A 72,089-nucleotide genomic window follows, 5' to 3' on the forward strand; every position below is an offset into this window, starting at 1 on the left:
GATGGAATGGCCCTTTGGGGTCTTAGTTACAGCACCAGGTAGGTGAAAACATTTTGCAGGGCTGGAGCAATATCCTCCAGGATAAAGCAAATGAATGCAACCAGCATCCAACATATAGTGCTGTTTAATAACCAAGAATCAAGGGCTAGAAAGAAGAATGGCTCTTCTCAATATTATGCCTAGTATTTCACTACCAAAATTTTAGGTTCTGCTGGTCAACAGGTATTTGTTCCAAAGAAAGTATACTTCCACATAAACAAAAATATATGGTGATTTCAATCTTGAGGGACATAAAAATTATTACAATTTTAAAGTAGCTTGGCTACTTATTGTTCAACTTAGCCTGAACTACACTTCCCAGAATTCCCTTTCTTGTATGTTTCTGGTTAGAGTGTACCACAAGGAAACTGATCTATGAAATTTAGAGAAAGGAAGTAAAACATTTCAGCTAACACTTGTTGCTGATCTACAGAATGACTTCAGGAGATACAAAATGAGTTGAGTCTGCAACCTGGCCACTGTGGGACCCCTGTGTCTCTAAATCAACAGAAAAATAGAAGTTACCACACTGGCTGGGATTATCATTCATACTTTCAAGGAGAAAGTGTTGCCACACAATGAGGATAAGAGGACGATGCCTGTAACGCAGGAGATCTTCTAGGTGATCCTTAGTACTCGCATGTTCTGTGACTAAAGTCAATGGAAAACTAAAATAATTTGATTCAAGCAGGCCTGCTAATGATCCAGAACCTTTAAGAAGGAAGATTTGCCACCATATTAGCTAAGAAACCATGACTGGCTGAGGTGCTAGCTGAAGAAAATGGAGTATAGAATGAATAGAGAAAGAAAGTCACTATAAATATCAGCTATGACCATGGTCAATTGTAGAAAAGACTAAAATCATTAAAGATATTTATTCCTTATTTGGATAAGTTTAAAAAAAAACTTCCTCTTTCTAAGCTCTTTATCAAATATAAGATTCTCAGTTTTAAAATTACAAGATATACAATTTGAGGAATGAACTAGGAGAAGAATGAATATCATTCAAAAACAAAAGAAGGACTTTATCCTCTTAGGATAAAAAAAAATGTGCTTATTTTCAGGTATACTAGAGACAGTTATATCATGTTAGGTGAAAGCTTGATTTTGCCATTATCTTTATTTGAAAGCTAATATAATTTCAGAAGATGTTTATGGGTGCCAACTTGATAAGGAGTAGATTATGTTGATTATACAATGTACCAATTTAGCTATGCTGAACTACATTTCCCAGAATCCCTTTCCCTGTATATCTCCACTTAAAGTGGGAAAAGAAAGTTCTTGGAGGTGACTTGAAGGGTGAAAGTAAAGCAACAACTATTTTGTGTCTTGCACATATCTTCGTTGCCATGGGGCCTCAGTTTATTGGCATGAGAGAGCAGGTGGCCCCAGAACTGTTACATCCTTCCTGGCACCTCCCTTTATCATTTCTAACTCCTGTCATGTGCTTGTGCTTAGCTCTGTGGTGAAGGACCCGACCTTCTGCAGGGCTCTTTTATCATCATCATTATCAGAGGTAACAAGAAAGGGCATGCATTTCAGTTCATTCTTCTGCAGCTCTGGCTTGTACTTGTGGGTTCCAGATGGTTTTTGGTCTCTACCATTCTACATCCATTCTACATCCATCTTCCCTTCCCACCTGCCTTCCCTAAGGATTTAACCCTTCAGCTTTAGAAACAAAGACCAAAGGCTTGAAGAGATTGCTTTACCAACATCCACAATTGCATATGGTCAAATCTTTGTAACAAATTTATTCGTATATTATACCTGCTTTGTATTTGCCTATGAATGAATGCATGCATCTATCTATCTGACAGTCTCTCTGTGTCCATCAGTAGTTGTGGTTTTCTGATGGAACTCTGACTGATACAGATCATAAATAAATTCCATTCAACTAAGCTGACTTGATAAAATATTTCTATAAAATTGGTAGTATTATAAAAGCAAAAATATGTGTTATTTGGCCAATATGATTACATTCTACTACAATGTCTCACTTTGTCAACAGAGAGCCACTGATTTAAAAAGCAAAATTTATCAATGAGTCAAATTAATATAAGCCAGTTTAATAACAATACCTAAATATATAATAAAATGTAAATATATCTCTAATGATACTGTCACTATTTTAGTAGCATGCATTTCATAATAATATCTCACCTTCTGTGCTCAATGAAATTATGTGAAAAAATATTATTAATAAGCCTGTTTTATAGATTGAGGAAACTGATGCCTCAAATTGTTCACTTTCCTCCAAATCACATAGCAAGTAAATGACAGGATATTTTGAATATAAAATATTTAATTCCATATCCTGCTTACTTATGTTCAAAATGCTACATTTCTATTCATAATAAACGTATTGAATTTTTACAATTATGAATTTATAAATTATGAGTTTTATAGTAAGAATTAAATATAACATTGTTTAAAGCCTCAAGATTATAGGTCTTCAATATGTGTGCTTGACAAATTTTAGTTGTTGATGTGATGACGATTATGATTAAGGTTTTAATTTGATTGTCTTTACTTACATCATGATATGATATGCATCATGTCATATCTATTCAGTAATATTGTAAACCCATCACACCAGGGGGCAACAAATTTGCAGCAGATCATTTCTTTAAACTTAGAATGGATAGGCTGAGCCATCTGATAATTATGTGGTCTTGATAGAATTAAGTTTTAAAAGCTCTGGTTCCCTCATCTGTAATATATACATAATAGTTACCTTAGAGTGTCATTGCTTGAGTTTCATTCACATAAAAGTGGGAAGCCATTAAAGCGTATTAAGAAGGGTAATTTCTATTTGCCCTTATAGAAGAATGCTCTGGAGTGCCTGGGTGGCTCAGCTGGTTAAGCGTCTGATTTCAGCTCAGGTCAGGATCTCGCGGTTCCTTCACTGGAGCCAAGTCAGGATCGGTGCTAACTGCATAGAGCTTGGAGCCTGCTTTGGAGTCCCTGTCTCCCTCTCTCACTTGCCCACCTTCACTCACAGTCTGTTTGTCTCTTTCTCTCAAAAATAAATAAACATTAAAAAAATTAAAAAAAAAAAAGAATGCTCTACCTTCTGTGTAAAGAATGGATGGTTGAGGCAAAAGTAGAGATGAGAAAAGTAATTAGTGAGTTGCAGCATGTTAAGGGGAGAAGCGGCACTTTCTTTCACTAGGAGGATGTGTCAGCTGAGTTATGAGGAAAACCCTATCAAGCAGGAGATCATGAGGGTAAAACATAAAATAACATACTGTCTTTAGATGTCCAGATATAAGTTTTTTTCTACACATACTTGATCATAGGATTTAGCCCTTTAATAACTATATTTTTTAAATTTTTCTTGATGAGACCACGATCATCTTGATGCCACGGACTATGATATTTAATTTTATATATGCTATTTTTTGGACAAAATAAATGTTCACGAAACACCTGTTGACAGGATGAAGTGTAGATTGAGATCTGATGGTATTAGAAGTTTTGCATATCAGTTACTGCTGCTGACATGTCAGAAGCATGAAACAGCTTGCAATTGTCTGAGTGATATTATTTGCCATTTGCTAAATGGAGCACCAGCTTGGTTTAGCCTTTCTTGCACTGTTTTCTGTAGGGTTATGGAACACTTGGAGTTTGTCAACCAGTATAGATAAATTTCTCATTGGGTATAACCCTTTCTGGGTCATTCAGGTGTAGGTTAAAAAGAAAAATGACTGTAATGCTGGTGAGAGGTATATTCGTTTGGCAGCCCTCAAACTGAACTCAATGTACTGAAAGCAAAGACTGCGGGCAAGAACCTTGAGTCCAAGCTTCCAGGGAATCCTTTACCCCATTGCTCCTTTTTCCTGACCTCACATCCATCTTAAGAGGTGAAGCAAGAGTTCGTGTCCCTGGTTCCTTCAAACTTGGAATTATAGCCTAACTCCCAGTCAGGCTGTCAATTACTGCCAATTTACAGGGCTAAGGGAAAAGGCTTTATGGCCTCTTACAAGCAGAAAAAGAAAAGGAAGGAAAAAAATATGGGGTGCATATAAGCTTGGGAGACACTATCAATATACATATTTTTGTTTTGCCATTAGTTAATTTCCTAAAGCTTATAAAAATTAGCTATCACACTGACAGCTAAAGGAAAAAAGAAAAGAGCATTTGGTGTTCACATATCAAATGGATAAGTTGTAATCTTCCCCCAAATGAAGACTATAAACCAGTGGAACTCAAACTAGAATGTATATTAAAATCATCTGGAAAGCTTGTTAAAGCACCCCCAGAGTTGCTGACTCACAAGGTCTAAGACGGTATCAGACAATATGCATTTCAAACAAGTTCCCAAATGAAGATGACAATACTGATCAAGGCACCACAGTTTAGGGACCACTGCTTCAACCATTATTATGAAATTTAGTTTTAAGATCATTATGTTCATCAGTTAATATAAACACTGCATATGTACTTTAACCTTAAAAAACAAACGAACTAACAAACATCAAAAAAACAACGTGCAAGAGGTATTCAATCCAGTGTGAGAAAAGTGCATTACAGGAACTGAATCCACAGGGTAGAATTGCCTTTTCATTGCCCACACATATTTTAGAAGAAAATGAGGATGAATAAGATGATAGGCATGCCTGACATTAAAGAAAAGCTTATCCATGCCTAATGCAATAGAAAATGTGTTTAAGAACAATTCACAGGCATGAGAGTCTGACCCTTCAGTGAGCCAAGTTCATGAAGTCCTTAGCTGTTGGCTGAATACGTGCAAATAAAGTACAATAGGTGATGATACAGGCAGATGTCATGCAAAATGTGACATACCTTCTACTATCCTCAAAGTTATAAAACTGAGTGTTTGACCTAGACTTCCCTTAAGTTTCTTTTTTATTCTTTTCTAAAGAAATATCTTCCCACATGGAAAGTTAATCCAGTTTTAGGGATATAGGCTATTTGGATAGGTAGCCTGATTTTTAAAAATGATATACTTAAATATTGGAAGAGGATACTATAGTTGATGTCAGTAGTTCTCAACTGGAGAAATTTTGATCCCCAGAAGGTATTTGGAAATGTCTGGAAATATTTTTTGATTGTCACAATTGGGGAGGCACTACTGACATCTAGTGGGTAGAGGCCAGAGATTCTGCTAAAATATTTTACAATGCCTATGGCACCTCCCACGCCCACCCCACACCTGCAAAGGATCATCCAGTCCAACTTGTCAGTTGTGCTAAAGTTGAGAAACCCCAATTTACACCCAGGAAATAAATGGACTGAAGAAAATCCATCTGTTCACATGCATTACCTCAGATGTGAAAGAAATATGATTAGCCTTATGGTATAGGATTTAGAAAATCTCTAGATATTTGGTCACACTGTCCTTTACCCTCATGGTTATAGACCTGGCATCTTGCAACATTATACATGAAATGAATATACTATAACATTAAATTAAATTTTCATGTTAACATAAAGTATAATTTAATTATTTCTTTGTTTTTGTTCATTTTAATAGGTACTCATTGTTATCAAACATAAAAGATTCTAATGGGCTCTTATATTCCATTGGTGGTGATACTAATGACCACCCTACTAATAGGGCTTCTACGATTGACAGCCAAAAAATCACAGACACAACGTGTTCAAATTTTACTCAAGCAATTCAAATGTTTTTGTAATAAATTTGGAATAGTTTATATATATATATACATATAAATATATATATAAACAGAAATTGCTTAAACAAAAGTATTTGAATAGACTTTTCAACAGAAGGTTTTTTTTCATGCTTCAGTGATAGTGATTCTTTTTATCAGTCACAGCAAAAGTAAATCAATATTTATGTAATCCAAGAAATCTGACTAATGCTAGGAATTACTGAATAGGCAATTACATTTCAAATGCAAAATTTAACAAAATAGTGGTATAGTACTGGAAGCAAATGAAGTAGCAATACAGTAAAACCAAGTGCATTTCAAAGACCCACTGATTTGAAGCTTTTCCATAATCTGTTTTCAAACCTTCTTTTGATATTCATAAATTCAAATTAGATAATAGAATTGATGAAAGAAATAAAAGATGTCTTAAAGGTATCATCTTTCAACATAATATTCTTGGGTAGTTTATGACTACAATCATAGTGGCAGCTTTATCTACTTTAACAGTGAGCTTCAGGGAACAAGGTTGAAAAGTATGTTCATGAGGAAATATGTCAAGTTCATTAGATGCTTAACGTATCATAAGTAGTTATTTTTTTTATAAAGGCAAGCATATTTCTCCCCTACTCTAAATTCTAGTATATATTTGTTAATCTAGAGTATTTCCTTTCCTACTGTGGAATTGGAAAAACAATATGATTCAATAAAATCATTCTTTCAATTTACTTATTTGGTGATTGTAGTTGTCAAATTAGTTTGACGAATTATTCCTATAACATTCAGCACAGGACCTAGAATCCGTAAGTAACAGATAAACTCTGCTGAGTCATACTACTATCTATATGATTTTGGTTATTTATAAATTTGTATATTTCTATATTTGTATGCAGATCAATGTATAGTTCTACACAATGATGTTTCTGAAATCAAAAGTCACTTTTTATTACCTAGAAAAAAATGGCAGTAGACTTTATTTATACAACCATTCCATTGATAATTTTTAAATCTTTCTTTCTTTGCTTCCTCCCTCCCTCCCATGTACTTCTTTCCTTCCTTCCTTCCTTCCTTCCTTCCTTCCTTCCTTCCTTCCTTCCTTCCTGTGGGCTCTTCCAGGCATCTAAGATGGCTCACTCTATGAATTGCCTGCTACTTTCCTAGTTTTAGCACTGAAGTTCCATGTATAATTAAAAGGAGAAATCTATATAGAAAGTTTTATAACCTTTCACTCCATCTAGTCATAATGTCAAGAGTTTTGTAATTCTACAGGTAGAATAGCAGAGAAAACATTGTATATATGTAAGTTTAAAAGCAAAAGCAATCCCAAATACATTGATCCAAATAATCCTGAAGCTGAGATCTATGGAATCTTTGGAAACATTTTTTCTTAAACTTTTGGTTCTAAATATCAGGAAAGATACAGGAATTACAGTTAACTCAAAGTCATGGATTTCAAGCTTGTAATCTCAGGTTATTTATTCTGTTCCGTATCCCCTGTATTTACTTATGGTTTTTCTGGCCTCCAAACTTGCAGTTTTCAGTAAGGAAATCGTAACGACTAGATTTTTGTATTCTACCCAAGAGACTCCATGTCCTACTGATTCTAGGTTTACTCTTTTTCTAAATCTTAATCATTCTCCTGTGAATCGCTGGAATTCATAGAAAAATACAGAGACACAATAAACGGCAGATTTGATGATGGAACAGTTTGAACATTCATTACAAAGTCAGATGAGTCCTTTGTCATTTAAGGAGACAGAGGAGACTGACATTAAAATACAGTTCATTAAAAGTGAATTTTAGCCTGGTCATTTACAGTGCCAAAACATCTGGAGACTATTCTAATTTATACTGGAGTGCCTTCAAATATATTTGAACTTCTAACTAAACACAAGGGAATTGGTAAGTATAGATCCTTCGGGTTTTATGTTGAAGTGACTTATCTATTTATTTTTTTTAGAATGCTGCCATATACCAGCCTAAGCACCCTGCAATACAAACTCAGTTATGCTTTGTAAAGTATTATTTTTTCTCTTCCTTCAACTTTTACCTTAACATTTTGCATATGTGTTGATAAACAGTTCAAGAAAATAAGTGGCTAAGAAAGGTAAACTAACCTCCCTCCACCCAGAAACATACACACAGATTGTTCATCCTTATCTAAATAAGGAAGAGGCTCGGAGTCAGTAAGGGAACATGGTGCAAAGTGCTAGTAAATCCAGGGTACCAGATGGCTGCAACCAAACTGCCCCTTCTTATTCCTTGGGAAGCTCATCTATCAAACTAGTGCAAACAACATTCATGTTTTCCTCTCCAATATTTGAGATGAGGCTATTTATTTACACAACGCTTTATAATACAGTTAGACTTCATATTATTTTATCTCTCAAAATATATTTTTGGATAATTGAGTGGCAGCTCTTTAAAAGTGAAAAGAATCTTACAGTAAGCTTTGAGGAGCATGTGAATCACAGTTAGATAAATGTCAGTTCATAAAAGAAAAAAGCCACTTAGGCAAGGACCAAAGTCTGTTTTATTTAGTTCCTTCTGACTGGCAATATAACTTTTTATCCCCCTAATATCTCTCTCTGTCTCTCTTTCTCTCATTAACCAGGAAAGCAAAAAACAAACAAACAAAAACAAAAACATCACAACTAGATCTCACTAACAGTTTTAGTACCCAATTTCAAATTTTATCTTAATGGTGATAACTTTCCTGGTCTTAATAGTCAAAATAAATCAATCCTTTGCTTTCTCTCACTGGGCTACTCAAACCTCTAATGACTAATTTCTCTCTGCCTTAGAAAAAGGCATATGCCATCTTTCCTAATTCTAAACAGTTTACATATATTTCAAAGATAGGGACTTTGTGACTTCAGTGTATTTTCCAAATACTACATACAGTGCCTTATCTAGGGCCAGGACCTCAGGAATGCATGAGAATAAGCACAGTACATAGATGATCATCAGAGTAGGTGAAAGATCATTCTTGTTTCATATTTTATGTATGGTGTCATTTACATTACAGGGGACAAAGCTTCAGTTGTGTGTGTGTATTCACCTTCTCAATGTTTTGCTTACAAACATACTAGAATTCATCATAATCTACCTTCCAGTTTACTGACTCATCGTTCATTCATTCATTTTAACAAATACCTATACTGCTAAGCATGTATTCATATAATAAGCATTATATGCCTTACTTGCACTATGTCTCATAACTACAACAATGAGCAGAATTCTGATTTCAATCCAGATCTCTTTGAAGAGTGGTCGCTTTAATCTCTATCATTTATGGTCTCCCCAAACTTTGGGCTGATTCCACATATCAAACTATACACTGTGTCAAATTAATTTCTTATATATTTTGTTAGTGACAACTGAAATTTACTTTCAAATTGTTCTTATTTCTCTTATCTTTCTGCTTTAAGTTATTTCCTCTATATCTCCTTTCCAATGCTGAGGATGACACAAAATCTGTTTACCAAATATCCAGGGGCACCTGGGTAGCTCAGTCACTTAAGTGTCTAACTTCAGCTCAGGATGTGATCTTGTGGTTCACGGGTTCAAGTCTCACATTGGGCTCTGTGCTGACAGCTCAGGACCTGGAGCCTCTTTGGATTCTATGTCTGTCTTTCTGTGCCTCTTCCCTCCCCCCTTTTCTCTCTCTCAAATAAATAAAGATTAAAAATGTTTAATATTCATAAATATGGCAGTCAATATTACATTTATGTGTACTTATATTCAGAGCTGATATTCATCTGGTGCATGCCAATACAAACAGATCATTCCCTTACATCAGCCTTCAATTTTTATCGTGTAGTGCACATGCAATTCCATTTTCTATAGCAGTCTCCCCTGCAGTGTCTCATACAGAACCTCATGACTGAGCTGTCCTAGGGGAACCAAGACTATTTTAATTTCCCACTGCCAGTGTGGCACTCACCGAGCCAGCTACCAACCTGGGGCACACAAAGAAAGACTAAGTCACATAGTTCACATTTTTACTTTTATTTTCATAGCACTTTTCTTTTCTTCTGGTAAACACACTTAGTTTTCCTGTAAGGAACTACCTCTTTGATACTGAGTGAAGGCTTGGAAGGATCTCAAAGTGCTCTATCAGTCTCCCCAGGGCCCTGCCAAGGGGTGAGCTTATGTTCAAAAACAGTCAATTTAATTGTCACTGAAAGGGGCGTCTGGGTGGCTTAGTGGGTTAAGTGTCCTACTTCAGCTCAGCTCATGATCTCACAGTTTGTGGGTTCGAGCCCTGCCTCGCTCTGGGCTCTGTGTTGACAGCTAGCTCAGAGCCTGGAGCCTGCTTCCGATTCTGTGTCTCCCTCTCTCTCTGACCCTCCCCTGCTCATGCTGCCTCTCTCTCAGAAATAAATAAAACATTAAAAAAAATTAATTGTCACTGAAAGACATCTGAATCTTGAACAAACAGAGAGAAAACCTAAAAATAATTAAACAATTTGTCTGTCAGGCAACATTCTGACAATACTATGTACTAGTTCTACCATGTGTGTTTTCAAGTGCAGCTCTGTTTTTGTGTTTCCAAGGGCTGTTTCCCTTACTCCACATACCCAAACCATTCCTTTAACCATGTCATAATATCCATTGAATTGTATCCTCTAAAAATACATGTTGAAGTCCTAATCCATAGTACCTATAAATGTGAACATATTTAAATAGAGCCTTTCTAGATGTAATCAGGTTAAAAAGGGGTCATTGAGATGGTCCCTAATCCAATAGGACTGATGTCCTTATAAGAAGAGAAGAGGGTCACCTGGGTGGCTTAGTTAGTTAAGCATCTTACTTCACCTCAGATCACAATCTCACAGTACATGAGTTAGAGCCCGGTGACTTATTCTGTGCTGACAGCTCAGAGCCTGGAGCTACTTCAGATCCTGTGTCTCCCACTCTCTGCCACTTCCCTGCTTGTGCTATGTCTCTCTCTCAAAATATATAAACACTAATTTTTTTTTTAAAAAAGAGAAGAGACACAGAGACAAAAATGCAGGACATATGCCCTATGGTAACAGAGGCAGACACTGGAGTGATACATCTATAAAACATTGCCAGCAACACCAGCAGCTAAGGAAGAGGCCAAGAACCTTCAGAGAGAACACACCAATGCCTAGATTTTAGATGTCTGACCTCCAGAAATGTGAGAGAATAGATTCGGATTCTTATTTTTAATTTTTTAATTTTTAGTTTATTTAAGAGAGAGAGTAGGGACGCAAAAGCAGGGGAGGGGTAGAGGGTGGACAGGGTGAGAGAATCTCAAGGAGGCTCCATACTCAGTGTCAGAGCTTGATCTCATGGTCCTGAGATCATAACCTGAGCCAAAATCAAGAGTTGAGTGCTTAACCAACTGAGTCACTCAGGTGCCCCAAGAGGATACATTTCTATTCCTGTTTTTTTTTTTTTTTTGTTTGTTTGTTTGTTTGTTAACATTGATTCATTTTTAAGAGACAGAGAGAGAGACAGGGCACAAACAGGGAGGGACAGAGAGAGAGGGAGACACAGGATCTGAAGCAGGCTCCAGGATCCAATCTGTAATCGAGAACCTGATGTGGGGTTCAAACTCACAAACCATGAGATCATAACCTGAGCTAAGATTGGACACTTAACCAAGAGAGTCACCCAGGCACTCCTACATTTCTATTTTTTTAAGCCACCCAGTTTGTGGCACTTTTTTATGTCAGCCCTAGGAAATAATTTAGCCAAAAGTCTTTAAGAAAAAAAAGAGGTTAAAAAAACCCTTAGAGAAATTGATAGTCATACTAGCTGAATCTCAATTTTATTCAAGTGCCATTTGGATAACTATATTCACAAGGAGGTTGGGTCTTTCCTCCAGCCCAAACAAAACAATCCCATTCTAGTTTGCCACTCAGTGATCTAAAACAAACAAACAAACAAGCAAACAAACAAACAAAACATGTGATCCAGCTCTGCCTAATGATTCACAAGGAGAATCTTCTGAGAGACTTCTGGAAATGGATTTTCCTAATAAGGAAAAGGACTGGCATGTGAGAAGAGATGCGTTTTGCGCCAGCTCTCTACATAATTCCTGCTGCAGATATTGTCTCCTGGGGTACAGTTGATTTGCCATAACAATGTAGTAAGACATCACCAACATACTGGGTATTTATCAGAAGTGAAATGGCCATGGATGCTTGTGTAAGCCGCTATACAAACCCTAGAATCAGGAAGCTCTAGACTTATTATGTGAGCTTAATAAACTCCATTACATTAACTACTTCCAGTTGTGTATTCTGATATCTCTGTTAAAAGGATCTTAATTGTATAATTGCATGCCTAGGAATTCTCTAAGTACTTCAAGCCAACAGATCAACTGGTCAAAAAAAGTGACATTAGTGATTAGATACAGGAAGGTAATCTCTAATTAGTGTAAGAACTATTTGCATTCATTGTCCGGTGTTATAATATACAATGCAGATATCCACTTAATCACAAACACGAAGTAATCAAGAGTTTGTATCCCTTGGATCAATCATGCTGGGATCCCGAAAATGTCCTAAAAATGTCCCCTTTATTCTTGTTTTTACATTTTTAAGGTCACAGGGTCACAGAGTTTTGGGTATTTTAGCTTCTGCTCAGGGGATAATAAGAGAAGAAACTGGGGCAAGGAAATAAAAGGAGAGCAATGAAATTAAATGAATAGCTTTAACATAATGCAAACTTGAGATGGATTAAAATTTTTAATTTTTATTCCTGAAATCTGGACTGTATCATGGTAGAGCTTTCCACTAAAAATTTTGTTTTGGTAACAAGATCTCTTATGCAGATTTAAAATACAGATTAGATTGGGGAGAAGAATTAGAAAATTCCCTTGTGAGTCAAACTCTCCAGCTTTCTGCTCTGCCATAATTTTTTTTTTAATTTTAAACATTTTAAAAATGTTTGCATTTTTTCTTATGTTTGTCTCTTTCTTCAGAACCAGATACCATGGTCATGTTCACAGCAGGCAGTGGGCGGTGAGATGGAAGGACAGCTACGTCTGTATTGATTTATCAGGAACGTCATTCTGCTTCCCATGGAAGACTTTCCCTTTAGGATCACTTCAACTAGGCCTCAAAACCTCCTTTAGTCACAAGGCAGGATGTCAAAATAAGAATGAGAATTCTTAGGGTTGAGTAAAATCAACCATTATCTATCATACACCATAAAACAAAATAGTATTTTAAGCAGGGTAGAAAGAACAAATAGATCCAGGGTGGGCAAATGGTGGGGTCCACCATACTAACCATGTTAATAAAGGTATCTAGTTTCTTATCTGAACATTTTGATTAATATGAACTTTTAATATGAATCTCACATTCACTCAGAAAAGACTTAACATTAGCTTTATGGCTTAGATGAGTTCAGAGAGAATATACAATACTTGATTAATGTGTTTTAATGGCTAGGCTAGTGCTTATTTGAATGTTGGCATTATAAAATGTAAAGGCTTTTTTAATAGAAAACCTGAGGCATGAAAAAGGGAAAAGACCTTGAACTTATTAAATATTGAGTTTGGGGGCATCTGGGTGGCTCAGTCGGTTAAACATCCCACTTTGGCTCAGATCATGAAGTTCTGGTTCATGAGTTCGAGCCCCAGGTCAGGTTTTGTGTTGACAGCTCAAAAGCCTGGAGCCTGCCTCAAATTCTGTGTCTCCCTATCTTTGCTCTTTTTCCTGCTCACAGTCTCTTTCTCTCTATCTCAAAAATACATAAAAATGTTAAAAAAATTAAATGACCAGTTCAATATTTTAGAAAATTATCATAGAAAACTATGGAATTACATAGTGATCTTTACTTGATAAGATTTCAGTGTGTAGTATACATTTAAATAAATGTATATTTGTTATTATATATTGAAAATGGGGTTTCATAGGTGCTGAGTTAACTTTTGTGCTCATACTTTATCACAGGCCATTTTTCATATTGGCCTATTATCATAGGTATACTTCCTACAGAGAAAATGTATTGCAAGCCATTATGCTAAATGCATGGTAACTACTATATCTCATGTTATGGTTTGCTATATGATTTATCTTATCAAGTAGGAGAACAGAGGATGAATTATGTCTTCTTTATGTAATGTTTACTTTAAATTCCATATAGTGCAATGTATTTACTTTCCTGAACTGTGTTTTTTTCCCCCCTTACTCTCACACATAGTAAATATTTGCACTTGTGGGTTGCCTGTAGTTTCCATGTGTTAGGGAGTGAATAGATAAAAGGAGGAAATGATACAGGAAGAACAAAATTTACCATCAACCTCCATGCAATTGCAATGGACAGAAGAGATTCTGATTTATATTTCTATTATGTGAAATTAGGATTTCATTTCTGGCTTTTCACACTTTCAAAGAAGTCCAATTTACCACGGCAGAGTCATGGGGCTCACCAAACAGCTGTGTGGCTCTGAAACCATCTCAAGTCCAACTATGTCTGTGGATTGTCAAGTATATCAGGAGGAGGCAAAAGTTTCTGAAGGCTATTTCCAGTATATATACTTGAATTCAGCCTCTGAAGGTTTTGTGAAAAATTGGAAATGAGTCAGCTTGTTGCATCTACGCTTTAGAGGCAAAATTGATCTTCTTGAAAAACAACATAGGTGAAAAATGCCAGCAATAGTTATCACTTATAAATTAAACAGGAAATCCTCTCTATTTATGAATATAAAACTAGAAATATTTTATATATCAATCACTTTCTTCAAACTATTGACCTGGTGTGAAAGGAAGGTGAATGTGTGAGGCTATTATTCTAACTCATGTACATAAGTCCTTGTTAGGCTCAACAAAGGAAGGTGGCTTGACCTTGAATAAGCAAGCATTGTTACCTGAGAGCCCCAAGTAAAAGCCATGCTTTCAGCAATGGTTCAATGAGGGAGGTGGGTGCCTGGAGCCAGTTTGTGAAATGACCAATTCTCAGTAAACTATCAGAAAATATGTTAAATCTAACCCAGGATAATTTGCTATAGCAGTTTATTGCTAGAGGCATGAGCACAGGCAAAACCACGTAGGAGGTGGGAGGAGATGTGAGTAAAAATGTGAGGGCAAAGGGATGAGAAGAAAGAATCAGGGTCAGAGAAAGGTGAAGAGGCAGAGTGTAAGACCTCAAAAGTAAGGAGAAAAACCTGCGTTTAAGGGAAATCTTGCCCATTCTTATAAAATGTGCAGAAATGAGAAAGTGCTAAGGGTTTAAAATTAGTCACTCCATAAATTCAATATTTGGCAAGTTGATTTTCCCTAAATTGGATCTTAAAGAATTGATGGTGGCTGAATCTGACAGTGTCAAAAACTACTACACGGTGGATTATACCTCTTGGTATGCATGGAAAGTATTCCTCACATTAGTATGAATTACTTTAATCCAATCAGATCAACAGCTGGCTCTGAGCTGCATGAGAGGGTAGTAGGTCAAAGTGAACTGAGTGAGAATGAAGGGACATTTGGTTTCAGGGATTCCACAGGTGGAGAATTATTGTGAATAATAGAAAAAGGTAGAGAACAAACTAAATGTCTGGCAATAGGACAAGGTTAAATAATATATGAAATACAGACTTAGGCATTTATGTGCTAATGAATATTTATCAAGATGGAAAGATACATTATATAATAGACTGTGAGAGAAAAACTTCATCTGCTATTCTCACTATTAAATCTATCACAGTGCCTGGTATAAAGGAAAAAAGATCAGACTATCAAAGAAAATATAAAATATCACATTTTCTGTAAAAAAAAAATCAAAGACAATTTCCAAGGGTTTTAACAGTGCTAAGTATTTTTTCAATTAATGATCTATAAATTTTACTTTATATCAATGAAGATGTTTTAATTATAAAAAAATATAATTAGAGTAACGGAATTCCATTGTTCTGAAACCGTTTACAAACTTCTTATCCTTTGGTATCCTTGTATTCAGATTGCATATGTAATCATGTAACCTTTTTTTTCCCTATTTGGCTAATGCATTCCTTTGGACATGGAAGCCTCTTATGACATAGCTCCACCCCAATACACACACACATGCATGCACGCACACATGCACTCACTCAAAGTGGCTCCCTGTGTTCATCCTGTAACTGACACTTAGGAGGCTAGATCTATTGAAGGCTGAGATGTCAAGATGATCCCAATTATATTTTATTTTTATGCACATATATTGCTATGCAATGGACCTATGAAAAGAGCAGTAAATTACTTACTGCACATTAGATGAGTGGTAAGAACCACAAGTAAAAACAAACCAACCAACCAACAAACAGAAGCTGTGATCAAAGAATCTTTTTGGAGAGGAAATGAGCCTGGAACCCGCTTAAGCAGTACTGAGAAATATTCCTTATTAAAATAATAGTCACCCAAGACTGATCATTAGCATGTAGATTTGGGCATAGAGATCCACTAATATAAGTTCATTAGTAGATAAGAATGGTTTCTTTTACTCATTCTTTCTACACTCATTCATTACCCAAACTCACACTTAGCTTCTTAATGTTTTTACAGGCTTTCTTGGTAAAATGTGGTTTAGTAGAAATCTTAATTTGGCGGCGCGCCTGGGTGGCTTAGTCGGTTAAGCGTCCGACTTTCGCTTAGGTCATGATCTCGTGGTTCGTGGGTTCGAGCCCCGCGTCGGGCTCTGTGCTGACTGCCAGCTCGGAGCCTGGAGCCTGCTTCAGATTCTGTGTCTCCCTGTCTCTCTGACCCTCCCCTGCTCACGCTGTCTCTCTCTCTCTCTCCTAGAAATAAATAAAACATTTAAAAAATTAAAAAAAAAAAAGAAATCTTAATTTGGGAAATTTTCCTTCATTCCAACACTTTTAGATATTCTATCTGAACTGATGTCACTGAAATAATAAAATCTTTCTATACCATTATTTCCACTGCAATCCCTTCCTTTCTTCAAGTTAAAGATATTTGTATATTACTACCTTTTCACACACAGTGATTAGTAAAAGAACTAAGTTTGCTTAAGAACCAGTTCTTTCTCAATGTACAGGAATTTTTCTTTTCCCCACAAAGTTTCCAGGGATTTTTAAACAGATTATAAATAGGAAAAAAAAATAGATGTTTCTATCGGAAAAGGACATCTGGTCATGGTCTAGACATAAAAGAGCAAGAAAAGGGGAACTGATGATATTCTATGTAATAATGCAAAGACTTATTATTTATCATTAACAGGAAACTAATCTTGAATTGACAAAGAACACTTTCCATTATTCTCCTAAAAGCAGTTATTTTATACTAATAGAAATGAACTATGGGAAATAAGGTGAGGATTTAGTGGCCTCATGAATACCTCTGTGAATGGAAGAAAAATGAATTCTAGGGCACACCAGACCTTGAAGTAAGGAAGTGAAGATATGCATTCTGGGGGATTGAGTACAAAAGCCGAAGTTACTCTTCCCATGATCACTTTATTTTCTCTTAATGTGTTTTGTTTTCTTCATGGTATTCATCACTATAGCAAATAATAATGGTTGCTTATTTCTTCTTTCTCTAACGTCTCCCTGAACTAAAATGTGAGCTTCATGAGAACAGCAGTTCTGTCTATACTGGTTATGGATATGTGCCCTCCCCTCTAAGGGTATCTAGAACCAGGTAATTGGTCAATAAACATTTGTCATTTGAATGTATCAGTGAATAATATTATGAGCACTTAAGAAACAGGGAAGTTAGGAGGAGCTGATATTTGTAACACGGTTCACATCTAAGAAATATTATAATACCAGAGAACCAGAGTGTGATACTCAGAGAAAAGTATAGAGTGTTAAAGTAGGTATGAGAGCACTTGGGAGGAAAAAGAGATACAACAAAGCAACTATTGTTTTTGTAGACTCAGATACAGATGTTAGAAAACATTCTAGAAGAAGATGTCCTACTAAGCAGAGGAAATGGATTCTTGTTTTACTGTGAGAAGAGACGAGCAGCTCAACTTACCATAAGTTCTCATAGGACCTAACTTTTAATTTCTAAGTTCTAAAGAAAGGTTATCCAATTCATATTTCCTGAACTGTGTCTAAATTATGTTTTCATTGCATGGCAATTGTAGATTGCAAAGTACATCTGTATAACTTAAGCATTTCTTGGCTTGCAGTCTGGAAAATGTCAGTAGCTTATATCTCGTGGGAAATGCTGTAAACATTTTAATTATATATCATTCTGCTCCTGTTTCTTATTTTCTGGAGAACAATGGCTCCTGCTATATTCCACCTACTTAGAGATAAAGATAGAATGGAGAAAAATTAGGTCACTCCAACACTGTCCACTATTGTGTGCACATGTATGTATGTACCTTATGTATGCACATGAACTCTGTGTGTGTGTGTGTGTGTGTGTGTGTGTGCATGTGTGTGTGTGTTTATGGACATCTTTCTTGACTTGGGGGTAATAATTCTAATGAGATGAGTTGTTGAAAGACCATCATGATTTTCTAGTAAGTAGAAACCTAAGTTGTCTTCAAGCTCCAAATTTCAGACAATAAAAAAATTCCAGAAGGCAGTGAACATTTTTCACTGAGTTGGAACTCTGAATAAAAGTCACTCAGTGGAGACAGGAGGACCAAATGAAGGGACGAGGGTTCATATATTCACCACACATAGTTAGAAAGACATCAAAGTGACTTGGACTGAGAAAAGACCACCGTGAGGTATAAAATAAAAAATCCTGCAAGATGTTATTCTAAACTGAGTAAGTCAGACACTGAAAACTGTGATGTATCATATTGTACTATGATTATAAAAGACACCAAAGAATACTTGTTTACCTCTGTAATATGATACAAATATAATTAAATTTAAGCTCTTTGGGTTTGTTATGTGATGACCTATAATCAAGGCATCAAATATATTCCCAAAAAGCTGTAAGAAAAATAAAGGATGATTCTCACCTATGGAAATGTGGTGTTACTAGGACATAATGAGTATTTGTGAAAATATATCATTGTGTTTCATGCATACCCTTAAAAGAGTTATTTTTAGGACTTATATCCAAAACAGTTCACCATCAGTAAGGTCTATGGCAATAGGATAAAGTGTATCCAGTTGTGTAATTGACATCTCCACTTGGATGTTTAACAGATGTGCCAAATGTGGTACGTCCAAAAAAAAATTTCCTCCTGTTTAGGTGCAAGCCTTGCTTTTCCCCCAATCTTCCCCATCTTAGTAAATATCATTGTTACCTTCATAATTGTTTAGGTAAAAAAAAAAAAAATCAGTATTATCTTTATCCCTTTGCTCTCCTCTTTCCCTACATTCTATCTTTTGGCATATTATTTTAATTATAACTTTAAAATGTTTTTTTCCCTTTATATAAGTGCTACCTTATATTTAAACCATCAACAAATATCTCGACTTTTCACAATTAATTTTCTATATAGCAAATTTATCTGTTCAAAGTGATCTGTTTGAAATTTAAATCATATTATATTTATGACAAGATGAAAACCTTCAGAGATATCTAATTTTTATTAGAATAGAATAGAATCTAAGCATTTTACCACTTATAATATTGCCCAAACTGTAATTTTCAACTCTACCTTCTTCTAATTTTATCATTCACTCTTCTCTGCATAACTTTTATTTTTATTTTTCTGCATAACTTTTAAAATTCTCTCTTAAATGGCCAAGACAGGGAGATTCCACTTACAGAAGACTCTCTCATAAATGCACCTATAAGTCTTAGAATGAATAGAGATATCTGAGGACTCAAAAATATAAATCATGGGATATGGACTAGGAAATGAGATCTGAATTCAAACTACCACTAAACTGGCATCGAATTTATGATATTCCCTGTTCCTATATATCATGGCCTAGACCCAAAGGGAACACAAAATTGCATACTAAAGACATAATAAACTCTGAGTACCCTAAGAATCTATGAAAGAGGAAAGCATGCATCATATGAATTAATGACCAAACCAATATAAAAATAAAAACGTATAAACATCCAAATGTATTAATGAACTAAATGTAAGGTCTCAAAACATAAAAATCTCAGAAGTGACCATAGGCAGTAATTTCTTTGACATTGGCTATAGCAACATTTTTCTAGCTATGTCTCCTAAGACAAGGGAAACAAAAGCAAAAATCAACTATTGGGACTATATCAAAACAAAAAGCTTTAGCACAGCAAGGGAAACCATCAACAAGGTAACCCACAGAATTGGAGAAGATACTTGCAGAGAAGTATCTGATAAGGGGTTAATATCCAAAATATAAAAAGAACTTATGAAACTCAACACCAAAAAAAAAATCCAATAAAAAATGAATAATCTAAATAGCTATTTTTCCAAAGAAGAATACAGATGGCCAATACAGACACATAAAAAGATGTTTAACATCATTAATCATCAGGGAAAAGCAAATCAAAAACATAATGAGATACCACCTTACACCTGTCAGAATGGCTAAAATCAAAAGTACAAGAAATAACAAGTGTTGGTAAGGATGTAGAGACAAAGGAACCCCTGAGCACTGTTGATGAGAATATAAATTGATACAGCCACTCTGGAAAACTGTATGGAGGTTCTTCAAAAAATTAAAATTAAAACACCATAGTATCTTAATTCCACTACTGGGTATTTACCAAAAGAAAACAAAAACAATCAATCGAAAAGATATATCCCTATGTTTTCTTTAGTACTTTTAACAGTTTCCAAGAAATGGAAGCAAACTAAATGTCCATCAATACAGGAACAGATAATAAAAATGCGGTATATACATACAATAATGGGTTCTTACAGAGCCAGACAAAGGATGTGATCGTGGCATCTGAGACAACAGGGATGGTAAGACAACAGGTATTATGGTAAGTGAAATAAGTCAGGCTGAGAAAGGCAAATAGCATGTCATTCCATTCAAAAATGAACTCTAAGAAAATAAAAATAAGCAAAAAGCAGAATCTGGCTTATAAATACACAGAACAAACTAGTGGTTGCCAGAAGGGATGGGCCCAGCAGGGGACCAAGGCTGAGCAAAATGGGTGAAGGGGAGAGGAAAATACAGGTTTCAGGTTACAGAATGAATAAGTGACAGAAATAAAAGGCACAGCACATGGAATACATTCAATGATATTATACCAGTGACGTAACAGGACAGATGGTAGCTACACTTGTGGTGAACACAGCATAGTGTATAAACTTGTCAAATCTCTAAGTTGTACACCTGAAATTAATGTAACATTAGGTGTTGACTATACTCAAATAAAAATGAATGTGATAAATGAATAAACAAATAAACAAACACAGACTGTCAAAATAAGTGTTCTGAGTTCTACCAGAATAAGATTTGGGGCCATGACCAATGAAAAATTTAACTGGAATAGTATTTTTCCCTCATACTGAAATATAATACTGAAACAACCAAACATTTTTTATGCTTATTTACTGAAGAACCAGTAAGACTAAGCAATTTTATAAAATATAGTTAGCAATTAACTTAAGGTAATAGTATTCTGTCACTTTCTAGAAAATTCTACCTTTACTACAGGCTATTCATACTAGAAATTTATACATGTTACATTCTTTTTCAAAGACGTATAATCATGTGGCCCTAGTCTATTAAGCTAGTTAATGTCAAAAACAAACACTAGCCCTTATTCATTTATTAATTTGCAATTTAATATTCCAGGCACTTTTCTACATGCTGGAGGTACAAGGTTGAACAAGACAGACAAGCTTCTTCAACTGATAAAATCTACTAGGGTGATACAAATTAAATTTGATATAAATTATCGATAATAAGAAAGGGTTATTATTTATTTTTAATTGCTTATCAGAAAACACACTTGTGCAAACCAAGCTAAAATAAAGCAATCCTTCTTTTTTTCCACATAAGGTTAACATAATTATCTTTCTATTAGCAAAACCTTATGATACTGGTTTTTAAAAAATGGTATCCCTTCCTATCTGTAGGAACCACCATGGAAATAGAATGATTTTCATATGAATAGTCAGATTTTATTAAGAACAAACCAACCATTTTCCTTAAGTTATGTACTATGGATATTTAAGTATAAATATATAAATATACACATAAATACAATATCTGCCTTTGAAGATCTTATAATGTAGGTAAAGATTCATCTATTTATAGAATATGTCAGAGAATAAACATTAATGGCTATGCCCTGCATTTCATTGGCTAATTAAAATAGGGATACTTTTAAAAAATGTATTTTGAATCTGTGTCTACTAAGTACTTTTTAAAACTCAGTTGAAGAAACTATCATTTTGAAGAATATTTGAATAATATGTTGTTCTTCATTCCTCTAGATTAAAAAAAATTTTTTTCGGGGTGCCTGGGTGGCTCAGTCAGTTCAGCTTCTGACTTCAGCTCAGGTCATGATCTCACAGTTTGTGGGTTCAAGCCGCGCATCGGGCTCTGTGCTGACAGCTCAGAGCCTGGAGCTTGCTTCAGAACCTGTGTCTCCCTCTAACTCTGTCCCACCCCTGCTGGCTCTCTCTCTCTCTAAAATAAATAAAAACATTTTTTTAAAAGCCATTAAATTTTTTCCCCTTGACATATAGCATCAAAAAACAAAAAGAAAAAGAAAAAAAACAAAATATAAACAAACAAACAAAAAAATACCCCTGTGCCTCGATCATATCATTCTGGGACGGACGTATCTGGCACTGGTTTACTGAACTGTATTAGGCTGACGCTGCCAGATTATTAAGCGACAATAAATTACTGGAATTCTCTCAGAGTTTAAGCATGTTTTCCAGAGGCTTGCTTATCACTTTCTTAATATTCTTTACCTGAAAATTCAGGGAATAAATTTCTTTTTTATTTTCAGCAGTAGAAAATATTCTGATACCCTTAATCTAAAAGGTATATGTATGTGTGTATATATATGTTATGCTAGTTAGAATATATTAATTTTAATACTTGTGTAAATTTAATAACTGATTATACCATATTTCCTTCTCATACTATTATACAGCTTATGGCCATATTTGTGCTCCAATTTTACATTTAGTTTAAACAGTTTTTAATGTTTACTTATTTTTGAGAGAGAGAGAGATAGCACAAGCAGGGGAGGGGCAGAGAGAGAGGGAGGACAGTGGATCCGAAGAAGGCTCTGTCTTGACAGCAGAGAGCTCGATGTGGGGCTCAAACTCTCGAACCATGAGATCATGACCTGAGCCAAAGTTGGATGCTTAACCAACTGTGTTGGCTCCCTGTGTTCATTTTTTTAAAAATATTTTTTATTTATTTCTAGGAGAGAGAGAGAGAGACAGCGTGAGCAGGGGAGGGTCAGAGAGAGAGGGAGTCACAGACTTTGAAACAGGCTCCAGGCTCTGAGCTGGCTGTCAGCACAGAGCCCGACGCAGGGCTCGAACCCACCAACTGTGAGATCATGACCTAAGCGAAAGTCGGACGCTTAACCGACTAAGCCACCCAGGCGCCCCTCCCTGTGTCCATTTTTAAATGGAATAGTTTTCTTCATTACGTGTAATTTGTAAAGTCACGTATGTCTCTGCCTTATTTATATCAATTCTTCTTCATGGTTTTTATTCATTTTAACCCCATTTTGTGTATTATATTGTATTAATGTGGGTATATCAACTTAAATCCAACACAGAAGGAGGTGGTATGTAAATAACTAAATAAATATTGAGATAAGAGTAAATTTTGAATTGATCAAATATTTGTATTATAATGATGCAAAAGCAGAACTATAATAAATAAGAAGCTTTTATGATATTTAAATAGTTTCAGAGTACAGAGATCTTTTCTATTACATCTCAAACCTAACCAATTAAAACCAAACTAAGAAATTTACTTATAGAAGAATTTAGAAACATGCTACATAGGGATTAAAAAACAAACAAACAAACAAACAAACAAAACCCAAAACAGAAAACACCATATGAAACTCAAGACAAAAGAATGCTTTTGTTAATACAAGAAATAAACCTTCAAACCAATAGGTAAAAGCTAAAGTTCCAAAAGAATAGGTAAAGAAAATGAACAAATAGTATGCAAAAGGTAAAATACAAGTGTTTCTTAAAGCATAAGATGTTCAACCTCATCCATGAAGAAAGATGAATATTTAGCACAACAAAGAAATACTTTTTTTCCTGCCTATCAAATTGGTAGTGATGTAAATCTTGTTAACGTGTTGTGTTGGTAAGATAGGAAAAAAACACTTGCATATTGTTGTGGAGGGTGTTCAGCAGTGCAGTCTTTCTTGAGGGGGTGACCTGGTATTATCTATCAAAATGAGAGATGCACAATATCTTGATCTAGCACATCCACTCCAAATAGTTATTCTACAGATAGTCTCACAAATCTGATATAGTGTTAAATAGGCGAATACATAGCCTGGAATACTGGAATGGGGATCAGTTACATAGATTATGCCCTAACCATAGAAATGCAATGTTGTGCCACTTTTTAAAAGAAGGAAACAAAATTTCATGTTCTGGTATAAAGAGGTATTTATATGTATTATTAAATATTTTACAAAGCAATATTTACATGAGTTTGTATAATTACTTTTGTATGTTAAGGGGAAAGCATAGGAGAAGAGTTATCAAACGCAAAATTGTGTCTGTTATTTCTAAAGGAGACATAAGATGCTAGTAATAGTAGTTGTCCCTGGGGATGATAGCTGAGTGGCTTGTAATTAGGGTTAAGAAGGAGGTTTATTTTTTACTAGATATCTTGTCTATCTTTGGAATTTTGTATTATTGGCTTCTATCACCCTTCCTCACCCCCTCTCTCACCAAAAAAGAAAAGTATTACTGGCATGACAGAAACAAGATGCCAGAATTCTCAACCATAGCTATACAATTAGAATCACCACAGGACTTTTTAAAAAAATACATTTAGGGGCGCCTGGGTGGCTTAGTCGGTTAAGCGTCCAACTTTCGCTTAGGTCATGATCTCACGGTTCGTGGGTTCGAGCCCCGCGTCGGGCTCTGTGCTGACTGCCAGCTCAGAGCCTGGAGCCTGTTTCGGTCTGTGACTCCCTCTCTCTCTGACCCTCCCCTGCTCACGCTGTCTCTCTCTCTCTCCTAGAAATAAATAAAACTTTAAAAAAAAAATACATTTACCCAAGTTTCATTCCAGAGAATTAAATCAGGGAACAAAATAACGAGGTTGGGACCTGACTATATATACATTCATATGTTAGTTACTTTAGTTTAAAATAAATCTATCATGACATGATTTGTTTTTCACAAAGGCATTTATAGCATCAATGTCCAGATTGGTTGGTTTCATTCATATGAAATAAAGATATAAATATATATGAAATGTGTAGATAATATATATATTTTATATACTATATAATAAATGAGAATTGGGAGAGTTACATATGGCTGATTATCTGAGTAAAGCAATAAAAGACACATATGATAATTACTGTGCTCATTAGTGGAAGTGTGTGTGACACTTTGGGTGGGATGACAGTTAAGATAAAAATCCCCTTATTTGAAATTATTGCTAATAAATTTTAATACATACGCCTGGAAGTACTATTGACTATTTGCTACCATCAAAATACCTTTTGCAAAATACTACAGAGACTCTGGCCACTGTCAAGATAACAAAACCTCACTGATAGTTTGTTTTAGACAGAGAAAGATGACACTCTGCCAGGCAGTGGCTACATTTGTCAGCTTACAGTAAAACCAAAGGTGATAAGAGGTAGTGCACTTATTCTTAAGGTTGCAGATGTACACTGAATGTTTGGCATGTTGCATCACTAAATATTTTCACTGAATCTTAATATTGTTCCTTTAGGAAGATTTTATAAGTTAGTCAAATTCAATCCTGTGGATAGATGTTAAAAGTAAATTTTTTCTCCTTATCCTTAGGAACATGTATGAAGCATTTTCAATTCCTGCATTTAAAAGGCTTCTGAAATCTGCCTGTGGCTATGCCCTAGAACATCCAGACAGAATTTTAGGCTAGAAAGTCTATGAATCTGTTTACCATAATTCCCTTCTGTGGGCAAGAAGTGGTATTTAAATCATACCACTGTATAACAAACCAATGTTTCAATGATACATTTTACTGTCCAAAAAAGTCAAGTTATTTAACTTCATTATATATTCTAAGGAGAAGGTGTTTTCTAAAATGCTCAGAGTAGAACTTGGAGGTATTATCATCACATTCAGTCTTTCAAAATATTCACCCATGACACTTGCAGGGAAAATGGTTATCACATGGGAGAATAAAGTAGAATAACGAGCTTTTGAAGTAATGCTTACTGTGTCAGCCTGTGTGGGATTCATCTTGCAAAGAAAAAAGACATTCTCAAAGGTCAAAGCAGTTTCTATGTGCCTTGAAGTACAGGAGGTATAAGTGGACAGACATAAACTTCAAGGACATTCTAAAACTTTATATTTAATATCACAGAATATTGATGATGACTGTTGAAAGATAGTCCATGGAACAGTGCTGGACAAGGAAATTGTATAACTCAAAATAAGACTTGGGGCGCCTGGGTGGCTCAGTGGGTTAAGCGTCCACCTTCGGCTCAGGTCATGATCTCACAGTTCGTGGGTTCGAGCTCCATGTTGGGCCTCTGTGTTGACAGCTCAGAGCCCAGAGCCTGCTTCAGATTCTGTGTCTCTCTCTCTGACCCTTCCCCATTCACACCCTGTCTCTCTCTCTCTCTCTCAAAGATAAAATAAACATTAAAAATTTTTTTTAAAAAGACAAGACTTACTGGTAAAGACGTAAAGACATGGACTTTCAAGAATAAAGAGCTTGTACTGCTTCAGACTCATTTACAATGGTTGGTATATGGATAGCTAGTTGAATGAATTGTTGAGTGAAGGCATCTATCCATAATGGATAAGGTCTGCCCTACAATGATCCAGAAGATATGATAAAAGTAATGCATTCAGGAGGGAGGCAAGATGGCAGAGAAGTAGTGAGCTGCGTACATTTCACTCAGCCCCCCTCCCCCTCAAGCAGAGAAGGCCTGAAGCCATAGGACACTGAACCGCAGGAGTTTGGGAGGAAAAGAGACAGAGTCCACTGAGAGGACAACCTCATATGTGTGTGAGTGAGGTCTGGGGAAGATAAGGATGGGCAGGGACCGGAGACACAGAGGGAGAGGAAGGAACCCTCTTCGTAGGGAGGCACAGAGAGTCGAGGGGAAGAGAAAGAGTGGCTGAAGCTGCTCATAGAACTGTCACTGGAGAAGAGAAAACCTCAGCTCAGGACAGAGAGTGATCCTATTTCTAGCTGTGGTGCTGACTTTGGGCTGGGTGTCCTGGTCCCAGGTCCCAGGGGGCACCAGGAGAAATTGCTCTGCTGCTCTCCCGGCTTGATGCCGAGCTGGGAAGCGGGATCCAGCCTGCAGGATTATATTTCAGACGGTATCAATAAAGCACGTGGACTAAGACCTGGAAACACAGTGGGACTTGGGGCATAGAACACAGCCCAACTTGGCTATGCCCACAGCACAGGGAGATCAGGCCCAAAAGAGTGATTTGCAACATTTGGTTCGAGAAGGGACTGGGGCACTGCCATTTTTCTCCCCACAACCACCAATGCAGGACTTCAGGGAGTGGCCCACAGGACCACAGTGGAGGCTAAGACCAACCTACAACAAACCACACCCACCCCCACTAGAGAGCTGGTTTGTTTGTTTGTTTGTTTGTTTGTTTGTTTTTCACCAGAGCCTCAGGCAAGACCAACATGGATGCAGTGCCGTGATTAATTCTAGATCAATTCTTTCTATTCAGATATATTTTCCCTTGTCTCATTTGTATCCTTGCCCTCTGCTGGACTGGGCACTCTGGTCATTGGTTTGTTTAAACAGTCACATTTAATCCATTCTCTAGATGTATATTCTATGCCTCCACCACTATCTATCTCTCTCTCTCTCTCTCTGGAGTAATCAGACTCTATAGTTTCTCTGAGTAACATTATCTTCGTTCCTTTCTCCTTGCCTCTTACCATATTCTCCTCTTATTCTCTCTGAATTAAGCCTCTTAGTCTCCCTGCCTGGTCATTATCCAATTTCGCTTTCTCCCTGGCCCTGTCATTTCTCTCTTTGTATATGCTCTTCCATCAACACTGCATACACCCTGCTGTTTATTTGTAGCTGGGAATTTTGGTTTTATGCTTTTAGACTGTTCTTTGTCTTTTAGGGTTTTATTGTTTTTCTTTTTGTTTTTTCTTTTTCCCTTTCAGTTTGCTTGCTTGTTGGATTTGTCTGTGCATTTGCATGCCTTTATTCCCTGTGTGTTTGTCCATCTGTTTTCCTTTCTAGGGCTACCTCAAGAAAGAAGCCAAAATACACATGGTGGAGAGTCCCAAATACCACTATGAATAGGAAATAATATAACCAAAGTCTCAACAAGAGAGACCAACAGACAACATTCAAAGAACACTTCCTGAATGGAGAGGCCCTGGATAGTCAATGAACCTTCTTTAATACAACAGTACTCGTAGGTGCAGAGTGCCTAACAAGCTTTTAAAACTAACAAAAGACAGAAAGCTAGCCAAAATGATGAAATGGAAGAACTCTCCTCCAATTAAATTCTAGGAAGAAATAACAGCTAAAGAACTGCTCAAAACAGATATAAACAGCATAACTAAACAAGAATTTTGAACAATAGTCATAAAATTAATCACTAGGCTTGAAGACATCAGAGAAGCTATTGGTACAAAGACTATGGAGTTTAAAAATAGTTGTGATGAATTAAAAAATGCTATAAGTGAAATGCAAAATAAAATGGAGGCGTCCAATGCACAGACTGAAAAGGCAGAGAGGAGAATAGGTGAATTAGAAGACACAATTATAGAAAAAGAGGAAGCCAAGAAAAAGAGAGATAAACTGATCCAGGGATACAAAAGGAGAGTTCAAGAGCTGAGTGATACAATCAAATAGAACAATATCTATATCATAGGAATTCCAGAAGAGGAAGAGAGAGGGAAAGGTGCTGAAGGAGTCCTTGAACAAATTATAGCTGAGAACTTCCCCAATATGGGGAAGGAAACAGACGCTGAAATCCAAGAGGCACAGAGAACTCCACTCAGACATAACTTGAATCGATCTTCTGCATGATATTACATAGGGAAACTAGCAAAATATAAGGACAAAGAGGGGCGCCTGGGTGGATTAGTCGGTTAAGCGTCCGACTTTCACTTAGGTCATGATCTCGTGGTTCGTGGGTTCGAGCCCCGCGTCGGGCTCTGTGCTGACTGCCAGCTCAGAGCCTGGAGCCTGTTTCGGAGTCTGTGTCTCCCTCTCTCTCTGACCCTCCCCTGTTCACGCTGTCTCTCTCTCTCTCTCTCCTAGAAATAAATAAAAATATTAAAAAATATATAAGGACAAAGAGAGAATTCTGAAAGCAGCTAGGGATAAAAGAGCCCTAACATACAAAGGGAGAACAATTAGAGTAGTTACAGACCTATCTACTGAAACTTGGCAGGCCAGAAAGGAATGGCAGGAAATCTTCAATGTGATGAACAGAAAAAATGTGCTGTCAAGAATCCTCTATCCAGCAAGCCTGTCATTCAGAATATAAGGAAAAATAAAAGTCTTCCCAAATAAACAAAAACTGAAAGAATTTGTCAACACTAAACCAGCCCTGCAAGAAATCCTGAGAGGGACTCTCTGAGGGAAATGTTGCAAGGAACACAAGGTACCAGAGACACCACCACAAGCATGAATCCTACAGAGAACACAGTGACTCTAAACCCATAGTTATCAATAATAACACTGAATGTATATGGACTAAATGCTCCAATCAAAAGACATAGGATAGAAGAATGGATTAAAAAAAAATCCATCTATTTGCTGTCTACAAAAGACTCATTTCAGATCTGAAGACACCTTCAGACTGAAAGTAAGGGGATGGAGAAATATCTATCATGCTAATGGAAGTCAAAAGAAAGCTGGATTAGCCATACTTACATCAGACAAACTGGACTTTAAAGTAAAGGCAGTAACAAGGGATGAAGAAGGGCATTATATAATAATTACAGGGTCTATCCATCAGAAAAAGCAAACAATTATAAATATCAACGCACCAAATATGGGACCACCTAAATACATAAAACAATTAATCACAAACAGAAACAATCTTATGGATAAGAATGTGCTAATAGCAGGGGATTTTAATACTCCACTCACAGCAGTGGATACATCAACTAGACAGAAAATCACTAAAGACACAATGGACTTGAATGACACATTGGACCAGATGGATCTGACAGATATATTTAGAACTCTACATCCTGAGGCTATGGAATTCACTTTCTTCTCAAGTGCACATGGCACATTCTCCAAGATAGATCACATACTGGGTCATAAAGCAGCTCTCAATAAATATAAAAGAATTGAGACATACAGTGCACACTTTCACATCACAATGCTATGAACCTTGAAATCAACCACAGGAAGAAGTTTGGAAAACCTCCAAAAACATGGAGGTTAAAGAAAACCCTTCTAAGGAACAAATGGGCCAATCAGGTAATTAGGTAAGAAATTTAAAAATATATGGAAACAAATGCAAATGAGAACACAACAATCCAAACTCTATGGGATGCAGCAAAGGCAGTCCTAAGAGGAAAGTACATTGCAGTCCAGGCCTATTTCAAGATATTAGGAAAAGTGCAAGTACAAAACCTAACAGTGCACCTAAAGGAACTAGAAGGAGAGCAGAAATAGCACTCCAAACCCAGTTGGAGAAGAGATATAATAAAAATCAGGGCAGAAATAAACAATATAGAATCCCAAAAAAACAGCTGAACAGATAAATGAAACCAAGAGTTGGTTTTTTGTAAAAATAAACAAATTGACAAACCTCTAGCCAGGCTTCTCAAAAAGAAAAGAGAGAGCACCCAAATAGACAAAATCGTGAATGAAAAGGGATTTATTACAATCAGTCCCTCAGAAATACAAGCAATTATCACAGAATACTATGAAAATTATATGACAACAAACTGGACAACCTAGAAGAAATGGACAAATTCCTAAACACTCGTGCACTACCAAAATTCACAGGGGAAGAGGTAGAAAATCTGAACAGACCAATAACTAGTGAAGAAATTGAATCAGTTATCAAAAAACTCCCAACAAATAAGAGCCCTGTGCCAGATGGCATCCCTGGGGAATTCTACCAGACATTGAAATCAGAGTTAATACCCATTCTTCTCAAGCTATTCCAAAAAATAGAAATGGAAGGGAAACTTCTGGACTCACTCTTTGAAGCCAGCATCACTTTGATTTCCAAGCCAGACAGAGACCCAGCAAAAAAAGAGAACTACAGGCCAATATCCTTGATGAATGCGGATGCTAAAGTCCTCAGCAAGATACTTGCAAATCGAGTGCAACAGTACATAAAAAGAATAATCCTCCATGATCATGTGGGATTCAATCCCGGGTACAGGGCTGGTTCAATACTCCCAAATCAATCAATGTGATACATTACATTAACAAAATAAAAGATAAAAACTTTATGATCCTGTCGATAGATGTAGAAAAAGCATGTGACAAAATACAGCATCCCTTCTTAAGAAAGACCCTCAAGAAAGTCAGGATAGAAGGAACTTACTAAAACATCATAAAGGCCATCTATGAGAAGCCCTCAGCTAACATCATCCTCAATGGGGAAAAACTGAGAGCTTTCCCCCTGAGATCAGGAACACGACAGGGATGTCCACTCTCACCACTGTTGTTTAACATAGTGCTGGAAGTCCTGGCATCAGCCATCATTCAACAAAAGGAAATAGAAGCATCAGAATTGGCATAGAAAAGTTAAACTTTCACTTTTCGCAGACGACATAATACTCTACATAGAAAACTGGACAGATTCCACCAGTAGCCTACCAGAACTTATCCATGAATTCAGCAAAGTCACAGGGTACAAAATCAATGTACAGAAATCGGTTGCATTTTTTACACCAATAATGAAGCAACAGAAACAGGAATCAAGAAAGTGATCCCATTCACAATTGCACAAGAAAACCATAAACCATAGGAATAAACCTAACCAAAGATATAGGAGATCTGTATGATGAAAACTATAGAGAACTTATGAAGGAAATTGAAGAAGACACAAAGAAATGGAAAAACATTCCATGCTCATGCATCAGAAGAATAAATATTGTTAAAATGTCATTGCTACACAATGCAATCTACACATTCAGTGCAATCCCAATGAAAATTGCACCAGCATTTTTCTCAAAGCTAGAAGAAACTATCCTAAAATTTGTATGGAACCACAAAAGACCATGAATAGCCAAAGTGATATTGAAGAGGAAAATCAAAACGGGAGGCATCACCATCCCAGACTTTAGTCTCTACTACAAAGCTGTCATCATCAAGACAGTATGGTATTGGCATAAAAACAGACACAGAGACCAATGGGATAGAATGGAGAACTCAGAATTGGACCCACAAATGTATGGCCAACTAATCTTTGACAAAGCGGGAAAGAGTATCCAATGGAAAAAAGACAGCCTCCTTAGCAGATGGTGCTGGGAGAACTGGACAGCAACATGAAGAAGAATGAAACCTAGATCACTGTCTCACACCAGACACAAAAATAAACTCAAAATGGATAAAGGACCTGAATGTGACAGGAAATCATAAAAACCCTAGAGGAGAGAGCAGGAAACAACTTCCTTGACCTCAAACACAGCAATTTCTTACTTGACACATCCCCAGAGGCAAGGGAATCAAGAGCAAAAATGAACTATTGGAACCTCATCAAGATAAAAACTGCACAGCAAAGGAAACAATCCATAAAACTAGTAGGCAACCAACAGAATGGGAAAAGATAGTTGCAAATGACCTATCAGATAAAGGGCTACTATCCAAAATCTATAAGGAACTCACCAAACTCTACACCCCAAAAACAAATAATCCAGTGAAGAAAAGGGCAGAAGACATGAGCAGACACTTCTCCAAAGAAGACATCCAGATGGTCAACAGACATATGAAATAATTTTCAGCATCCTTCATCATCAGGGAAATGTAGATCAAAACCACACTGAGATGCCACCTCACGCTGGTCAGAGTGGCTACAATGAACAAATCAGGAGACTACAGATGCTGACGAGGATGTGGAGAAATGGGCACCCTCTACACTGTTGGTGGGAATGTAAACTGGTGCAGCCCCTCTGGAAAACAGTGTGGAGGTTCCTCAAAAAGTTAACAACAGAACTCCTCTATGACCCAGCAATAGCACTGCTAGGAATTTACCCAAAGGATACAGGAGTGCTGATGCATAGGGGCACATATACCCCAAATGTTCATTTGACTATTTCAAGAATAGTCAAATCATGGAAAGAGCCTAAGTGTCCATCAACTGACAAATGGATCAAGAAGATGTGGTTTATTGATATGATGGAATACTACATATGGCAATGAGAGAGAATGAAATCTGGCCATGTGTAGCAAAGTGGATGGAACTCGAGAATGTTATGCTGAGTGAAATAAGTCAGGCAGGGAGAGACAGACACCAGATGTTTGCACATATAGGTGGATTAGGAGGACCTTAACCAAGGCCATGGGGGGGGGGGGCGGAGAAAAGTGGAAAAATAGTTTCGGAGAGGGAGGGAGGCAAACCATGAGAGACTCTTGAATACTGAGAAGAAACTGAGGGCTGATGAGGGTGGTGGAGAGGGGAAAGGGGGTGATGGGCATGGAGGAGGGCACTTGTTGGGATGAGCCCTGGGTGTTATACAGAAACCAAGTTGACAATAAACTATGAAAGGAAAAAAAAAAAGAGTAATGCAGAGGATGGAATTCTCTGTAGGCTTTCTCAGAAAGCCAAATGTCAGAACTTGGTGCAGTGTAATACCTTCCTCTGAAAACGTGTTGCTTGTCAAAATTTCAGCTCTTCTGAAGTAGCTACAGAGAATATTACTTAGCAATCTCATAAGCCCCTTGATTTCAACAAGCCTATCATTTTTATAAATTGTTGCTTGCTATTTATAAACTGTAGTTAATTTTATTTCAAAAATTTTCTCTTCTTTTAATTTCCACCTTTAAAAAAATGTGTTCTAAACAAAAAATCTATCCTAAGTGTCAGGACAGACTTACAACTATAATAATACTTTACTTCTATATCACCACCTCCCTACCCCCACATACACATACACATTTCTTTTTTTTTTTTTTAATTTTTAATGTTTTTTATTTATTTCTAGGAGAGAGAGAGAGAGAGACAGCGTGAGCAAGGGAGGGTCAAAGAGAGAGGGAGACACAGACTCCGAAACAGGCTCCAGGCTCTGAGCTGGCAGTCAGCACAGAGCCCGACGCGGGGCTCGAATCCACGAACCGTGAGATCATGACCTAAGCGAAAGTCGGACGCTTAACCGACTAAGCCACCCAGGCGCCCCAACATACACATTTCTAACACGGTTAGTTAAACTCTTCCATTGTAAACTATCAGAAAACAGAAGTTGACAGTATTCTACATTATAACCTTTTGGGAATGTAGTCCTTTTAATTACCTTAGTTTAAGATAAATCTGCCGCAAGATGAATTATTTTTCAAAAGTTATTTATACCATAAAACTTATTTCTTTTTAATTTTAATGTCTATTGATTTTTGATAGAGAGCATGAACAGGGGAGGAGCAGAGAGATAGGGAGACAGAGGATCCGAAGCAGGCTTTGCGCTGACGGCAGCAAGCCTGATGTTGGGCTCAAACTCATGAACCACAAGATCAAGACCAAGACCTGAACCAAAGTCAGACACTCAACTGTTTGAGCCTCCCAGGTGTCCCTCTACCATGGAATTTCTGATTGGTTGGTTTCATTTATCTGAAACGTATATATATTTCTTCATCTCATGGCCAGATGTTTCAACATGAAGAAACGCACATTTTTATACCTAGGGGCAGACATTATCCCTGGTTGTCATGCCAGTTAAAATCCATTCACCATTACCACTTTCAAAAATAAGTCTTCAAATCACCAGATGATATCAATTCTAGAACTCTGTGAAATATTAATTCCTGTTACTTCATTTATGTTTTATATCAAGTATATGTTTGTACTGATATATTTTTAAAAGTAGAATAATAAATTGTTTGTATTTGTTATCTTTCTGGGGAATTCTTTTAGGCATGGGCGAGCATGAAAATGAATACCACTAGATGTCACTATAAACAGACCATTTTTACTGATGCATATTTATTTTCTTGCATTTCTAGACTTCCTGGACTGTTAGGAAGAATTTTTTTCTGGCAGTATTGATTCCATCTAATCCCTTGTTTGTTTAGTCAAAGGTTGCTAACTGCGAAATTTATATCCTTTCTTGTGTCCCTTTGCAAATCTGCAAAACAGTTTTCTTTAAAGAAAAAATCACAGCATAGGGATTTCAAAATTGTCACCATTTTATTAATTAGGTGATGGTGTCATGCCGAGTCAGTCAGTTTATTATTCCTTAAGAAAGATCTTGTAGTGAGTTTGTGTCTCATTAGAGAACTGGAGGAGCAGACAGATTAATGCACATATGCTACAACATTAATTAGAGAGTCAGGTTTTTCACAGGATAGATAATTTGATTGTGACAATGGCAGCAGCAATTAATCGAGTCTCTTTCAGAAAGCATTTAAGGGGCTTGAGTTGAGGAGAAAGCCCACTATGATTTGCCCAAGTTAAATGTAGAAAGGAGCACTAAAATTATAGGATCATCAATTTAGAAAGGCTTTAAAGGTTTTCTGGTTTGTCTAGATTTCTTGTCCATTCTTCCATCCAATGCAGAAATTTCTTCTATGAACCCCCTGAGCAATGGTCTTTAAGAATATGTAATCTGTGGCTCAGTGGGGGTTTCAACAACAATTATATTATAATTATATTTCCTTGTCCAAATCCACTTAATGCATTTTGGTTAAGAAAAGGATATGCAACTGAACTCAGCACATTCTGTGCCACATGAGTTTTAAAAATTAGGTCTCCTCAAATCAATTCACACAAACCAATGCTTAATTAGGAATATCAGCAATCAACTACTAAAATGTTCTTAATAATAGACTGCTGGAGTCAGAGTAACAGGAGAGATTGAGTAGTCAAACTTTCTTGTTAGCTGACATTTAAAAATTCACATTTAAAAAATGACCTTTAGCAGACGAGATGATGATGCAAATGAAATCTATATTTAGGGAGGGGTGAAAACAGCATCTAATTTGTAGTGATTATATATTCCATTCTACCTGAGGAAATTCTGCTTAAGTTTGTCTAAATCTCTTTAGAAACATCTCTCCCTCCCTTTCTGTGTCTTTCCTCTTTTCTCTCCTTCTCTCTCTGCAATGAGAAGGCAAGGGCATGGAGAAACCATGTGGAGTCATTCGAATCAGCACACCAACTGAGCTAGCAGAGGATAGCCTGCACCAGCTGTTAATCACATGATGAATAACCTTAGACAAAAGGTCCAGTCAAGCCTTCAAATGTCCCCAACCTCAGGTTCCATTTGACTGAAAAGACCTCAACCTAGAACTACTCAAATGAGCCCACTCAATTTACAGAACCATGAGAGATAGTGATCAATAGTTGTTTTAAGCTGTTAAATTATGAATTGGCTTGTTTCATAGCAGTAGGTAACTTAAAAGGTAGGCTATTTGTTTTTGAATGAACAGAGAGGAAATTTGTAAGAATCTTCATGAACAGACAACTTGAAAGAAGGCTTTTGATCTTTTCACTCAAGTTTGTGGTTAGCAACATGTTCTTTCTCAAATTTTCAGGTGGAATTCTCTTTTTATTAAATAGGAGCTGTGGCTTAATTTTTTCTTCTTCATTTGTCATTGCCCACTTATTTTACTTTCATCCATTATCATTTTCAAAAGTTGGTGTGTTTTTCTTTTATTTCAGTTCTGAATAGCATCAGACAGACATATGACTAATGTGGTGTCTGAGCATATATACACCACTTAAAAATGAACTTCGGGTCATACTGTGTGAATGTGTATGTTAAAGGAGGCTGAGCAGCAAAGGGACTGCAATTTGTCAAACAATGTAGCACAGTGTTCCATCCCATCTCTGAGGCGGTTCCTAGATATTTCTTTCAAATAGTGACTCTCAAATTTGAGTGTGCATCCAAATCACCTGGAGATCTTAGAACATGTAGATTTTGATCTAGTAGGATTGAGTTTGGGCCTGAGATTCTATAGTTCTAATAAGCCTCGGAGAGAGTAAACAAAATGAGTAGCAGGATTCTAGAGTGTGTTCGTTTTCTTTACCTTTTCCCACCATTCTCCTTCTCCGTAAACATAATCACATGAGGCACAGGCAGGAATTATTACTTACATGCTCTTCAGGAAAAAAAAATATTTAAAAAGTAAATAACTTAATTTTCTTCTAAAGCTTTTGCTCCTCCTCAACCCACACTCACACTTTCCTCCTCCCAAAGTACCCTCAATTACCTCCTTACCTCTGCACTTTCTGTGGTAAGATTTATTCTTATCACAATAAGAACCACTTACAAATTATGAATCTGAACCTGAGAGTTACTTTTATTTTGAAAAGGTACAGGCTCTAGCATTGTGAACAACCTCTGACAAAGGTTGCTATTTGAGTGAGAGTAGAAAGTGTTACCTGCATTACCTGGTTGCTGTTCATCTATCTGCATATTGAATTTTTCTCTAAAATTTATCTCACATTTCCCCATTTTCTTAATCCTTTCCAATTGCACTCTGAACCAAACTATCATCATCATTCCTCTCCATTCCCAAAAGCAGCCTCCTTACCAGTCAGCCTACATCTGTTCTTTACTGATAGCAAGTCCACTCTTCACACTGAAGTTTGGCTTCCAATTCTCTTAAGATACACACAAGGTTTCTTTATGTGGCTCACAAGACCCTGAATAATCAGACTTGGGGTCTGCCTCTCTTTGTATGCCTGTTTTCTTTCTTTAGCTTCATATTTTTAATTTTCACAACTCATATTCTACCTCTAGCCAGAGTCTCTGGCATGCAATATTCTGTGCTCTGAACGTTTTCCCCATGTCCTTCTCCACTTAACAAGTTCCTACATTTTCTTCCTATCTCAGGTCAAAGTTCACTCTCTCAAGGAGGCATCACCTGTATATCAGTGTGTCTTCCCTATTCTAATTTCTTAATCACTATCACCCCACCGTCCTTAGTAAAAATAACACAGAGCTTGATTTTATATTTATGAATTCATTCTTATTTACTTAAGTGAAGATTTCAGAGATTTTGTTTGGTTTAAAACTATGTAATATCCCCAGGTCTTTGCATGATGCCTGGAAAAACAACAACAACAACAACAACAACAACAACAACAACAAATTGTGGCTCAGTAAATACTTATTGAAGGAATGAAGCATTCTAAGTACCTATCCTAATGTGCCATTGTCATATTTGTTTTGTTCTGATCCATCCCTTGTCTTTTGTGCAATCTGTACTCCTTTATGCTTCATTTCCTATTTTATAGAGAAAAGCATAAAGAAGCATCAGTATTTACGTCAGGTGATATTTTGGTATATGATCTTAGAAAAAATTTTCACTTCTCCAATTTTAAAGTCATTTGAAAAGGGCATGTGCTACTTTACTAGTGGTTTCTGTCTTTGTATAACTACACCATCCTCTCCTAGTCCCAGTTATCTGGATTTAGGTCTTTAGCTCTCTCCCAAATCTATCCTTAATGATTCTCCTATAGGTCCTATTGCAATCTCTATTTTTAAGAACCTTCTGATGACTCTGGTCCTGGTACTGCAGGTAAGCATTTCCTGGGACTTAGCATTAGTGCTTTCTAAATGGAAAACAGAAAGGAGATCCTTATCTCCATGATGAAAGTTTTGTCATTGTTGTTGAGGTTGTTTATCAATTTATCTTTTTAAAATTTGTTTGTTTGGGGCAGGAAACGAATCAACACTAATCAACACTGTCCGGAGATCGAAATAGAATGTCAAAAGGCCTAAAGTTTCCATGTACCTTAATGATGCCCTGTTTCTTTCCTCATTTCTAAGCTGCAGACTAGCAACAATTGGTCAGCAGGATACTTTTGGCCTAGGGCTTTTCTCTCCCTGGGTCTCTCTGGCCAGGCAAAGCCAGTGAAATATTCCTGATCAAGCATTTACAGTTCACATAAATTTCACCTCAAGCAAAGAAATGGAGCCCACATTAACTAGCTGAATTTAGGTGTAGCTGAGTACATGTTGGGGAACTTTTTTATGGCTAACAATCCTTTTAAGTTAACACTTCATCACAACAGGATTAGATCTGCTCTTCACAAACTCTATGCTCCTGGTATACACATCTCATTCTAATTTTGCACATTTCAGATCTGCTACCCATCTGACAACACAGTAGGCATCATATGTTTAAGAACAGCACCTGCAGCGAGAAAAGCCATCATATTCAAGGTCAAGTTGAATTGTGTGAAAAGCGTATTGTGTAAAGAAGTTAAGTTGATATTGTCCAGATGCTGGCCAAAATGTGCCTTCCTATTCTGACAATTATTTAGTTAATTCTTTTTTGAGCTCTTAATCTATTACCAAATCATCAAAAGTGTACTTTTGATAAGAGACTTCCATTTAGATGAATGTAGGATGGGAGGTTCACATTTCTCACTCTCAGTTTGTGCTCTTTCTCTCTCTAAATTATACATATAATCTGAAGTGTCAGAGCCTAACCAAGAGGGAATATAAATTCATAGACTAAGAACTACTTTTTTTTTAAAATCAGGAATTATAAACTTAATTTCCTTTATTATGTATTTTATCTCTGAATTCCTGATGGAATGAAGTATATAAACATTTTTATAAAAGGATGTGGCTGTGCATAATCTACATAATTCACACAGTCTGGGGAAAAACACACAAATATATTAAAATTAATAACCTTCAGTAAAAAAATTACAAATAAGCTTAATCATACTCTATTAGAAAATCATACATCTAAACAAGGAATACTAAATATAATGAATTATATCCTAAAATGTCCTAACATTTATGCTTATTACTTTAGACATAAATATTAATATTCCATGATAATATAATGTAAAGATAGAAATCAAATTGGGCCAAAGCAAATTTTTTTTATTTTATTAACACTGGAATGTGCTACCCAAAATAAAATAACTACAAAGATGAATTTTAAAAGGAGAATACCGTGTGTTGAGTTGAACAGAAGGTGGAATTGAGATAACACATATGAACACTTAGGTAAGTACATAACAACAACAATAATCATAATAATTCAGAAAAAGAATACATATGCTTTACTGTAGTCAAACTAGACTTGTAGTAGTTAATTAGGTCTGAGTTTAATGCTTTGATATTAGAAGTTTCTCAGTTGTTATTACTAAGATAACAAGGAAAACAAAGAATGATGAAAGGAACTGGGAGTATTTCTCTCTTTAGAATTTTTTAAAATTACTTTTGGGAGAGAGAGAGAGCACATGAGCTGGGGAGGGGCAGAGAGAGAGAGTGAGAGAGTGAGAGAGAATCTCAAGTAGGCTCCACACTGTCAGCACAGAGCCCAATGCAGGACTTGAACTCACAAACCATGAAATCATGACCTGAGCCAAATGCTTAACAGACTGAGCCACCCAAGCACCCACGTGGAACTGGGATTATTTCAATGAAAGAGATCAAAATGAATAAAGATAGCTGGAAAGTAGAGTCGAGAGCTGTTACTATAGCTATCCTAAAATAATTCACAATATTTAATCTAAAGACTCGAGTTTTAATGGTAATTCAAGGAAAAGAGGCAGGGGCCTCGATATGGGTGTGGATGTGGTGTGGGCTTCAGCAAAACGAACAAAATTAAAATAACAATGAAAACAATAAAACAGTGCTAGCCCAGAGAGGCACTAAGGAAAATCTCCTGCCTTGACCTTGGCCATGGGCAGAAAAAAAAAAGGATTCCCCTTAAAAATCTGTAAGCCTTTACCCACAGGGTTTGCTGTCTCAATCCTTCTACTTGCATTTGTCCTGAGTTAGTAGTTTTCCTTTATCTAGACAAATGCATCATCAATAAATAAATTGCATGATTCACATAGCATGCCCTACCAAACATGGGATTACAAAGCATATTGGTAGATTAAACAGTCAGAAATAGCAATAGGCAGGACTAAAAAGGTCACGTAAAAGATCAAATGGATGAATTAGAACTCAGAAGCTACACTATCAGAGCACCAGACTAACTGGGAAAGGAGAGTGGATTATCTGTCTATGGACAGTAACTCTCATGGTAGGTAATTTTAAAGAACAAGAATGAAGAGATGCTATTACAAGGTGAGAGAAGAGACAAAAAAATATCCTCCAAACTGAGAAGCCACTTTGAGATTAGAAAATGAAGCAGGACACTCCATACAGTTTTCAAGGGGTTTTATTCAGGGTAACTTACTGATGGGAGTGGAGGGCCGGGTAGAGATCAAGCAGAGGATGATCTGCAACAGCTGCACAGTTATTCTCCACCATATCTTGACTAGTCCGCAGATTTCATAGACCAAAACAACACACAGAAGAGCATCTTAATAAGATAGAAGGGTTCACATGCACCTCAAAGGCTTTTCTGCACCAGACAGCTAACTTTAGTTAGATTTTGTGGCAGTTGTGCATCAGGACGGAGGAACACCACGTTATCTCTAACAGAATCATGGAAGGCCTAAACAAGCCTCCTCCCATCCCAGCCTCAGCAGCTATTTCTAAGGTATGTATGCTAATCTCCAAGAGGCCTTGGGGCACAAAACCCCAAGAGAGGTCCTTGAGCAAACATTACCAAGAGGAAGAGCTAAGAATGGGGTCAGTACTGTCAGCCCCGTGACAGATGCTTCCCACATACATAGACATTCTAACAGCAATATTGAGCTCTTTTGTGTGCTTTGACACAGTCAAAATGGATGCATCAAAAGCCAAATCATCACTCTCTCTCTTTTTTAACCTTGAAATCTGTACAACAGATAAACTTTTATCTTACTTCTTATCCTTACCCAACCCTGACTATAATCATATATGACTGTGAATGCTTACTATTGACACTACTAACAGAAGCTGACATGGATGGTAATAGAAAAACTGAATATGTTTACCCTAATTTTACCATACACTAGAAGTTACTTATTGTAGTGTTTGCCCATGATCAAAAAGAAAAAGAAACGAAAAGAGAAAGCTCAACCAGTATATTTGGCCTTGTGCTATGAAACATTTTTATCTATGTGGTAGATAAAGATAAAGGAGGTATGCTTATCACATTTTCAGGTGACCTCAGTCCAGAAGGGTGAGTTAATATGACAGTTGACAGAATCAAGATCTGAAACAATTCAACAAGCAGGAATGGCAGTGAAAATCAGTAGGATAAAATTTATAGAAATAAATCTAAATTCTGTGATTATGTTTAAAAAGCAGAGTGAAACATATCATGAGAAAGAGAAGTCTATCTAGCCTATTAGTCTGCTGTTTAAGATTGGACAATTTTACTTGACCACACTCAATGAGTTAACAATTTTTAGTGATGACTTAAAGTTCCCAATTCAAAAAATTACTAAAAGATGGCACAGAGAGCAGAAGTTATCTTCTCCACCCCGTCACCAGCTTCCATTCACCTTCCTTATTCTCTTTTTCTTTTTAATCTTTTTTTAAATTTAAATTCCAGTCTGTTCATATACAGTGTAATGTTAGTTTCAGGTGTGCAATTTAGTGATTCAACAATTACGTACAACACCTGGTGCTTATCACAACAAGTGCATGCCTTAATCCCCATCATGTATTTCACCCAGCCCCCTCTGGTAACCATCACTTTGATCTCTATAGTTAAGAAGCTGTTTATTGGTTTGCATTTTTCACCCTATGCTTATTTGTTTTGTTTCTTAAATTCTACATATGAGTAAAATCATATGCATTTGTCTTTCTCTGACTTATTTCACTTAGCATGATACTCTCTAGCACCATCCACCTCGCAAATAGATCTTCTTTATTCTTAACAGTTTCTGAATTATCTTTGCAAAACCCCTCCACTCTCAACCACTGTTATCAGCAATATGGCTTAGATATAGTTGAAACCACCCTCCGTTCCAGGCTCGAGCCAATCAGCATGTCCTGTTATCTCAACAATAACTAGTTCAGGGACAGACTAATATCCTAAACAGGCTCATGGGATGTGATGGAGCATGTGGTTGTTGAGGTTTTCTTTTTTTTATGTTTTTTATTTATTTCTGAGAGAGAGAGAGAGAGAGAGAGAGAGAGAGCATGAGCAGGGGAGGGTCAAAGAGAGAGGGAGAAAGAGAATCCGAAACAGGCTCCAGGCTCTGAGCTAGCTGTCAGCACAGAGCCCGACGCAGAGCTCTAGTCCATGAATTGTGAGATCATGACCTGAGCCGGAGTCCGAGGCTCAACCGACTGAGCCACCCAGGTGCCCCTGTTGAGGTTTTCTATAAGGGAAACTTTTCACTTTCTCTTTTAAACTTTTCTTATCAGAAATGATTATGGAAGGTGTAAAATGAGAATATGAAACCTGGACTCTACCACATGAAGGAAAGCCTCGACAAGCAGGCCAATGGAAGATGATGTTTAGGTTAGTGTAGAAGCCAACACCACTGCAATCAAAGCAGAAATAACCAGATCCCAGCCTATTTAATTGAGATGCTGGCTCAAAGCATGTCTGATATCATTTTGATTTTTTCTTATTTTTCAGCTTTATAAATCAATTAATTAACTTTAAGTCAGAGTAAGTTAAATTTTTCTTCATCATTTGCAACCTGAGAGTCATAACCAAATAGAGAAAACTGTGTTGCCTAATGATTTGTCTACTTATCAGGAGCAAGCATGCGGTCGGTGCTCAAACATTTTTTTTTTTATTGAATAATCAGGTTAAAATGGACTTAATGAAAAATCTAATGAAAGCTTAAGATAAATGTATATAAATATATGGAAATACAAAAAGAGTAGCCTCATTGTACTGTGTATTTAGATAACTTCTGTGTTTAATTCAGGGCATCTCATTCAAATACTATTAACAACAGGGGCGCCTGGGTGGCTCAGTTGGTTAAGCATCTTACTTCGGCTCAGGTCATGATCTCATGGTTGTTGGGTTTGAGCCCTGCATCAGGCTCTGTGCTGAATGCCTCCTTCAGATTCTGTGTCTCCTTCTCTCTCTGACCCTCTCCACTCATGCTCTGTCTCACTCTATGTCTCAATAAATAAGTAAATGCAAAAACAAACAAACAAAAATACCCAGATACTTCTAAGAACACCAGACAAATAGACAAAAAAAGTTCTAATTTATCTTCTGCTCTATATAAATGATGAGACAGTAAATTATTTGTTTTCCTAATTTTAATTTTAATATTTGAGATGGAGCTCCTGAAGCTTTTATCATCCTCATTTTAGCATTGTAAAGATTATACATCGTGAATTATACAACTGTGAAAATTGTATAGTTTAGCTTTTTTGGAAACATAGCAGATGGAAAATAGACAAATTGTTTCATTAAAAGCAACTGAAATTACTGGATAAGAATGTTAAGTGACTGAGTGAAGATAGGAACTTAGAAAGTAAGTTTTATCAAATAAAGTGTATTCCAGGGTAGTTATCATAGTTGTGGGCCGTCCAGGTGGCTCAGTATGTTGAACATTCAACTTCAGTTCAGATTATAACCTCAAGGTTCTTGAGTTTGAACCCTGCCTTGGGTTCTGTGCTGATAGCTCAGAGCTGGAGCCTGCTTCAGATTCTCTGTCTCCCTCTCTTTCTGCACTCCCCTGCTTGCTCTCTCTCCCTCTCTCTCTCAAAAATAAATAAACATTAAGAAAAAAAGAGTTAGCTATCATAGTTGTATACAATTTCGGAGACATAAACTTTACAGACAAAGCCATAACTTAACACAGTAGAGAAACCTATGAGAAATAATCAATAATCAACTTTGGATGGTCCCTCCAAAAATGGTTAAATGCTCAACATAAATATGAATGTAAAAGAATGATTTCTAAGAACTGATAGTGGAGTAAAAACAAACATTTAATAATGGTTTTAAATCTAGCAGCCTTCATTAAATAACTGATCTACTGATTCTTTTGGGTATTCTAAATAAGCAGTCATTTGAAGATAATTCCAGTTTGCTTTCTTCCTTTATAATTTTCTTATAGTTTATTCATTTCATGGATTATTATCTCACTAGGACCATCAGTAAAATATTGAATCTAAGTGCTAGAAGCAGGTGCTCTTAACTATTCCCTATGATTAAGATACACTTACTGCACTAAAATGACAACAGTGTTATAGAGAAGTAATTTTAAAAAGGGGTGATAGAATCATAAAAAATACTGAATTAATCCAGAAAAAGGTGGAAAAAGAAAGAACAAATAACAACTGGGACTAGTGATGTTACATTTAAACCTAAACATGTCAATAATAACTAGTCTCAGGGCTCCCAATTAAATGCTGAAATTATCAAATTGAATAAAAAAGCATTGTCTAGGTTCTACCTACAAGTAACACACCTTAAATATGAAATCACTGATAGATACAAGTAAAAAAATGATATTTCATACTAGTATTAATCCAAAAAAAGCTAGAATTGCTATAGCAGTATCAAAGGCAATTTTTTTATAAAGACAATTTTATTTTTTTATTATTATTATTTTTTTACAAATAGTTTATTGTCAAATTAGTTTCCACATAACACCCAGTGCTCATCCCCACAAGTGCCCTCCTCCATGCCCATCCCCCCCTCCCCCCCACATCCATCAGTCCTCAGTTTTTGTCAGCATTCAAGAGTCTCTCATGGTTTGCCTCTCTCCTTTTCCCCCACCATTTCTGCCCTTCTTCTCCCCCTTGTTCCTCCGTCAAGTTCCTCCTAATCCTCCTATACGTGCACACATATGATATTTGTCCTTCTCTGCCTGACTTATTTCGCTCAGCAGAACACCCTCAAGGTCCATCCATGTTGCTACACATGGCCAGATTTCATTGTTTCTCATTGCCATGGAGTATTCCATGGTATAGATAAACCACATCTTCTTGATCCATTCATCTGTGGATGGACACTTAGGCTCTTTCCATGTTTTAGCTATTGTGGAGAGTGCTGCTATGAACATTGGGGTACATGTGCTCCTATGCCTCAGCATTTCTGTATCCCTTGGGTAAATTCCTAGCAGTGCTATTGCTGGGTCATAAGGGAGTTCTATTGTTAGTTTCCTGAGGAACCTCCACACTGTTTTCCAGAGGGGCTGTACCAGTTTACATTCCCACCAACAGTGTAGGAGGGTGCCCGTTTCTCCACATCCTCGCCAGCATCTAGAGTTCTCTGATTTGCTCATTTTAGCCACTCTGACTGGCGTGAGGTGGTATCTCAGTGTGGTTTTGATTTGTATTTCCCTGATGAGGAGGGATGCTGAGCATCGTTTCATGTGTCTGTTGGCCATCTGGATGTCCTCTTTGGAGAAGTGTCTGTTCATGTCTTCTGCCCATTTCTTCACTGGGTTGTTTGTTTTTCGGGCGTGTAGTTTGGTGAGTTCCTTATAGATTCTGGATATTAACCCTTTATCTGATATGTCATTTGCAACTATCTTTTCCCATTCCGTTGGTTGCCTATTAATTTTCTGGGTTGTTTCCTTGGCTGTGCAGAAGCTTTTAATCTTGATGAGGTCCCAACAGTTTATTTTTGCTCTTGATTCCCTTGCTTTTGGGGATGTGTCAAGTAAGAAGTTGCTGCGGTGGAGGTCAAGGAGGTTGTTTCCTGCTTTCTCCTCTAGGGTGTTGATAGTTTCCTGTCTCACGTTCAGGTCCTTTATCCATTTTGAGTTGATTTTTGTGCATGGTGTGAGAAAATGATCTAGTTTCATTCTTCTGCATGTTGCTGTCCAGTTCTCCCAACACCATCTGTTAAAAAGGCTGTCTTTTTTCCATTGGATATTCTTTCCTGCTTTGTCAAAGATCAGTTGGCTGTATACTTTTGGGTCCACTTCTGAGTTCTCAATTCTGTTCCATTGGTCTATGTGTCTGTTTTTGTGCCAATACCATACTGTCTTGAGGATGACAGCTTTGTAGTAGAGGCTGAAGTCTGGGATGGTGATACCTCCCGTTTTGGTTTTATTTTTCAGTATTACTTTGGCTATTCGGGGTCTTTTGTGGTTCCATACAAATTTTTGGATAGTTTGTTCTAGTTTTGAGAAGTATGCTGGTGCAATTTTGATTGGAATTGCATTGAATGTGTAGAGTGCTTTAGGTAGTAATGACATCTTAACTATATTTATTCTTCCTATCCATGAGCATGGAATGTTTTTCCATTTCTTTGTGTCTTCTTCAATTTCCTTCATAAGTTTTCTATAGTTTTCATCATACAGATCTCTTGTATCCTTGGTTAGGTTTATTCCGAGGTATTTTATGGTTTTTTGTGCAATTGTGAATGGGATCAGTTTCTTGATTTCTCTTTCTGTTGCTTCATCATTGGTGTATAAAAATGCAACCGATTTCTGTACGTTGATTTTGTACCCTGCAACTTGGCTGAATTCTTGGATCAGTTCTAGTAGGCTTCTGGTGGAGTCTGTCGGGTTTTCTATGTAGAGTATCATGTCATCTGCGAAGAGTGAAAGTTTGACTTCCTCTTTGCCAATTCTGATGCCTTTGATTTCCTTTTGTTGTCTGATGGCTGATGCTAGGACTTCCAGCACTATGTTAAACAACAGTGGTGAGAGTGGACATCCCTGTCGTGTTCCTGATCTCAGGGGGAAAGCTCTCAGTTTTTCCCCGTTGAGGATGATGTTAGCTGAAGGCTTCTCATAGATGGCTTTGATGATGTTTAAGTAGGTTCCTTCTATCCCAACTTTCTCGAGAGTCTTTATTAAGAAGGGATGCTGTATTTTGTCAAATGCTTTTTCTGCATCTATTGACAGGATCATATGGTTTTTATCTTTTCTTTTATTGATATGATGGATCACATTGATTGATTTGCGAATGTTGAACCAGCCCTGTAACCCAGGAATGAATCCCACTTGATCTTGGTGGATGATTCTTTTGATATGCTGCTGGATTCGATTTGCAAGGATCTTGTTGAGAATTTTTGCATCCGTATTCATCAAGGATATTGGCCTATAGTTCTCTTTTTTTGCTGGATCTCTGTCTGGCTTGGGAATCAGAGTGATGCTGGCTTCATAAAATGAGTCCGGGAGTTTTCCTTCGACTTCTATTTTTTGGAATAGCTTGAGAAGAATTGGGATTAATTCTGTTTTAAATGTCTGGTAGAATTCCCCAGGGAAACCATCAGGTCCAGGGCTCTTATTTGTTGGGAGATTTTTGATCACTGATTCGATTTCTTCACTCGTTATGGGTCTGTTCAGGTTTTCTATTTCTTCCCGTGTGAATTTTGGTAGTGAGTGTGTGTTTAGGAATTTGTCCATTTCTTCTAAGTTGTCCAATTTGTTGGCATATAATTTTTCATAGTATTCCCTGATAATTGCTTGTATTTCTGAGGGGTTGGTTGTAATAAGTCCATTTTCATTCATAATTTTGTCTATTTGGGTGCTCTCTCTTTTCTTTTTGATAAGCCTGGCTAGAGGTTTGTCAATTTTGTTTACTTTTTCAAAAAACCAACTCTTGGTTTCATTGATCTGTTCAATTGTTTCTTTGGTCTCTATGTTGTTTATTTCTGCTCTAATTTTTACTATTTCTCTTCTTCTACTGGGTTTAGGGCGTTCTTGTTGCTCTGCCTCTAGCTCCTTTAGGTGAGCTGTTAGATTTTGGACTTGTGCTTTTTCTAATCTCTTGAAATAGGCCTGGAGAGCAATGTACTTTCCTCTTAGGACTGCCTTGGCCGCATCCCATAGATTTTGAATTGTTGTGTTTTCATTTTCATTTGTTTCCATATATTTTTTAATTTCCTCTCTAATTGCCTGATTGGCCCATTCATTCTTTAGAAGGGTGTTCTTTAACCTCCATGTTTTTGGCGGTTTTCCAGACTTCTTCCTGTAATTGATTTCAAGTTTCAAAGCATTGTGATCTGACAGTGTGCATGGTATGATCTCTATTCTTTTATATTTATTGAGGGCTGCTTTATGTCCCAGTATGTGATCTATCTTGGAGAATGTGCCATGCGCACTTGAGAAGAAAGTAAATTCCCTGGCCTCAGGATGTAAAGTTCTAAATATATCCGTCAGATCCATCTGGTCCAATGTGTCTTTCAAGTCCATTATTTCTTTAGTGATTTTCTGTCTGGTTGACCTATCCATTGCTGTAAGCGGAGTATTAAAGTCCCCTGCTATTAGCACATTCTTATCTATAAGCTTGTTTCTGTTTGTGATTAATTGTTTTAGATATTTAGGTGCTCCCATATTCGGTGCGTAGACATTTATGATTGTTAGTTCTTCCTGATGGATGGACCCTGTAATTATTATGTAGTGCCCTTCTTCATCTCTTGTGATTGTCTTTAATTTAAAGTCCAGTTTGTCTGATATAAGTATCGCTACTCCGGCTTTCTTTTGATTTCCTGTAGCATGATATATATTTCTCCATCCCCTTACTTTTAATCTGAAGGTATCTTCCCGTCTAAAATGAGTTTCTTGTAGACAGCATATAGATGGATTTTGTTTTTTAATCCATTCTGCTACCCTATGTCTTTTGATTGGAGCATTCAGCCCATTTACATTCAGTGTTATTATTGAAATATGTGGGTTTAGAGTCTTTGTATCTTTTGTAGGGTTCATGTTTGTGGTGGTGTCTCTGGTATCTTTGTTCCTTGCAACCTTTCCTTCAGAGCATCCCCCTCAGGATTTCTTGTAGGGCTGGCTTCGTGGTGACAAATTCTTTCAATTTCTGTTTATTTGGAAAGGTTTTTATCTCTCCTTCTATTTTGAATGACAGGCTTGCTGGATAGAGGATTCTTGGCTGCATATTTTTACTGTTCATCACATTGAAGATCTCCTGCCATTCCTTTCTGGCCTGCCACGTTTCAGTAGATAGGTCTGTCACCACTCTGATAGGTTTCCCTTTGTATGTGAGGGCCCTTTTCTCCCTAGCTGCTTTCAAAATTCTCTCTTTGTCCTTGTATTTTGCCATTTTTACGATGATATGTCGTGCAGAAGATCGATTCAAATTACGTCTGAGGGGAGTCCTCTGAGCCTCTTGTATTTCCACATTTACTTCCTTCCCCAGGTCGGGGAAGTTCTCTGCTATAATTTGTTCCAGGACTCCTTCAGCACCTTTCCCCCTCTCTTCCTCTTCTGGGATTCCTATGATACGTATATTGTTGCGTTTGACCGTATCGCTGAGCTCTCGAATTCTTCTTTCCTGCTCCTGGATCAGTTTGTCTCTTTTTTTGTAGGGTAGAATATGGTTGGATAGGTGAGAGAAGGATGCTGGAATTATCCAGAGAAACTATATAGTCTAATTACTCCTGAGAGAAATAGCTGAAAATGTCAATAGGTGTATAATTTACATTTACAGAATGGACTCGTTGTGATTGTTTAAGCAAGCTGGCGACCAGAGTTAATCAGGTCAGTGTTTTGGGGGAAAAAGCGAGAAAAGAGAAAGAAGAAGAAAAAAAGAAAGAGAAAAGAAAGGGGAGAAAAAGTAAGAAAAAAAAAGGAAAACAAAAAAAGGAAAAAAGAAAGAGAAAAAAAAAAAGGGAGGAGGGCACCTCTCAGGCAGGGATGGGTGTGGCGTGATCCAATGCCTCAGGCGGGAGCTCTGCCTTGGCGGTTGTGGGGAGGAGAGTGAGGGTGTTCCTGTCCCTTCTTGAAGCAAGAGCTGCTCCTCACTCTTTTGGGGGTGTAAACTCCCCGTACTGGGGGCGCAGCCAAAGTTGGTTGCACTCTTCAACCCAGGCCAGTTCCAATCTCCAAATCCCTGTCTGCGCGCCCCGCTTTAATTGCCTTAGACACAGCTTCCCAGGCAACCCCCTCGGGCAATTCCAGGCCACCTGCCGAGCTCTGGGGGCGGAGTCAGAATCGCTGCTTCCTTCTCTGGGTCCGGTTGGCGCCCCTGCGCGGGGGCTTGCCTGCCGGGTGCGCGTAGCCCGAGCCCGGTTAGAAGGCTTTCTCAGTGGATTCTGCGTCTTTTTTCTCCCAGTCTCTCAGGTTTTGTAAGGTTTCCAATGGCTTCAGATCTTTTCTGTGTGATGTATGGGCGCGAGTGCAAGTACGGAGCTCCTTACTTCTCCGCCATCTTGCCCTCTCTCCTAAGACAATTTTAGATCAAGTAATATTTCCAGGGACATAAAGGGGTTATTTTTATAAATGATATTGATTAATCAGGTGAATTAAAATTCCTTATGCTCTGGCACTAACAACAAAGTTTCAAAATATGTGGAATGGAAATTGATAAAAACTTCAAGAACAAATTCATAATAAGAATGAAAGATTTCATTCAGTATCCCATGTCAATAATTGAAGCAATAGGTAGACAGAAAAATCAGTAAAGTTAATAGAAAATTTAAACATCCAGTCAACAACTTTTTATTTATTTTTTAAACTTTATTATAAAGAAATAAACTTTGAGAGAGAGAGAGTAGCATGAGTAGGGGAGGGGCAGAGAGAGAGGGAGAGAGAACCCCAAGCAGGATCCATGGTGTAAGACCACAGAGCCCAGTGTGGGGCTTGATCTCATGAAGTGTGAAATCATTACCTGGGCCGAAAGCAAGAGTTGGACACTTAATCAGCTGAGCCATGCAGGCACCCAACAACTCTTTATAATTGCCATTGTAAAACACTCTATCCAACAACAGAATCCCTGTTCTTCAGAAATGCATACCATTTACCATAATGTGAAAAATTCTCCACATAAACTCTTTCAGAATATTGTAAGAAAGGGAATACTTCCCAACTCCTTCTAGAAAGTTAAAATTACCTAGATACAAAACCTAATAAACACTATACAAGGAAATAAACTACAGACCAAATATTCCTTTTGAACATAGCTACAGAAATTTTAAGCATAATTTTAGCAAGTCTAGCAATACACAGACATGAATATACATCATGATTAAATGCGACTTATCCCAAGAATGCAAGGCTGGTTTAATATGCAAAAAATAATATAATTCACCATAATAACAAACTGATAGAACAAAAAGATATGATTATTTCAATAAATACGATAAAAATGCCTTTGAGAAAATCCATTGTCCATTCCTGGTAAAAACTCTCCACAAACCAGGAATACAAAAGGAATTTCTCAACCCGATAAAGGTCATCTACAAAAAAACTACAGCTGACATCATATTTAATGCTTAAAGACTATTTTGTTTTGTTTGTTTTGTTTGTTTTCTTTTCTTTTCTAATTAGGTCAAGAATAAGGTAAGGATATCCATTTCATCATTTCTATACCACATTCAACCTGAACTAGAGGTTCTAACTAGATTAATTAGGCAAGAAAAAAATTAAAGGCATGCAAATAAGATGCTAGTTTACTAATGCTAATAATGGGAGCTCAGAGAGAAAACACATAATCTCTATAGCTTTAAAACATGTAGCAATTAATTTTAATATAGTTCATATAACTCATGATCTAAAATAGTTTTATTTCAACATATAATCAAGAAAAAAGTTATTAAATTCTTTTTCAATAATACTTCAAAATTTAGTGTATATTTTAAATTATACTGTATATTTGATTTGGACTAGTCACATTGCAAGAGCTCTATAGTTGCATATGTCTAGTGAATATCATATCGGGTAGTAGAACTCTAGATTACACTGTCATTTTGCTATCAAACATGTTATAATATTCTTTACTTCCTTAGTGGAATATGCTTTATTCCTTTTCCTTGAACCATGAAAGTCCTTTTGGTCTGTATTTTGTTTTCCTTTTAAATTGTAGTAGTTATAAAGATACATCTCTGTATTTCTCTAAACCCAAACAACTATTCAGGTTCCTTGATTAATGTTAACTGACTAAATGTCTCATTGTTGGAAGAAAACAGAATCATGGCTCCTGGAGTGAATTCTAATTACATGCCTAATCTAATAGGACACCCATTTGTTAGCTCTAGCTTATTCGTGGTCTTTAAGAATGCAAATACAGTGCTGCCACAGTTTCTCTGTTCCAGAGAATTGAGAAGTAGGAGATCTCATGTAAAGTCACCAAATTTATAAATGTTGATCTTATGTTTGTAAGCAACTTCTCCACAACACACAATATTGGCTGTTTATATGTCAAGTGCCTGACCCTGAGGACATGGTTTTCTGAACAATGAAGGAAATTATTGCGAACACATGGAAAATAACACATGGAACTGTCAAGATCTGCCTGTATTTATCCCTCAAGACTGTGAATACCTTTGAAATAAAGACTCCTTCTTTATTTTTTTTTCATCACATATATCATATGTGTGTGTGTATATATAACTTAAAATTTTAAAATTACAAGAGATATCGCTGTAATATTTTTTAACTTAAAATTGAATGAAGTCATCTTAACCTTTTAGTCTTGATTTTACTACATAAAATGGCATTCTCCTTGCTTATAAATTTCAGGATTTCATAGAATTCATGTATATCCTCGTGAAACTTTCTTTTCAGGCTAAGTTCTTGTAATTTTTTGTGTGTTCTTCTATTAGTACTTCTGACATGAATATCTCCAGTACCTTGATATTTAACTAGTTTGCTTTTCATTCATCAGTATATATTTTTTCTTGAATGTATACCAGAAAATAAACATAGTATAAGAACAAGGCAAAGGTAAGATTATATTTTTGATACCATTATTATTCCCTCTCACCCTTGGGGAGAGGAGGAGCTAACCTCATAAACAGCTGAAAAAAGTGTATCATCAATTCTCAAGTATCCTACTCTCTTACCTTTGTATCTCCTTTCATTTCCCTTCTTTATTTACTGAGTGTCCCCATCCAAGAATCCACAGAAACATATGTTCTATTATCCTTTACATTAGAAATTAACTCTAAATAATGTTATTAATAATTCAAGGATAATAATTCAGCTTAGAGAAAAATAATATGTAGATGATTTCTTTTTAAAAAAAATTTTTTTTTAATGTTTTTATTTATTTCCAGGCTCTTTTATCCCTAGCTGCTTTCAGAATTCTCTCTTTGTCCTTATATATTTTTTAATATTTTTATTTATTTCTAGGAGAGAGAGAGACAGCGTGAGCAGGGGAGGGTCAGAGAGAGTGGGAGTCACAGACTCTGAAACAGGCTCCAGGCTCTGAGCTGGCAGTCAGCACAGAGCCCGATGCGGGGCTGGAACCCACGAACCGCGAGATCATGACCTAAGCGAAAGTCGGACGCTTAACCGACTAAGCCACCCAGGCGCCCCTGTAGACGATTTCATAGTCCTTCATAGCCAACATTACATATTCTTATAACAGCCCTTGATTTTGCTTTGGAAAGTCTATAATGCTTTAATATTCTTATAGAGTTATTCCTCCTGATAAAATTACATTGATTATGGAAGATGATGATGCAAATTCACAATTTGCTTTGCATATCCAATAAATATAAGCAAATCTTCCCGTTTTACTATAAAATTAGTAAAAAAAAAAAAAACTTTAGTTAGGAATGTGTTCATAAACTAACAAAAACAAAAACAAAAGAACAAGCAAATTAAACCCAAGGAAATCACATCTTGCAGTAGGTTTAAAACAGACTGTATTGTTTTTCCTGTATAACACGAAGTCCAATGACAGGGAGTTTTAACCAAGAACAACAACTCAGCACTGTCCTCCAGGAAGCTAGTTTTCCTATATCATAGCTCTGCCATCTTTGGTGTATTGGCTTTTGTCCTTAGGTTGTTAGCAATTGCTGCTTTTCTAGGCTTCATTTCTGTAGTTTGGGCAAAAAGAAAGGGGAGATGAAATCTGTATAGCAGTGTTTGCTTTTTGTTTTCATTTTATGCTTCATTTAGGGGGAGAAATGATAAATTTTCCCCCATGACTACATCCCTTCCTCAATAGACCTATAAGTATGTCTTTTGCATTAAAACTTAGTTTCATGGCACCCAGGTTACAAGGGAGTTTGGAAAATTGAAAATAAATGAATAAAAGAGGTCAAAAAGTTTGTTTGTGAAATAAACTTCAAGGTTTGTCACAACTTTGACATCACAAACTATTACCAACTTATTAGTACTGTTCTCTAACTGAAGAACAATACTATATTGACATTTCACTATAGTTAAATATATATTCATTCCCATGACTCCTGCTCTTCTTCATAACCATTCATATAAATTCACGTTACGTGGTGGTTAACTTTATATATCATTCAGCCAGCCTATTGTACTCAGTTAATTAATCAATCACTTATCTGGGTGTTTCTGTGAAGACATTTTATAGGTGTGGTCAAGAGCTATAATCAATTATTTTTAGGTAAAGTAGATTACCCTCAATATTGTGGGTAGATCTCATCTAATCAGTTGAAGACCTTAACAACAAAACTTGAGGTTTCCCAAAAAAGAAGAAATTCTCCAAAACTACAGTTCAACTCCTGGATCCGTTTCCAGCCTGGTGGCCCTCTCTGCAGATTTAAGTTTCAGAACTGTAACATCATCTTCTGCCTGAGTGTCTAGCTTGTCAGCCTGCCCTACAATGTTAGATTGCAACCCACTACTTGCCCCAAATCACAGAAGCTAATTCCTTAAAAGAATTCTCTCTATGGGTAAATAGACAGACAGGTAGATTGTTAAGTAGGTAGGTAGGTAGATAGATATAGATAAGATAAATAAATATATAAATATCTCCTACTGTTTCTGTTTCTCTGGAGAATCCTGACTGATACAAGGTATAGATCCAACCAATACATAAGAAGATATTACAACTGTGACTTTAATAAAAGAAAATTCACAGAAGCAAATGCATTTACAGAATACAAGTTATTTAATGGGTTATTGTATTTAATAAAATTAAAACAATGTGTGGCACATAATCACTATTATATAAAAAGTAGTACTAATAAGTACTATATAAATAGTCTTCATCTTCTCATTATTATTACAATTATCATCACTGTGATCAGAAAGCATAAAACACATTGACACTGAGATGATTAAAAGAGGGACACCTTTGTTCCTGAGTTGTGTGGCATATGTTTTAAAGCAATAAACTATCTAATCCACTAATGGAACTAATAGGTTAAGTTTCCCATGTTACTTGAATTATTTCCCAAGGAAAATTAAATTTTCTTAATAGAAAATCTAATTTTATTTCCAGTAACTTGAAAATCTTAATTAGTGACACAAAAGCCATGTTAAAATTACTTAGATCAGAAATAAACACATCATTATACCAAAATAAACAAACTGAAGAGCTACTGTAGTTTAGTTGACATTCCATACACGGTATCTTGATAAAATAAGATAGGAACAGGCAATTTCAAAAGGAAAGAATTAACATCAATCACATAAATTAAATTGATTAACTTTCATACTTAATCAATCACAGGCATGAATCTTACACAATCTACTGGTGACCTCAGTTACTTTGTTTAATCATGCACACCAATATCAGTGCAATGCTTGATTTTCCAATTAAAACAACTTTGCAATTAGATCTAATTAACGTGTTCCAATTAAATAGGTTAAATGCAGCAGTATTCAATAAATTTAAGCCCCCTACTTTCCTCATGGTGAAAAGCTTCTCAAAATTGTTTGGATATGTAATCCTTTTGGTGCCACAGCTTAACAAGAGGAGTATGAAAAGGTCAAGAGCTTGGCTCGGAAATAACATAAGCCAGATTTGGTAGAAAAGAACAAGCATCCCAAATTTCTCAATTATCTCCTGGATCATCATATAAGCCCTTCATGATAGCCCCATTAACAATTTGCCAATAGAAGTATTTGCTAAAGGAATATTTGCCCTTTTCACAAAAGAAGACCTATTCCCACTTGGAGTCACACAATTTTATAGTTGTTCTTCATAACTCTTACACGAAGGGAATATGGTTTGTTGGGATTCTGAACAAGTAAATTCTTCCTTTCACCTCTGAAAAGTAATACATGGTAACTTTCCTTTCCAAAGCTTCCTGAAGGAGGAAATGCAGGTAAGAATATTCTGTTTTTAAGCTTTTGACTTATAGAATTCTAGACTTTACACTCTCCACTCCCAGTTTCCTTTCATGAAGAGAGCCCCTGTTCTGATTAATGTATTGTAACAAGTATCGTAATTCCCCTTGGAGAACTCACTGGTCGCAAGGAGCTCTGAGAAGTCACACCAAGTAAAATCCAACTCTCAGAGGCCTCTGGGGCACAGGAAAACAGCAATACAATACTAGCTTCATTCCCATGCCAGATAAAAGATAAGTTTAAAGAGCCCGGACCTTTCTGCTATATGTGAATTTTACTGTTTGAATTCTTTCTCCAAGTTTCCCTTGCCTCCACCTTATAAAGGAACCTATGAAACAAGTGAATGTAGTTATATTATAAGCATGCACTATTTGATTTTTTTTTTCAGGAAGCTACTTTTTACTTTTTTTTTTCAGGAAGCACACAGTTTCTATGTTTGTTTCTTTGATTTTAATCTCTTCATTACTCTTTCTTTGCCTTTACTCACTATGAGAGTGTATTTTTAAAAAGCCCTAATTCAAAACTGTCAATGTACAGATTGTAGTTTAATAAATTTATATGTTTATTATGAATACTTTACTTTTAAAACAAGAGAGACCTGAATTTTCATGTAGTCCAAAACTAAATAATTATTAGTACATCATGCTCTAAATGTAAAGGTTGGTCTATATGTAAAGGATCATATGTACAAACGTTGCAAAGAATTTTTTAACTTTTTAAATTTTGTATTTTATTTTATTTTTTAATGTCTATTTTTGATAGGCAGAGCATGAGCAGGGGAGGGGCAGCAAGAGATGGAAACAGAATCTGAAGCAGGTTCCAGGGTCCAAGCTGTCAGCACAGAGCCTGATGTAGGCCTAGAACTCAAGAACCATGAGGTCATGACCTGAGCCAAAGTCAGACACTTAACCAACTAAGCCACCCAGGTGCCCCTGCAATTATTTTTTTTAACTTTTTTTACATTTATTTATTTTTGAGAGACAGAGAGAGACAGAGCACAAGTGGGTGAGGGGCAAAGAGAGAAGGAGAATCCGAAGTAGGCTCTAGGCTCCAAGTTGTCAGCACAGAGCCCAACGTGGGCTCAAACTCACAAACTGTGAGATCGTGACCTGAGCTGAGTTAGAAGCTTGCTTAACTGGCTGAGCCTCCCAGGTGCCCCAGGCGATGATATTTTTAAAAAATCAAAAACAGGGACATCTGGGTGGCTGAGTCAGTAAAGCATCTGACTCTTGGTTTTGTCTCAGGTTAGAATCTCATGGTCCATGGGTTGGAGCTGCATGTCAGCAGAGAACCTGCTTGGGATTCTCTCTCTCTCCTTCTATCTCTGCCCCTCCCTTACTCACATTCTATCTCCCAAAATAAATAAAGAATTGTTAAAAATTACAAAATAAATAAATAAAAATAAAAAACAGATAAATATATTGCAGTATTCACTTCAGACAGGACAGAGTCTATAATTTTTAAATGGAAGTTTCTTATAAACAGGAAAGAAACTGGGAGAGAAATAAAACCCTCCTCCTCACTCTACACACACCATAATTAGCTATGTACAGATGCCAAGGAAATAGGAAAGGTGTCATTGACTGGTGGAGCAAGGCCATAGAACACAATGTGATGTGAAGACTTAAGACAAATTAGATAAATGAGGGAAGATTACTGAAAATTATTCATAAAATGTATTTCAAGTACTTAATATTTAGCCACAAATCCTACACACACACACTCAGTCATATGCCACAAACAGAAAAGCTTAGTATCTGCCATTCTAAATGCCTCTAGATGTCTTCAGTGGCATGAACATACTATCTTTGTAACTGGGAAATGACTCTAATTTTCACATCAAAGATAAAGCAGTGGCTATAACTTCTAGAAGCTAAATATCTGGGACATATTTCTCCTCTTATAAAATAATAACAACAAAATGAAGAAAAAACAAAACATTTTTTATTCTTTTTCTTTTTAGAGAAAGAGAGAAAGTGAGTGGAGGAGAGGGACAGAAGCAGAGAGGAGGATGGCAGAGAGGGAGAGAGGGAGAGAGAAAGAGAAAGAGAGAGAGAGAATGAATCCTAAGCAGACTCCACACTCAATGTGGAGCCCCATGTGAGACTCCATATCACAACCCTGAGATCACGACCAGAGCCAAAATTGAGTCAGATGCTCAATTGAGTGAACCACCCAGGCACCCCAAATAAAAACATTTTAAAAATCCTAACCCCTTGCTTCTGATGCCCTCATCTGTCAACAAGCAATATTTTCAAGAGAACATTCAATTCTAGACCTTCACTGTTACCTGAAGTATATTTAATAAATAACTTTTCTACCCTCTCCTTGCTTGCTAGCATTTGAAGAGATAATTGAATCACTTGTTTAAAATGCACAATTCATAGGTAGTCAAGTATCACCGTAATTAATGCTCTTCCAGTTCTGCAGAAATTATAAATTTGACCATAAAGAAAGTTTTAGGAGTCACTAGAGTCACATTCATGTATCATCTCACCATCAAAATGCCCATATTTTTATCTGATTCCAGTAGTCAGGTAGAAACCTATCTAAGTTTATTCAGCAGTTGGCAAGAAAAATGGTAGAAGAAGTTTTGATTAATAAGCAAACTGAGATCCATCTCTATTGATGTCAACAGTATACCTACACAATGTTTTTCCTCTTGCATAGGAGTGCTAAAGACCCTTTAGTTTAAATAAGTGTCTTTTAAGATGGCTTCCTTCAATTATGGCAAATTCAAAAAAATATAAATCCACATAAGCTGGATGAACTGGTTGGTACCATACTAAGGTTTGGACTGTTTTATTAGGTGGCTAGAAAATGAGACATGCATTCCAGGGGTACAACAATGGGCACTGGAGAATAAATAGGAAGTCTAAATAATCTTGATTAGTAAAGGATCTCTTTAGGATGATAGGGTAATAGGTTAGATTCATAACAAAGTTAGAAATGTATATTGGATTCTATAATTGGACACCAATTGTCTAAAGACACCAACTTTAGAGCCAAGGACACCAAGTTTTATAATAAAATAATTAATTTTGAGGTTTGCATATTTTAACTAAAAATATACAGAATAATACTAACAAGGATAATGAGAGTATTATGGTATTTTGAGGAGCACTGGCCTTTGTGTGTCACCCATATCATAGATTTAGTATTTTCTTATTGATGGTAAATATAAACAAAACCCAACTTTCCAAAACAAAATGTCACTAGGCCTTATCAGTTTCACGTTTACATTATATCCTTATTAAAATAATGCTGAGCTTCATACATTTACAAGAACTTAGCTTCCTAAAAATGCCCCCCTCCCCACTTATTACTTGGATTCCCTAAAGACACATTTACATGTGACTCATAATTTAGTGTCACAATTAGAGTCACCAAGTTATGTTTACAACATTCTTTGTCTGCTCTAGAATTCATCTTTGACTTTTAACACCTTCCAAGTCATTTGAAGTCAAATCACTTCCAATTCAACTTCTGTCTTTGCTCATGATCTTATGAATTCAACACCAGTGGTTATGTCAAGAATGTTGTTTCCTTATGTTTCCAACACAGCAGCTTTCGGGTGCCAGCCAGAATGGGAGAGTGATGAGAATACACGACCTCTCCTCAGATCTATACCATGCTTTGTTACAGGAATCATGAAAGAAATATGCTTTGGCCAAGCTTTTTAATAGCTCCCAAACAAAACAGAAAATTTTTTCAACTGCAAATCCATGTCTTCTAAACATACAAGTTCAAATCTCATTTGACTAGAGTAGGGAAAGAAACAAAAATATATTCTCAATATCTACACTTCCATTCTCAAAACTCTGTCTCTAAATCAAAATATTCTCAAATCATCAAATTCAAATATAAATCTGAGGTGTTGTGTGAGGAGTAAGGAGAGAGATAAGGTTGCAGGTTTGAAAGGGAAAAGGATTTAATCACATCCAAAATCCCTTATCTGGAATCTTTGGGGATAAAAGAGATTCAGAATGCAAAATGTTTTTGATTTTAAAAAGAGAGCATCTTATACAATATAATACCACATTAATAAGCTAGCAAAATATATGACTATTCATACCAAAATTTAAAAAGAAAACCATGTATTACTTCAAGTAATGTATTTACAAGTATAATACTTTACAAGTATGTATTATACTTTATAGTATAAATATATACATATATTTATAACTATAAATATACTTATATGTTATAAGTATATGTACTTTATATTTATAAATATATTTATATTACTAAAGACTTTTTGGATTTTAGAATTACATATAAGAGACTATACACCTGTATCATAACCTGATAGCCTGTTCATGAACCAAAATAACTTTGCCTAACATTGCTGCTGTTTTTCTTTAGTTTGCACAGTGGTGGAAAATGATCTTCTATTAAATGCACGGGTATTTTCTCTTTACATAGATAATTACTACAGTGTGATTATCCCTCAAATGTTTGGAAATTTAATAGTATCTTAAGAATGAAAATATCAGAATTCATTTCACCATCCTTTCCTTAGCTTTAATGCACATTTACACTTAAATTAATTTTCTTCTCATGATAAGAAAATAAAATCTACCTTGAAAATTTCATATGAATATTCTTATATAGTTTTTAGATTTCTATACAGCAGTTGGATGATAATTTTTATTGTATCCATGCAGTATATAATAGAGATGTATTGGATTTGAGAGGATTTAATAAAATGGGAACAGCACAATGTCTAAAAAGAACGGACATAAAAGAATGGACATAGAGTGAAAGCCTAATGTCTCATATAGAGAGAAAGACTGAATTCTAACTTGTCTGCCTTTGCTGGGGCCTGACTTCCTTTTTGTTAGCTCAATCCAAACACCACATTTTTGTGAATATGCATCACATTCATTTTGGATTATTTAATTTAACTTCCTTTCCAGATGAACTAGCTTTATTAAATGCTTGCCATGGATGGGCACACAGAGTTTATGCAGGCTATAAATATCTATGATTAGTTTGGTATAGTATATTGCAATCTAAGGTGTAGCAATTATGTATAATATTTTCTCCCAAGCTTGATAAACCATTTGGGAACAAAAAGGAAAAAAAAAAACCCACCCTAGAATGTAATTTATGCAAACCCTATGAATGTATGACATTTTCATACATTCTCTGAGATCCTGGTCAGTAGCACAGATACAGACAAAATTTCAGTTGTGAGCTGAAGAGGAAAAAAAAATTGACTCTATGTCATAAAAATGGGTATAACCTAAATTATAGGGACTCCTGGGTGGCTCAGTCAGTTAAGCATCTTAATTTGGGTCAGGACATGATCTCGCAGTTCCTGAGCCCGAGCCTTGCATCCTGAGCCTGCTTAGGATTCTTTCTCTGCCCCTCCTCTGTTCATGCTCTGTGTCTCTGTCTGTCTGTATCTTTCAAAAATAAACATTAATTTTTTAATAAAAAAAAAGAAAAATTATACTACCTGTGATACAAGTTTTGATCCCTCCAACATAGTTTTGGTACAATAAACACTGAAAGCTGAATGCCCCCACACATGTTTATCTACTACATATGTTATTCTTATATATATAATATGTGTATACAGTTTAATGTGTCTACATGAACTTTTACATAATCTCCAGTCTTATATTTCTAACCACTATTAAGGTAATATATGGCAAGGTATATATATGGTATATCTTCTTAATGCAAAACTGTCTAGGAATTGTAAATAAAAATTAAAACCTCATTTCTGCTTTTCAAACCCTCAATATTTACTGCATGTGATAGCACATGAACAAATAAACATGAACAAAAAAAGAACTATGTAACATATGAATAGTCCAGATGAGAGAGAAATGCATGTCATTGGTCAAAGCTAGGAATAGATCTGAAAGTATATGGGATCTGAACAGGATCTTGAAGGACAAATAAGACACTGAGAAAAAAAAGAAAAAAAATGAATAATTAAGGTTATTCCAGGTAGAAGAATAATGTAAGTAGAGTTACAGAAACAAACTGTTTTATGTGCAACTGAACCACAGTGGAAAGAGTACAGATGATTCCAAGGTAGAGTTTCTATCCATTCAGATTTCCCTCGTATCTCAAACTGAATCCTTTCCAACAAGATACATATTATCTGCCAAGTCTCATTCTCATAATTCTCATACCACAAACCTGAATAATCATTTTGACTTCTTATTTATCATTCACTAATTTGTTTGCCCATTCATTTATTTAATTCAGGCATGGAATAATATTTTAAACATAGGAAATAAAGAACAAAATGAATAAATTGGGAAGCTTTCTCTTCATAAATTCCCAGAAAATAAATTATAATACAGGGTATTAGATATATAACAGAAAGTTGTAAAGAATGCTATAGGAGTAATGGTACAATTCTGCTTGTTTTGCCAAAATTCACTGTTTACCTAAAATATGGCAAGTAGCCTGCTAATTAATAAGAATTTAAAGATGGATGAGGGTCACCTGGGTGGCGCAGTCACTTAAGGCTCTGACTCTTGATATCAGCTCAGGTCATGAGCTCATGGTCTGCAAGATCAAGCCCTGTGTTGGGCTCTGTGCTGACAGTGTAGAGCCTACTTGGGATTCTCTCTCTCTCTCTCTCTCTCTCTCTCTCTCTGTCTCTCTCTGTCTCTCTCTGTCTCTCAAAATAATAAACATCAGAAAAAGTTTTAAAGATTAATGAAACTTGGTCAAATACTCCAGTTCCTTACAGTCTGATGGAGAATACAGAGAACAAATAATTACACTTCAAGGAGTAAAAGCTGAGACTGAGATGTAGCCATTAACGGGATTAACTCAATCGATTTCAAGAGAAAAAGTTGGTTAAGGGGCACCTGGGTGATTCAGTCGGATAAGCATCTGACTTCAGCTCAGGTCATGATCTCACAGTTTGTGGGTTCAAGCCCCGCGTCGGGCTCTGTGCTGACAGCCAGCTCAGAGCCTGGAGCCTGTTTCAGATTCTGTGTCTCCCTCTCTCTCTGACCCTTCCCTGCTTGCTCATGCACTCTCTCTCTGTCTCTCAGAAATAAATAAAATATAAATTGAAAAAAAAGTTGGTTAAGGGAAGTTTCATCTCCTATGTGCAGCTTTCCTTAACCCATCTTTTACTTCAAATAGAACCAGCTGTTGAAAAGTGCTTTGTGTATACGTTAGGGGCAACACAAAATGCAAACAGTGAGTCAGTTTTGATTTATACTAGACAGAATCAAAGCAAATAGAAGGTATGAATGCTAGACTTCAGACATGGAGATTCTTAATAATTTCCTTGGAAGAGATTTCATTGCACTTTTCAAATCCAGATGTCTGCCATTAAGGGTGTACTTTTGCCCACCCCCATAGACAAACAGGATAGTCAAGGAAGGTGTTATGTGAAAGATCACTGGGTTTCACAGGTAGAAAGTCACAAGTGACCTCAGAATAAGAAAATGAGGGGGAAGAAAGCAAAATAAGAAAGGGAGTGGGGGAATAGTGAGTAGTGACTACCTTATCCAGACAATAAAAAAGAGAGAAATGAATGACCTGGCTGGAGGAAGAGAGAGACTTAATGTTTACTTATTACCAATAAAATCCTTGCTAGGCAGTTGATTCCTCAGATGTTCTCCAAGTATGCCATGTTAGTGCTATGAGCTAGGAGCACTTAAGACATTTTATTCATCCTAAACTACTTTACCTTTTGCCTTTCACCTCTCCAAATGTTATGCAGTATTCAAGTTCATCTTTCTCTATTCAAGTTCCAAGAGGTTATTTTAGTTATTCCATACAAATTTAATTCTTTATACTAGTTCTGTGCTACTCTGACACTTAAATCTAATTTGTTATCTTGTCATTGCTTCAGTTGTACCCCCTATCTGTCACCATATTTTACATAGCCATACATACGTGTTTTATTGATGACATGTCTTATCCACTATACTCAGCTTGTTATTATAGTACATAATGAATTCAGTTCTGAATGATTTTCTGTGTGCTTAAGTTTTTACCATCTATGCATTGAGTGAACTAGTAGAAATCTAAACTCTCTTTTAAAAATTTAAAAATGTTAATTATTCCCCATCTCAATCTTTGTATTTTCTTACTTGAAAGGTCTTATGCTTTTCCTTTAGTTTTTGTATAGTGGTTTCTTCTTCTTCTTCTTTCTTTTTTGCCATTAATTTATTTTGGTAGCTAATTGTTTCAACTTCCATTATGCTTATGAACCAAGATTACACGTGATTTTTGTGTTTCAAAAAATGTGGTTTTCTTTTTTTTATTTTAAATTCCTTTCTTGATGATGCTTATAACTTCTTTTGTACACGAGGATGTGAGTAGGTACACGGTAGATCTAATGATATTAATTACAACTTATTTGGTTATAAGTGATAGAAGCATAACTCAAACTACTTTAGGCAAGACAAGCAATATTGGTTTAAAAAGTACTAAAAAAATAAATAGATAAATAGATAAATGTTAAGAATAAACAAATCAAAAGTTCTATCTCATATAATTAAATCATTACAAGGTCATGGTATATCTGGATTTCAACTTTAACAGGACACGGGACCTCTAAGCTTCTGGGCTGCTTCAATTAATCGTTTTCTATGCACAGTAGCTTAAATCTCTAACATTTTAACAACTTTAACGCTCTGCCCACTCTATCCATACAAATGGAGATTTAGCCGTCAGTAGCTAACCACCTTCATAATCCTTAGCTAGTACCATCAAAAAGGAAAGAAGAAGAGTTCTAACTTAGTTTTATATTTAAAAAATATGTACTTAAAATTACAGGGAAGAACTTTCAGAACACATCTCTAGAAACATCAGCTGTGGGAGAATCAAGGGTAATAGGGCAGAAATCTGGCAACTGGAGACATCCTCTGCTCCCATAAAAGAAGTAAGTATATCAACCAGGCAGCAACAGCCATTCATATCTACTACAAATTTACCACACAATGAAAAGGATTTTGCTGGCATTGTTTATCACTGCATCTCCAGAGTCTAAAAGTTAATTATATAAAGCTTTCTCACAATTCAGTATTGTCAGTGACAGTCTAGACATCTTTCTCTAGATAATACATCCGTATTTCTGAATTGAGGAAATAGAACGTGACATTTCTGTGATTCAGGAAATTTACTAGTATTATATTGGTTCTTCAGAGAACTGTGATAACTTAATATCTGTAGTTCACTTTAGTGCACTATGGAAAGTAGTGGTGGGCAACCAAGTGGCTTTGTGGTTACCAAAAGATCTTTAGAAAGTAATGTATGGAGTAAAATCAGTGTGGTTGTCATAAATCACATGATGCAGCACGTGAACAGCACTTTTAGTGATGTTGCTTTCCCTGTGTTCATTATAATTTGACTAAACTAATTCTTCAAGAACGTAGGAATGTTAAGAACAATTCTGCTCTGTATTGAAGAAAATATATCACAAATACAGGTAAATCATTCTATCTTCTAGTTTATACTGTTCTATCTTATGTAACCATATGACTTGAATGTATACAGACTTCAAAATACAACACATAAGTTACATTATTTTATCTCATCTAATTGGATGACTTGGATGCATACATACTTCAAAATAAGGTACAGAACATCTTTAACTAGGGCTGATATACTTCAAAATTTAAAAATCCGCTCCCAGGAAGAATGTTATTATAATATATGTGTTAAAATTTTGTCTGTGCCTAGAGTTTAGAATGTAAATTTGGAAGTGACTGTTAATTACTGTTAATTTAAAGAAGAATAGATTCAACTTAGAATTTTTTTTCCTTTTCCAGGAAAATAATGAGGTATTTTTCTCCTTTAACAAAAATTATCTCTATTATTGGCTCTATCTCAACTCTCTGAATTCCTTCAGGGGATTTGAAAATAGCATTTTACTCTTTACCCTCTAATATGTGTTAATTCATCACTTTTGATCATGATAATTATTATTACTGTTTTTTTTTAAATTATAAAATAAAGGAAGCAACTTTTATTAAGTGTCTTATTTGTGCCAGGCACTGCACTTAATATTGTCACTCATTTATTTATTACTTAATATTTGTTCATACATTTCTCCAATCAGTAAATATTTATTGGGTTTGTAAGCTTTAAGCACCCAAAAAATGGTCTTCAAGTTCCTTGTGGTGCAGTAGAGGGAATGTTAACTGAACAAATAGATAACATTTACTGTCAAGCAATGAGAAAACCAATAAAGAAAAAAAAATGCAAGCTAAGAGACAGAGTGCCAAGGGCTGTTATTTTGGACAGCATGGTCAGGGAAGATTCCTCCAGGAAGTCACTATTTCAGCAGAGACCTGAATGAAATGAGGGAGTAAAATATATGAATGTTTGAAAAATGGTTTACACATTGAGGCCAAAAAGTATAACGTCTGACTGGAAACTTTTAGAAGGGTGTGTATGGGAGGATAACATAAAATGACTTACATTGATCAATGGTGGTTAAAAACAGTTTCTAGGGCTCTTGGGTTACTCAGTTGGTTAAGCGTCTGACTCTTGATATCAACTCAGGTTATGATCTTGCCGTCCTGAGTATGAACCCAGCATCAGGCTAAACACTGAACATGGACCTACTTGGGATTCTCTCTTTCACTCTCTCTCTCTCTATCGAAATAAATAAATAAACATAAACGCACACACACATGCACACAATTTCTAAATTTAGACTAAGTGCTTGAATTTGAATGGGATGGCAACATATCTTGCCTATATGGCCATGGCAAGCTGCTTTACTTTGAGGGCCTCAGTTTGCCCATTTAGTGTAAGGATCATATTCATTCCATTTTCATAGTTTAGAAATGAGGATTAAATAAGGAAATCTACCCAGAGACATTAGCATAGTGTGTGACATATAGTGAGTGTCTGAGGGATGTTGGCTATTATTATTAGTCTGTCATTACTTTTTTTTAATGTTACAAAACAAGATCATTTCCCTGCCTTTAAAGTGGGACTGTAATCGATGATTCTCCCCCTTAGAGACAGAACTTCTAGAGAAACTGCACAGCTTAGAAGTGTATACTCTCATGTATCTGTGTCTACAGAGGTGAAGGCTCTGATTTGGGGGAACTCTACACTCTCTTTCCATCAAAGGAAGAATAAATTGAGAATGATTAAATTAAGTGAACTGGAGAAAGCCTATTACTAATGTAAATCATTATAAAAGCTTCAGTAGGCAAAGAAGTAAAATACTAGAGAATATAATGTAGTATCTTTGGATAGTCTTCTGGTAGACAATTAAATTGCTAAAAGTGAGACAGTACCATTAATAATTGCACATTTCATTTAATATATAATTATTCATTGTGGCCTCGCTAGCTTTCTTAAGCTTAAAAATGGAAGTGACCCTTTATTCTGACTGTACTTATTCCTCTGAGTATCTAAAAATGTCTCCATTTATCTTCATTCACCTTGTACCTAGTGCATAAGGAAGGGAATACTTCTTTGCCTTTTTGAAACTGGAGTGTCAGATGAAAATATTCATTCCTCCATAAGAAGACAAGAAATACTTAACTCCCTGGAGACAATAAATATGCTGATTTATTACATGTCTAGTACCCCAAGTGAAAAGGATGTTTATGAGAAGACAATTCTGAAAAACAGGATGAATTATGGTGGAATATAATGATTCTTATAGAGCCCAACTCTCTATTCAAAATAATCACAAATTAAAAAAGAATATAATTATTCAGCAAGATGCTTAAGGCGACTACTTAATCATTTATTGCACAACTAATTACCAAATACGTGGTTATGTCCTCTGTTTATAATTTCTTTCATTTACAAAAAAACTTTCATGGGCAGTACCTTTTCTGATTGAAATGATAGGAAAAATATCTAAGATTTATTGAGAATGCTTACTACATGCTAGGTTGCTTTTCAAAAATAATCTCCTTTAATTCTCATAGTAGCTCTGATGTGGATTTTATTATTTTTCAATAATTTACAGATCGAAAATTGAGGTTCAGAAATGCTAAGTGATTTGTCCAAGCTTTCACAGATCCTGAGTTATACATCCTATTTGCAAATCTTCTCCATAAGTATGACTCTACAGTTTCTCTTACAAACTTACCCTCTGGAGTTAACAAGACAGGTATCGTTGTTATTTTGTTGTTGTTGTTGTTGTTATAAATTCTTAAGTAATTTCTTTTTTAAAAAATAATAGCATCCAAGAAGATAAGTAATTTGCACAAATGGCATAGTTAATCAGAGGCAACTAGGTCAGGGATTTCAGCTGGGAAGAATGAAGTGTCTTTCACTTTTTGAGTAACAGCCAGGTGTTGTTACTTTCATGCAATCAAGAGCAGAAAACTCCAAAATTCTTTGAACTCAGAAAATATGTCCCAACCAATTAAAGTTTCTACCTCATGGTTGTTATTATTTCAACCTCATGGTTGGACTAAGTTTACTTTCAGCTAATTCTTTTTTGAAATCTTTAAATTGTTCGTTCCTTCTAAGCATTTTGCTCATATCACATTTCTGATAGATCTTCCTGGACTCCTTATATACAATAGTAACTATCTTCTCTATCTCAATCATTCCTTCTGTGTAACTCTCACACTAACCCAATATACTAACTTCATAGTGCTTATCATTATGTTAACTTATTTATTTACTTGTCATTATCTTTTCTCCCTCACTAGAATGTTACATTACAGTGTTACCTTATTTGTTTGGCTTGCTACTCTATTTCTAATGTTTACATGAGTACCTGCACTCATAGTAGATACTCAAAAAATATTTTAGTGAATGAATAAATGAGTTCAGTATAATTTCTGAGTTCTAAAATACAATGTAGTCACTATTGTGTATTTATGAATGTTTATATGATGGATACAGACACATAGACACACAAAGGCACAGAAAACAAACATACACACTTACTGCATTTTTAAACCTGAAACTCTGTGGTTTTAACGCCAGATTTTTAATTAGCTATCAGATCACCAACCATATTGTTAGCACTTGAAAAGAGGGCTAATGAAAACATAAATTCAAAGTTGTGTCTAATGTCATTAATGAAGGACAATGAGCCAAGAGAGGAAAATATGTCTCCCAGCCTTCATTAGAAAGTATCTCAAGCCCATCAGATCTACAAGCACTTCAATGTTTGAGATTTGTAAGCAATGGAAGAAGCTTCAAAAGATAATAAAATGACTAGAAGGCACTCATTGAAGTAGTAAGGTTAAAGGGTACAGTTTAAAAAGAATCTTCAAGGTACCTTAGAAATTATTTAACCAAAAAGTATAGATGGGTCTGTCACCGAATCACGCTACTCTGATATACTTTGTTACTTTCCTACTTAAATTAAAATAGGTAATTATTTAGGTCCAAATCACAAAATAAGTAACTCAAAGTTGTATGTTTGAGTGAAAAAAACAGGAACGCCAATTAAATGTAATTATGAAGCTTAGTTAATCTAACTCATATCCTCCACACAAAAAATCTCTAGTTATGGATGTGACCCAAATTCCATCTTTGCATATTACTCATTAGTGGTTCTAATGGATTTGAGCCAAATTTTGAAAAAGGTTTATAAAGCTGATTTTTGATTGCCATCCTTGATCTCCTAGGCTTTCTTAGTGTTTATCTACACGTTGCAAACACTGATAAAAGTATACATACAAACTGAGACACCGGTTTAAAAAGAAAGCAATGTAATTTTATAGGTTCTGACAACAACATAATTCGGTCTGGAATTGGGTGCAGGAAAGGTTTTCTGAGGAAATTATTCTAAATTTGATTTTAATAATGAGTAAAAGTTCACTATGATAAAGAGAAGGGAAGGGAAAGGAAACAGAAAGAATAGTAATGAGAAAAGTTCCTAAGTTTCAGGCAACATGGAGCTCTAAAGAAACTGAAAGGGCTAGGTGACCAGAGCTCAGAGACTACAGGAGCAAAAAGTGCTACACAATACAGGAGGGATGAATTGACCAAAAAATGCTGGACCCTGCAATATAGGTTAAGGATTTTCTGCTTTTCTTTTATATTAGTGAGAAGCAATGACAAATTTTAGTGTGTGTGTGTTTACATGTGGATAACGCACCAAGTTTGGAAAGAGGTATCAATGAAAGAGAATCAGTTTAGTACGGTAAAGATGATTTTAGGTGCTATCCAGAACATTAAATAATGTAGGAAAGAATGCTTTAATTCAATCACTTGCCTTTAAATGCCCACAATTTCCAGCTTGTACTCACCAGCATTTTTAACCTAAGGAATTAATTCCCCAGAATGAATGAAATTGGTCGTTTCACCAATGATTGCTATTCTTGGTGATTTAAAATGCAGTCAAACCAGTTCTAAAGTCAAATAATAAATGAAGTAGAATCTGCTGGCTGTCTAGCCAACATCCCATCTTCCTTTCTTAGAGACTTACAAGTTCTGTATAGAGGTATCTACCCTTGCTCCATACAGCTAATTATCTCAGGGGAATACATAGAATCAGCTACATAATACTGTAAGGTTCAATGCAAAATAAAAATGTGTATCCTTTGTTAAATATTATTAGGAATTTGAAGACAGCACTAGCAGCATATTAAACTAAACCAGAAATCCCATGCAACTGTACAGCCATGAGGTTAGCCTTCGGAATTTGGCCTGTGGAAGCCCAAAGAGTTAGCCTGATTATACTAGGAATGGTTATAGGGCCAAAATTTCATTAATCAGATGGTGGGGGGAGGTGGAAGTTTGTTCACTGGCTTCTGGAAATTTTCATATTTCTTAGGAGAGGATGAATAAATAGATGATCTCTTTACTTCCTCTTGTTATTCCTTCTGGATTCAATGGCTCAAAATATTACATCCATCTTGAGTGAAGCAAATTTTTATGATGGCAAAGACCAGAAATAAAAAGAAGTGGTATAGGTGATCCCATTGTTGTGCCAATAAATCAAACAACCCAGACGGCCATCATAAATCAAGACTTCCTATTACACCAATAATACATTTTCCTTATTATTTGTCATTTGAGTCAAAGTTCTTATTATTAGAAGGCAGAAACATCCTGACTGACAAAAATAATACTCTTTCAACCTAATTTGCTGAAAGGAGTTTCCCTTTTTCAGTAAATGATATTTGTTGCATTGTTAAATATTTTTAGAGCTGTGCATGCTTGGAAGAAATGAATATTACCTAGGATAACAGAAGTTGTCAGCTTATTTCTCAAAAGATAAAGAGATCATATGACATAAAATAAAATTCTGTAACATTATCTATGTTGGCATAGTCTAAGAAAATAATGGTTTAATTGCAAGATAACTGCAAGGTAATAATATTCCAGATTTGCTTCTTCTAACATTAAGTATAAATATAAATATGTATTTCGATGCTATTTTTGTAAGAAAGTTTTATAATGAAACTAGATACCATCCAGAGCTCTGAAAAGGCAAAATGACCACACATTGCTATCAGATAAGTGTCAGACAAGAACGACAATGAAAATTAATCAGAATAAAATTATGTAAAACAAAGTTGAGAGTGTTTTCCCTGAAGAATTAATTAGAGTAGCTATCCCAAT

The sequence above is a fragment of the Hyaena hyaena genome, unplaced genomic scaffold (assembly GCF_003009895.1).
Source record: "Hyaena hyaena isolate Hyena2069 unplaced genomic scaffold, ASM300989v1 scaffold_354, whole genome shotgun sequence".
NCBI lineage: Eukaryota > Metazoa > Chordata > Mammalia > Carnivora > Hyaenidae > Hyaena > Hyaena hyaena.